This window comes from Nuphar pumila, chromosome 15 (genome assembly GCF_984573655.1).
Source record: "Nuphar pumila chromosome 15, dmNupPumi1.hap1.1, whole genome shotgun sequence".
NCBI classification, from domain to species: domain Eukaryota; kingdom Viridiplantae; phylum Streptophyta; class Magnoliopsida; order Nymphaeales; family Nymphaeaceae; genus Nuphar; species Nuphar pumila.
The window spans coordinates 13647291-13719379 of record NC_143263.1 but is presented as its reverse complement, the minus strand read 5'-3'; the positions used below and the strand labels follow the sequence as shown (position 1 = coordinate 13719379).

At 36.6% G+C, this 72089-nt stretch overlaps 2 protein-coding genes across 2 annotated transcripts in view; both read left to right on the top strand.

Annotated features, from left to right (window-relative positions):
- The first annotated feature begins 21334 nt into the window (after positions 1-21334).
- On the top strand, positions 21335-45805 carry LOC149814569 (DEAD-box ATP-dependent RNA helicase 31-like). The gene is made up of 10 exons (XM_089988339.1): positions 21335-21833; positions 23219-23325; positions 24533-24588; positions 24693-24917; positions 25007-25213; positions 25287-25373; positions 25493-25588; positions 25679-25894; positions 26496-26675; positions 45494-45805. The coding sequence occupies exons 1-10, from the start codon at positions 21424-21426 to the stop codon at positions 45719-45721; spliced, it is 1812 nt and encodes a 603-aa protein (XP_089844465.1). The 5' UTR covers positions 21335-21423; the 3' UTR covers positions 45722-45805.
- A 23530-nt stretch (positions 45806-69335) lies between these two features.
- The window catches only part of LOC149814568 (abscisic acid receptor PYL8-like), a 3618-nt gene continuing 864 nt past the window's right edge, over positions 69336-72089 (top strand). Inside the window, exons 1-2 of the mRNA XM_089990231.1 lie at positions 69336-69885; positions 71068-71283. Of these exons, the coding sequence (XP_089846357.1) occupies positions 69760-69885; positions 71068-71283 (342 nt within the window). The 5' untranslated portion in view covers positions 69336-69759. The remainder of the gene's footprint in view (positions 69886-71067; positions 71284-72089) is intronic.

The following is a 72089-nucleotide window of genomic DNA, read 5'->3' as shown; positions in this document are numbered from 1 at the left end:
TTGCTTTCAAACATCATGAGGTTTTTTGGAATGGAAATGATCGTATTGTACTCCAAAATGGCACGTTTTTGCAAAATGCGTAGAAATATGTCAAAAATTTTTATGTACCCAAAATCACTGATTCTTGACTTATTTAGGACCATTTTACCATTCACATGTAATTTATGTCGACTTCCTGACATTGGCACAAATTCATAAATTTCTTGCGAATCTTCAAAAAAATAAAATTCAACTAAAGAATTTATGTGATATTTGCGCAAACCTGACATTAGCATAAATTCACAAATTTTTTGTGCAACCCCTGAAAGATTAAAATTCAACTAAGGAGATTCACATGATATTTGTGCGGACTTCTTGACATTCGCAAAAATTCACAAATTTTTATAAAAACCTTAAAAAAAATAAAATTCAACTAAGAAGATTCGCGTGATATTTGTATGGACCTCCTGACATTCACACAAATTTGCAAATTTCTTGTGAACCTTTGAAAGGAGATTCACATGATATTTGCGTGGACCACCTGACATTCACACAAATTTGCAAATTTCTTGTGAACCTTTGAAAGGAGATTCACATGATATTTGCGTGGACCTCTTGACATTTATATAATTTTTTTGCAAAATTCTAAAAGATTAAAATTGCAAACTAAGAAGATCAGAATGATATTTGTGCTGACACACAAATTTCTTGCGAACTTCCAAAATATTAAATTCAAACTAAAGAGATTCGCATGATATTTCACATAAATTTCTTGTGAACCTTTGAAAGATTAAAATCACAAAATAAGGAGATTCACATGATATTTACATAGACCTCCTGACATTTACACAAATTTTATGTGAACCGTCAGCAGGCGCAGTATCTGTTGTGAGATTGACCACAATAGGTGGAAGCACAGTTACCAATATGTTTTGGTACTTACTCCATGATGTTTTAGATGTGAATGTCAACAAGTTCATACATATATAATGTGAATCACTTTTTTAAATTTCTTGGCAGTCTGCAAAGTATTTGTGCGAATGTCAGCAAGTCCATGCAAATATCATGTGAATCTCATTAGTTTGATTTTTTTCTTTCAAGAGGTTCACAAGAAATTTATGTGAATTTTTATGAATGTCAAGAGGTTCACACAAATATCATGTGAGTATCCTTAGTTGGATTTTAATCTTTCAGATGTTCGCAAACAATTTGTGTGAATGTCGGGAGATCACAAGAAATTTTTGAATTTATGCGAATGTCAAGAGGTCCATGCAAATATCATGTGAATATCCTTTCAGAGGTTCACAAGAAATTTGTAAATTTGTGCAAATGTCAAGAGGCCTCCGCAAATATCATGTGAATCTTCTTTGTTGGATTTTAATCTTTCAAAGGTTTTAAAAAAAATATCAAAGAATTAAAAAGAGAAGATTTCGAATGAAGGTGATAAGAACTCTGAAAGAAGGAAAGACTTGCTGGTCAAGGCTCCACATGAGCATAAAACTCCTTAAAGATTAAGGAAACACAAGAAAAGAAACTTCTAAGAAATGTAAACCTTGTTCTAAGTGTAAATATAAATATCATAGTGGAATGATGGTTGTTGATAGTTGAAGCCATTAAAGACTGTGGATGTAGGTCATTCAAACTGAACCATGTAAAAACCATCATGTAATTTTTATATGGTATCATAACTCTAGTCTCTTTCAGGTCTTCATGGCTACTTCATAATCAACTGAATCTAATATGTCTACTTCGCTTCCTCTTCTGCAGAATCCGAATAATCTGCACCATTTTTATCTATAAAGTTGAATTGAGAAATTATCTCCTTTGAGAATCACAATTCACTTTCGTTCTCATCGCATATGATATTGTGTTATGTTGATGGCAGTAAACCTGCCCTGTCTAAATTCAAAGACGATTCAATTACTTTGAATCCAGAATATGATGAGTGGTTAAGGCGTGATATATAAGCTTAAATTAAGTTGGATCTCATCCACTCTTTCAAAATTGGTTCTCAGTCAGGTTGTTGGTCTTAGTTCTTCTTATGCTATTTTGAACACCTTGAAGAAGGCATATGTGGCCACTCAACATCTAGAATCATGCATCTTAAGTCCCAACTGCATGATCTCAAAATATGTAGATGAGTTTGCTAAAAAAGCTAAGGCCATTGCTCATCAGTTGGTGATTAACTCAAAACCTACTATAGAGGAAGACCTTATAATGTATATTTTGATGGGCTTACCCGTTGAGTATCTTCCCTTCAAAAAAACCAGAGACCATATCAGACTATTACTTTGGATAAGCTCCATGGCCTCTTGCCAGTTCAAGAAGGTAATTTTTGAGAGATTGAAGATCAAACTTTAGATTAGGTAGTCCAATTGCTAATGTGACAACTTGTCAGAACTTTGGAGGTTAATATAGAGGTCATGGAAGGGGTCAACAAGGAGGAAATCAGTTCAACAATAGAAGAGGTAGTGGTCAGTCCCAACAAACTTCGGTTCTAAAAATCCTAGAGGTGATAATCATGTCGTGCTAGATTTGTGAGAAAATAGGGCACTCAGGCAAAAACATGTTATCAATACATGAATCTTTTACAAGTCAAAAATTTTGCGCCTCAAGCCTATCACTCTTCTACACTCAATGCCCCTCTTAACACATGGTACCCCAACACAAGTGAAATGATGGGATCTGAGAACCCGATGTGTGCAAATGATGACAGGAAAAAAAAAAGAACAAAGAGGTATATCTCGTAATAGGATCTCACACTGTTTTTGGATAGCTATTCTTATGTGAGATCCTCTTCTTTAATAAAGGAGAGTTTGCCGGTATGTGTCGCACCCCCTAGGTAGCCGTTACCCAGGAACAAGTGAGATCTACCAAAAATTAGTAACTGCCTCACATCATGTCTATTCAAATGAAGCACATTCAAATATGATTCATTTGGATAGACCCTATTACTGGGCAGTTCATGCATTGGAGAGAGAGTGGGCCCACCTCTCTCCTTAATACATGAACCCATGAGTGAACATGGCCATTCACGGTCATATATGACCGACATGAAACTCATCATGTGACCAGTGATCTTGTCCATCCATTCTCAATGTCAAGGAGTAGATGCTATGAATATTGGAGACAGGACATATTTGGTTATACTTCACATTAGTTCCACTAAGATTAATGATTTTAAGCTTAATAAAGTATTGTCTAAAGATAACAATATTGCCTTTGAGTTTCACCCTTAGTTTTGTTGTGTTAAGGACCAGCATACAGAGATGGTGCTAATGAAAGGATGACACCTACAAGGAAGTCGGCTCTTGTTGGAGAACATGTGTCATTTGATAGATGACACATGAGTTGGGTCATCCAAAGTTCAGCAAGTTTTAGAAAAACATAGTTTACCTTTTGATGATATAAATTTCAGTGGAGTTTGCGATGCTTGTGAGAGCGACAAAAGCCATAATTTGCCATTTAAACATTCTTCTAATCCTATTACTAGTCCTTTAGAAATTGTTTATGATGATGTGTGGGTCCTCCACCATTAGTTAGTTTTGATGGATTTAGATATTATGTGGCATTTGTGGATGCTTTCTCTAAATTTATTTGGCTTTGTAGACACCCCAATTTTGACCTATTTAAATCATCGGTAATTGGACTTTAACATGGATTTCTTAAATATGTTGTTTAGGGTCCAAAACAAGGTAGAGGTGACTAGCAATGCGATTTTGTTCCACAAGATGAAAATTTTGACATTTTTATCAAAAACTCAAATGTTCTAAAGATGTTAGCTTAAAAAATAAACAAATTTCACTCGAATTGGATGCCCGGGGAAGGATTTATGGCCAAAATAGTCATGTTTAAGACAAACCTTGATTTTCAGTTGGGCCTCACTTAAAATATGTTTTTAACCTATCAAGTGACATTCTTGGGTCTTGGTATTAAAATAAAAGTTCAACAAAACAAATTTCACATACAAATGTATTATATATTAAGAGTTATAATAAAAACAAAGAAAACTATCTAAAACTTGCTATTTTAGACCTGTTTCACCTAGGGAGATGCGTTTTGGCCCAAACTCACTTTCCTAAATCATAGATTTTCGAATTTAGGACTTCCAAAACCATATATCAAGCCCCTACCAACTTGCCTAAGTCTAATTCCTTAGCCCAAAGCAAAGCCATTGGCCAATACGAGTTTGACACCTCATTTTCTGGCCAATCAATTTCACAGAGTTGCATGGCAACTAGATTTGGATATTTTGGCTTAGATACCACAAGTCTTAGGTCTAAGATCTACTCGAAAACCTATAAATAGTGACCTACCCCCTAGTCTAGCATCTATGATATTGAAGTTTTTGCACCCAGATTCTGGCTGATTGACCCTAGCCTAGTGCACCCATACCCTGCTAGATCATGGACCCAACGCAGTTTTAGATCCTTGTCTCACCCATTCTCTAGAGTTGTTGTCTAGTCAAAGCGCTGCCCATTTGTTGCTGCACTCATCGTCGTAGAAAGGGTTACCTAAGCCCAAGATGAGACTAGATTTTTTTATCTCTATTTTTGTATTTTTTTGCTTATTTTATTAAATTAAGTGTGGATTTGTCTAATAGTTCATATACTTGTTTTTTTTTTATCTTTTTTTAGCATTGGTAGTGTCGCTACACCATCATGCTCACTTTTTTTTATAGGATCATACACAAGGTATATTGGTTTGCATGCCAAAGCCAAGATTGAGGGGGTCAATGTTTTTGGAGAGGTTGATCCCTTCTCACTGGAGAAGGAAAGATACTTAACTTGCAAGCGGGGATTCCACTTTGTCTTTAACAAATTCGGATCCAGTTTAAATCAAGTCTTCATAAAAGACCTTTGGATCCACTGAGGCACCACAAAATGGCAACCCTGATGGGACTCCTCTTTTCAACTGAGGCACCTCAAGATTCTGGAATTAGCATGCAAATATCAATAGTTATATTTTTCTTGATTTTCATGTCTTTGGTTTCTGATCCACCTAAGATCTAAAACCTAGTTCAGACTTGTGTTGCATATTTTGCACAATCATAAATTCAGATGTCAGTTTTTTGCATTCTAGGACTTATAGAAAAGCTTATGTAATGACCCCAAAATTTTTACCTAAAAATATAAATTTTTTCTAATATGTAATAATCCAACAGCTTTACCAACAAATAAATTTCAACTCTACTAAGCACTAGATGGCTTGCCTGAGCACAAGCGTGAGCATGTCTTAGCCTCCTAATACCAGATCTAGTACAAAACCACCATTATCAAATTGATTGAATACATTATATAAAAGAATCATTAACTTAAATAACTCATCAATGTCGTTGCCTTAACCGAATTAAGCTCTAAAGTGTCAGCCTGCACATGCACCGATATTTAATAGCTCCTTAGAACAAAGTTCGAGAAAAGGGCATCTAATTGACAAAAATTCATTTTAATTATGTTAAAAAATACAACAAAAAATACTAATTTAAAACCAATTAAACATTCTATATTTTTGGTTAAACATCTCGAGTAGGTTACAATCACAAAACACATCACATTCAACCAACAATATAAAATTAATCTAAATGTTTAAATATTTTTACATAAAATATAAACCATTCACATATTCTGTCTTAAGAATTTAAACAATTAATTAAAATGTTTAAATAAAATCCTAAACAGATGTTCCCAGAAGCTAAACGATTGGTTTCACACAGCCGCCCCACAACATCCAGCATCCGCTCCACTTGATCATTCATTACCTAATTTTTTTTATTTTGAAAACAAGTGATAGACTTTAAAGAACCTTAGTAAAATTCACACAAGTATTGCATTGATACAAAACATTAAGCCTGCATAATCATGCATCAATCACATTTCACGAGGTATATCACCAAACATTCAACTGAATAATTACACAATTAAATTTAAGAATACATAATTTTAGAATATTCCACAAGCAACCATATATCAACTCAGGCATGCATTGGATACAATTATAAACAGATAAATGAATACATAAAAAAGGAAAATAAGCGATTATTTTATTGTTTCTCTTTTTAACCAAACTCTATCAAGTATCACGAAACAAACTAAATCACTCAAGTATTTATTATGCTATATGATTTGATTTCATGAGAGACTGACTAAGTCACACCCACTAGAAGCGGTTTCAGACTGAGAGAAAGCTCTCCTTGTGGCTTGACTACATGTCAAACATGATCGATCCTAACTTCTGCAGAAGACATTGGCACACCACCTAGGATTATAATTGGTAGTCCACGCTCCTAACTTCTTTGGACCTGAGGACCAACCGATCCATTGTCACTAGAAGTATTTTTTTCATAGTTTAAGGGTCCAGATAGTTTATACCATCTACCATCTCCAAGGTAGTCATGGGTTATTCCAATTCAGCGCACCTTGGTAAAGCATACTCAGAAGCTCGCAATAGGGTTATCTTTATTAGGCTATGGATCAATGCAACTACCACATAGGACTATCTCGTTGTAATAATTAGATCATGGTTTTCTTTTGAAACCTTAGATCAACATGTAAATTCTTTTTTTGAGCACCTATGTGCATGCAACCCTATGGGTATCTATTACCCTGTATGCATTTCATATTCACATACTGCATGATATAGTACTACATGCATTCATCATAACACATTGTTGATAAAAAATTTGAGTGTTTGGAAAAGATGAGACTTACCCAGATTACGCAAAGTTCTCTTTAGAAGTGTGGGAGATGTCGTCTGCAAGTCCTAACCGCCCTTTACCTAAAAGAAAGGTAAATCCAAGACAGTTTTTCAATCTCTATAGCTCGAATCACACCATCACATATTCAAGTATGTAATCAAAGATAAAAATATGTATAAGCACCCATTCAAAAGATTATAGAAAATTGAAATAAGCAGATTAAGGATCTAAAAAATAACTTTTTTGGACTTGAGGGTCCGTTTACCTTTTAGGCTCATTTTGGTCTGTCAGCACCTTTACGTAGAGATGAGTGTTCTTCAATAGCATTGAGACATAGTGTTGGCAAAGCTTGAATAGGCTTGTTATGTAGGGGCCAATACTTCGGTAACTAATTTTCAAATGATCAGGCTATAGGGGTGAGCCCTATTTATGGAGTTTAAAACAAAATATAGATCACTAGATTTTGTAGGTCTGGATTCGATCCCAGATGGATCTAAGTCTATCCCAAATGAGGATAAGACTTATCCAGGAGAGTATTCTCCTATGAAGGCTCGTCCAAGAAGAGTCCTCCCACCCTGAGAAACACATAGGGCAGTTGAAAAGAGATAAAGATAAGTCAAATGGCTTATCCACATGTTTGGTGCAGTGGACGTCAAAACATCTATGTCGCCCATGGGATGACACTTCATGTTGTTGTCCCCAATATCGGACGATGGTCCATTATGCCATCCCATAATAAATGCGCAACAAAATCTCTCTTGCCATCTGAATTTTCGGGTATACCTAATTCCTGCAGAGTACCTGCCAACACTTGTAAAGATGTGAGTAATCGAGTATCATAAAATTTTGGTATTGATAAAATGCCCCTCTTTGTCATTAATTGAATGTGATTTGGTTTATGACTCAAGACTAGATTCAATCCTGTCAAATGAGGTTGGGCTAGTGTTTGAAAAAAAACTTAGTTGTCAAGACTATGATTGGTCTCGTCGAATGAGGTCGGTGGCAACATCCAAAGGGGGAGTTGGACTGTTGAGACCATTATAGATCACACTAATTGAGGTCGGATTAGTCTAATGACAACTGGATTGCCAAGACCATTTGGTGGTCTTGTCGAGCGAGGCCAGTGCCAGTGCAAAAGCAACTGGATTGCCAAGATCATTTGATGGTCTTGCTGAACGAGGTCGGTGCCAGTGTAAAAAAAGGGAAGAACTAGGATGTGGAGACCGTTATGGGTCTCATCGAATGAGATCGGGCCAGTTTAAGAACCACTTTATTTGTAGTAGAGAGATAATGTTGGGCTTCAGGCAGGGGTAGCACAAGAGAAATGTAGCTCCCTTTCATGTGTTTTAGGCCCATTTTGATTTTTGATGCATTTTGATAAAAAAAAACTGAGATTTTTTTGAGGAAAACAACATGAGTACTACACCTCTTGTGGGTTCATGGATAGGGTGGAGTTGCCCTAATAAGGCCTTAGGATGGAGATATACTTTCTAAGATGATCAATTTAGACGTAAGACTTTCTGCCTCAATGAGGGGAGTCAGACATACTTCGGTTAGGTAGCACCGAAGAGATGATAGATTTTTTTGTGTACTTCTCATACTCGGGATCCATATGGCTAGACGCTTTTGTGCATTGTGATGCATGCAATGATATGCAGTGAGACTCATGCATTTGTAATAGAGTTGGGTAGCCTATGATAGCCATGAATGAGTGCTTGATCATATAAAGTCACAAATTTTTTTCTCTTTCCTTAAAAAATTAGAATTATCCTAACAAGTTGATTACTGCACTTGAGATTCCTATACTTTAGACTTTTCTTTTATCAAGTTGGTCTAAGATAGCGACACTAGGCTTTATTGAAAATTTTTCTCTTCTAATTCTGCCTTGGTTTTAAGCGACTAATTATAAGGATATGAGATTAAATTTTAAGGCATTCCTGTTAGGTTTAATGGTCTTCACTAAGGCTTTAACTCTAAAGGACGAGGGCTTGATGAGAATGCATTCAAGTGCACATCTTGCACCTAGGTAAGTTTTGTGCAGTCATTGTTTTTAGCTTAGAGAGGCTTTATTCTTTACTTTTGTCATCTTTTGACCTGAGGCTTGGCAACCATGGGTCTCATGGCTTCTCGGTTCAGGATTGATGCCCTTTAGCTATCTAACCTCTATCTCTAAAAGCTATATGATCAGAGCCTGCTATCTTGCCATAGGTCTAGAGGTGAGTATTGACTTTCTTTTAGCTATCGCTTTTTCTATTCTAACACCTATCCCTAAGACAACCTCATGACCATAGCCTAAAACCTCGTCATGGACTTAGAATAAATGTTAGTCTAAATGCACTACTCTTTTTTGTGCTTTGCTTTCTTTTTCTCTTTTTCTTAGTTTTTTCAATATTTTTTTCATCAAGATAAAAGAAAAAGACTCCTAAGGGGGCCAACCTAGGAAGCAAGTTAGCATTGAAGGTATTCAACACCCAACCCTTTTCTTGGAGAGTCGGTTGCCCAGGTGGGTTTTACAAGCTTTACAATTATGCATAGTTAATGATCTCATGCTCCTATAATTCATTCTTATAGACTCATGGGCTAAAATTATTTGATTGAAGTACTTTAGCTTTACAATATCGTTGTCCTGTCTTACCCTAAGAATTAGATTTTTTATGTGATAAACTCTCAAGTGCAAGGATATATTTGAAGAAATGATCATTTTGAAGAGAGCTAGATCCGTTTCAAGAGAAGATCACTGACCTTTAATGATTTTTTAATGTCATTTCTTGCATCATGATAAAGCTTTATCTTCTTTTTATGACTGTTGGAGTAGGTGATCTAGATTGTTAAGACCATTATGGGTCTGGACGAACGAGGTTAGACCAATTCAAGGACAACTGAGATGTAAAGACCATTATGAGTCTTGGTGAACGAGGTCAGACTAGTGTTTGGGATAACTGGGATGTGGAAACCATTGCGAGTCATGCCGAACAAGGTCAGGCCAGTGTTCATAGGTAAACTAGGCTTTCAGGACCATTTGGTCATATCGAACGAGGACGAGCCGGTCTGGGATATGTATGCTAAGCTGCCAGAGGTTCCTTCTTGCCTAAAAGATTTGGATTTTGGATAGCCTTATAATCTCATGCTCATGAGTTTTGCATAGATTCAAACTCCTTTGACATACCTCCACATGATTTTGACATAAATGCATCATTAAGAATGGTTTGAAAATAAAAGAAGGGTTTGACAGAAACTTCTTTAGTCTTGTCAACAGGAATAATATGATCCTGCAATGAAGAGGATAGCTTGGACTCAGGGAGAATAAAATATTTTTGGATTTTTCTATCTTTACTCATTTTTTTAGATTTTTGCAATATTCATTTTTTTTTGGATATTAAAAGCTTTTCCATTTTTTGGATTTCTTTTGGTTTTTTTATTTTTGTTTTTGTTTTTCAAAAGACTATTTTATAGAATCCAGGTTTTAAAGGCTTACTCGGGGTTGTGGGATAGTAACCCGTGCAAGATATTTTTTTCTCTATACCATTATGACTTTGCCTTGACCTATGGTTACCTTTTTCTGAGCACACTGGTCTTTTTCATAAGTTGAGATGGAATAAAAACTTGAGTAGTTGTTTGACTTTTGTGAGTTGAGACTGAGTTGAGGAAGTGTCAGCCATGTGCTCTCTGAAGCAATCAGTCTCTCTATTGAGCTAATGATGGTAGACCCTTTTCTGAAGTGATCTTTCAGGACCCATGTGAACTTTTTTTTTATTCCTTTTTTGTTCATGTCTTTTGTACTTTAGACCTTTGGTTTTCATTTTTGGATGCAACTGAGAGTGGTTATATGATTCCTTGATGGTTTCTGCCCAATCCTTTGAAAGGTTGGTACCTCATGTTCAAGGTGATTATCTATCCATTGAGGCATTTAAAAACTTATTTATATTAAGAGTGATATCTAAACTGAGAATCATCTATCCTCTTTTTATGCTTGGGCTTTTGGACCAAGAGATGATTTGTTGAGAAAATAAGGGTATGCCTTTTTTGACTTGGTTTGCTTCACTTCCCTAAAGTTTCTTCTTGAGTGAGATCATAGATAGACTGTCCTTTTGTAGGGTGTGGTCTTTCTTGCAGAACACAAGAAGGGAGACCCTGGTGTGTTTGTCTAGTGGGTCCAAGTCAATCACTATTATCTGAAGGAGCATTCCTGAAATTGTCTCTTTATCCAGTGGGATGCATCTTCTCTATACTTTCATACCCCCTTGGTAGCACGCTTGGGGAACCACTGATGGCTGGCAAGGACTATCACTGCATGAGATGACTCGAGGAATACAGACCACTGTGTTGGTTGACACATTGTGCTTATTGACCCATTTTGAGAACCATTCTTCTTTGGGCTCATAGGCTTGGACTTCTTCATCTTTGTTGTGGTTCACACCCTCATTTTCTTGAAACTGTTTTTGCTCTTGGTTTATGAGGAGGTCACCACTTTCGATGTTGTCTTAGATAGCATGCCAAAGGATAAAACATTGGTGTCCTACCCCACAACTCTGTGGTACTGACAATACTTAGTTAGGTTATTTCCTTTCATTTATGGTGGGTCAGACACCTCAGATAATTTCACCAACCCTTTATTTAACAAAAGATCTAGAATATCTGACCGGGCTTGATGGAACTTGGAGAATACTTTATCCTTAGTCCATTTTAGGTTGCCCCCATACCCATTTTCATTTGAGTTTTCCCTCTTTGGGGTGGTTCTCTGGTTATCTACATTATGCCTCTAACTACAAATTTTCTTGGCTTTTTGCATTATGATTCGCATTGTGTTGACCTGACCTTTAGATGGGTCTGACTTCATATATATGTTGTTATCTTTGCTGTTTTTTAAGAACCCGTTATATATTCCTCTTTTGATGCCTACCTCAAAGGTTGTTGCCTTCTTGATGAGGTCAACATAGGTTTCAACCTAAGCCATATTGATGAGGCTCCGTAGAGGTTGGGAGAAGTTATACATAAGTATAACCAGGGCATAAGAGTCACAGATTAGCTCCTTCATCTTGCTGACCATGGATCGTCATCCATTGATGAACTCATGAACCCCTTCTTCTTTCTTTTGTTTTAGGTTGTACAATTGGCTTATGGTAGGGAGAGCCTCAACATTAAATCTGAATCATTCCATGAACATGCTGGTAACTTGCTTAAATTCTCTGTCATTTTGGAGGTTTAGGGTGACAACCCATTCTAATGCATATCTTTTCAGGCTTTTGGGGAACTAATTAATTAACCTTCTATCATTGTTTTGATATTTAGACATACTTTCCGTAAATAAGGAAGTGAGTCCTTGGGTTCCCTTTCTATTGAATTTTAGAAATTATGGAGGGGTCTCATCATACTCATAAATTTTGGAAGTGAGTCCTTGTATCCTTCTGACAGAAAGTCATCCATGGAGTATTCTCTTTAGTCCATGTCCATATATCTCATCTGCTAGCTTAGGCTTTGGACCATTTCTTCTAGTGATTTAATCTTTCTATCTGACTCACATGACATGGTTCAGAGTGGATGGGTAAGCCTGGGTCTATGGACTCTCCTCTACACATCAGATACTTGGGACTCTCTCCACTTACTGTACTCTCTATCCTCTTGTGGCTCCAGAGTCCATCTGGTCCATCTTCTAGTCTCTCTATTGGCTCGTACCTTTTCATATTCTGGTTCTTGTACTCTTCTTTCAACTTGTGTCTCCTCTCATTCTAACTACTCTTGAATTTCCTCCATCTTTTCTATATTTTGGCTAGCATATGCTAGCACATCGTTTTCTTAGACCGAGCTTTGAAATGTGAGGTCCTAGGGTTTCATCTCTTGGTGGACTCATATGTGCTCAAATTGATTGTCTCATAGCCCGCATGAGGACTTTTATGAGACTGGTGAGGGTGTCGTTCTTCAGATCAAGCTTTGAAATGCAAGGTCCTGGGGATTGGTCTTTTGGTAGACTCATTCATGCTAGAACTACTCGTCTTGTAACTCATATAAGGGACTTTACAAGACCGATGAGGGTACCGACGTGAGTTGGACTCAGGGAACATCGGGACCTTTCCTTTTTTTCGATCATCCATAGACTTATTAGGAATGTCAGTATAGGCCCTTTCTTCAGCATCCTCATCGAATATGATGTTTGGTGTCATATGGGATAGCATCCCATATATGGGATTTTCCAGAGGTAGTTCCTCTAAGGTGGATTGGATTTGAAGTTTTTAGGCTTTAGATCGGGTATTCATTATACCCCAAGCAATTGACAAACCCAAACAAGTAACGAGAGACTTTTAAAATTGATTAGTATCATAGTTCTTTTTGAAAGATATATCCATAGATCTGCGATGTCTCTCCGAGTTCTAAGGTTCAGGGTTTTTTTTTGGGTTCACACCGATCTACCTCAGCTAACAACTTAAGGGTACTAGTGCAAATGATCTGGATCCAATGGTACCACCATCGATATATCCAAGCTAACAATTTAAGGGTACTAGTGGGAGGATTTGAATATTCAAATGATAGGACAAGAGGTTTTTGAAAAACCCAAATAAAAGAGAGGTTCTTTACCTTAGAGAGGAGAAAATAAAAAATTGAAGAGCACATAATAAGATCAAGCAGTGTCCCAAATAAATCCTAACTTGCTCAAAGTTTTATTTTCGTAATTTTTATGTGGTATGAAAACCTTCAGCAAGGGTTTCTAAGATATAATAGGCCTAAACCTAATATTGATCCATGCATCTAATGAAAAATAACCTATGTGTGAGATAAACAACTAGGAAAAAAATTAAACAGATGATCTGCCAAAGGGAAGCAAGGAAAGCAGCGGTGTGATCTGCACCGCACTGTATAAACAACAGAGTCATCCGAATGACAAAAGCTATTGGACGACCACTCTGTCAAATTACATGATCTAATAGATAGCAGAAGTTGTCGAGATTACAGACACAACGAATGACACAGTCTGTGGACAACGCTGTCTGCAAACATAAAAGCACTTTCCACCGATGTTGCAGACATAGCAGACGATACTATGTATGGATGATGCTGTCTGCAGATCATTTCTATCGATGTTGCAGGCAGAGCGAACTGACGTTGTCTGTAGATGACACTATCTACGATAAAAGCCCAGAGGTCAGTGGAAGCTCGATGGAAAAATAATGTCAGACGAAGCCAAAGGCCAACAAACAATGGTCAGCAGGTGACCAAAGCCAACCGACAATGATCAACAGATGGACAAAGGTCAATGGGCGACAAAATAGGGTTTGCCATCCGAACAATGATAGAAACTCGAATAATGAAGATGTTGGGCTTGTTAGGGCTCATAAATTTTCCATAATACAATTTTAGCTATGAAAATAAAAAAAGTAGGACATCTCATTGTGAACGCCAAAAACTATTGATAAAAAAATTGAGTGTTTGGGAAAGATGACACTTACCCGGATTACACAAAATCTTCTTTAGAAGTGTGGGAGATATTGTTTACAAGTCCTGATCGTCCTTTGCCCGAAATAAAGGTAAAGCTAAGGCAAGTTGTTGATCTTCGTAGCTCAAATCGCACCATCGCATATTCAAGTATATAATCAAAGATAAAAATATGTATAAGCACCCAATCAAAAGATTATAGAAAATTGAAATAAGCAGATTAGGGATTTGAAAAATACCTTTCTTAGACTCGAGGGTTCATTTAGCTTTTAGGCTCTTTTTTGTCCTTCAACACCTTCATATAGAGATGAGTGTTCTTCAATGGCGTTAGGACAGAGTGCTGGCAGGATTGAATAAGCTTGTTCTGTAGGGGCCAACACTCCAATATCTAATTTTCAGATGATTAGGCTACAGGGGAGAGCCTCTATTTATAGAGTTCGAAACATAATTTGGATCACTAGATTTTCTGGGTCCAGATCTAATCCTAGATGGATCCGAGTCTCTCCCAAATAAAAATAAGACTCATCCAAGGGAGTCTTCTTGTATGAAGGCTCGTCCAAGAAGAGTCCTCCCATCTTGAAAAGTGCACAGGGTGGTTGGAAAGAGATAAGGATAAGCCAAATAGCTTATCCACACATTTGGTGCAGCAGGTGACAAAACATCTAAGTTGTCTCATAGTGGACAACACTCCATGTTGTCATCCCAAATACCAAACAATGGTCCGTTTTGCTGTCCCGTAATGGACGACGATTTAGAGAGTCATCCCCTAAATAGACGACAAAATCTATCTTGCTGCCCGAGTTTTGGGGGATACCTGATTCCCGCAGAGTACCCGTCAGCACTTGTAAAGACCTCAATAATTGGGTATCATAAAATTTTGGTCTCTACACACATGCATAACATAAACATGCTATTCATCGATTTAAACATGCAGTATACATAAAAATATGCTGAATACAAAAGATCAAGGCATGCATAATCATCACACACATATAATTAACATATGCAAAGTTTTTCAAAACTGTTTCTTTAAAAAACCCTCAATTCTAGGATTTTCAAGCCAACGAGGCAATCATGCATCATGGCAATCCGGTCCATGTCTGGAAATTTTTATACATTTACATGTATATGTTTGAAATTATGTCATAAAATTTTAGAATTTTAAGAAACATGGTTTAGGAGAAATGATTAAGTTTTTTGGGTCACACATCTAAAATAGCCCAAAATTGCATCAAGATTCACAAACAAGTCAGTATACTTATCAAATCAAATCCCAAATTTATATTTATATAAGTGACAATACTAGAACACATCTAATATCAGTTTAAAATTCATGTTGTCATAATTGGATTCAACAATCAAAATAAATCCTGAATCGCGTAGGAGCCTATTTCCTAGAAATTCGGCCTTCGTACACCTAATTCATAGCTCACATGCTATGATTTATTTTTTATTTCATCTGTCATATACATTTACATCAGATCTAATACAAAATGGCTCCCATAAACCTTAATTGAACTAGTTCACATGAATCAACTTATGTATTGAGTTTCAACCATATCTAATCACCTCAAACCTAATATAAAGATTAATGAACTCATGCTAAACAAATAAAAATTTTAAACAACACATAAGTCATTTTCCTTAAAAAGGCTCCTATAAACCCTAATCGAGAGACCTACATGATCTTATTTATGGTTTTAGTTTCAGTTATGATAACACATATCAATATTGCGTCAAATATCTCAGAAAAAATATATAACATATGCAACATAATTTCGGCTTTCTAAAAGGAAACCACAAAACCCTAAATCAGTTTTAAAAAATTAGGGTTTTCTTTCCTTTTTTATGAACCAAATGATTTCCACATCCAATATTCAATAATCACATGCTTAACATGCATCACATACTAATAATACGCATCATATACTGAAATTAAAATTTACAAATCAACAATTATCGATTTACACAAGGAAACAACACAAATTTTGATATATTTTACAAAAGATACTTCAAAAACCATAAAAATGATTTGCATAATTTGGGGCATAATTTTAAAAGCAGTCATATGCCTCAGTTAAATATTTAAATGTGCATCTCAGACTGATTAACATTCATAATTTCAATAATTAAAATATTGAGAATCATTAAGAACATAATCTATACGTTTTTTGGGATTTTCCCGCATAGAACGCCAAAAACCTTAAAAATGAAATTTAAAATCTAGGGTTTAGAATCCTCAATCAGTTAAGTAACTAATATAAAATGATTATAATTCATAACATGCTGTTCATAAATATTAAAAATCATAATTAGAATATTATAATGATCACATATTAGAGTTTTTCCAAAAATAATTTTTATAAAAAACACAACAAGGCATTACAAAAATCCCAAATCATATCAAAACAGTTCTAATATGTTTAGGGACTGATTTCAAAGCCAAATAAACATCTGGGTCAAATCCAAAAACGTTTAGCATGATTATCCACCAAAACATGTAATATTTGAGGTTTTCTAAAAAATGTTTTTTGTAAAAACCCCTTCTGAGTTTTTACAAACCAACAAATCTTATGATATCAGTTCCAAAATAATTTAGGGACTGATTTCACAAAGAAAAACGTATTAGAAACAACACAAATTAAATATAATATGATTTGGCAATGAAAAATAATTTATATGATGTTTTCTTAAAAACGGTTTGAGGAAAACCCCTTTTTAGGGTTTTTAAAAATCTCAAAATAGGTGAGATCAGTCCTAAACGTGTTTAGAGACTGATTTCACATAAATACATATATATGAAACAAAAATCCAACATATGTATGCATTCTCGGTGCATTAACTAGCAAAAATCATGCATAAATCCTACCATAGAAAACCAGGTAGGTCAAAACTCAAAAAATCAGTGGATTCGGGTGCTCCAACACCTTCTTCCCAAACTCCTTCATGTTGCAGGTCCAATGGTTTCACACTACCTCCAGGGATCCTCAAAGGGTTGTGAATAATGAAGACAAAAAAAAAACAAATAACAAAAACTAAAGAAAAGAAAAAGAGAAATATGAGAGCTTAGAGAGAGATAGGAGAGGTGTGTGTGTGGGAGTTCAATAAATTTAGAACTTTTTGTTTTTTATCACCTTCCAACTACCTCTTTTTATTAAAACTCTTAGTTATTTAAGACTCCTCAAATTTTGACTTTTCCACTAACCAATTAACCACTAATTTACTAACTAATTAATTAGCTTTAAGTAAGGCCAACATTAGTCATCCCATATGAGGGTCCAATCCAATAAGATTGGATCCAATTAAACTTTTACATTTTAATCCAACTCTTTCTTAATTTGGATCCCTATGAATCCACTCAAATGTCCATATCCAATATTTTATTAATTAGATATCTAAAAGTATTTAGTAAGATATTCAGATTCAATTTAAATACACATTTAATTTTATATTAGCAAATAACTTATTATTTGTTTTGCAATTATTTTTTAAATGATGTATAATTTATTTTCATATTCGAATTTAATTTAAATAAGATCCAAGCTTAAAGAAATAAGACATGCTTATACAAACCATCTAATTTCTTATTTAGTCTATAATCTTGAATAATGCTATTCATACATTGAGACTAAATTCTACGCTAATTCAAAAATAAAAAAAGTCAAGAATTTTAAAAATTCCAAGAATCACACTCAAGTCATGGATGCACATAAAATTCATCTTTATTAGTTATAATTTTAGAGAAAAATCTCAAGTTTTACAGGTTATGTCCTGCACTTTTTCTTTTCTTTTTCACGTGAAGGCATATTCTTGCTCTAAGCTGTCAGGAAAGCTAGAAAACACACAAAATTTATGTTGTTTTTCTTGATAGTTTTTGTTGTTCAACCAATATCTCAATATCAGTCTATCAAAAATTCATGTTTTATGTCTTGTTGGAAAGCTGAGATACGTGGTTTCATTATCTTTTTAGGTATTTTTGTCAATTCATTCATTTAACTCTGTTTTTGGCACCCTAATACAGGATAGAAACCTTTATGTTGCTTGAGGACAATCTACCTTTCTGACCCTCTATCTCAACGATTCCCAAACAAAATCTAGTTATTTTAGTCTCACTGGAAAGTGCAGACATAGATATTTCTCTATTTCTTTTACTATTTTTCATGATTCTGCCTCTAAATAGTTGTATGTCTTGCTTCTTTGTCGCGAGTAGGAATTCTACTGCTTAAGTTTTCTAGTTTTTTGATACGTAAATAGTCTCTAACTCTGATTGCCATTTTTCAGTGTCGTTGGAAAGATCAGAGAGTTGACTTTCTCTACTCTTTAAAAAAAAATCATATCTTGTCTCTATTTCTAGTCTAAATCAAATGACTCATCTATTTTTTCGGTGACTTAGTCCACTTCCAGAGACCGAAATCCGGCAACCGTACATCAAAATCATTAAAATGATTAATGTGGCATCAAAAAGTCGAAGCAGGTTATATGTCCCCCCCCCTCCCCAAAACACACAGGGGCGTGTTCTCAGGTCTGAATGAGCGCCACATATGTAAGCATGTGGGGGCTTGTTTCCCCGTGTGTGTCAGCATCACTTAGCATCAGAGTCCAGTGTGTTTGTAAAGACTTAAGTACCTTTTTTTGCCAGTAGTGCCATAAAACGATGTTTTGAGTAAAGGACAAAAATGTCCTCCCGCCAGAAAGGGTTAAAATCATCATAGTTTTCTCCCTAAGGAGTAAACTCCTCTGCTTTAACAGGAGCTCCTCGCAATATATCACCCTAAATGTTCTGGATCACCCTTTGACGATGCACCATCTGCTGTAACAAGAGCTCCCTTTGACGGCACACCCTTTGCCATCGTCTGCTGTCGCCAGAACACCCTTTGTCATTGTCTGCTATTGCCGGAGCACCCTTTACTGTTGTCTGCTGTCGCCAAAGCACCCTTTGTCGTCGTCGTCGTCTATTATCGTCAGAGCACCCTTTGTCGTCGTCTGTTCATGAGAAATAGTTGAACTACCAAAGGAATCAACATCATGTCTATTATTCATCATGATACCAGGGTGCAAGCGTCGAACTGAGTAGACAGAGAAAAGCGATTTACAGCAGAGATAATGGTGGCAATATCAAATTGAGTAGAGTAGCAATTTATAGTAGAAATCAAATAAGAGAGTAGCGATTTATAGTAGAAATCAGATAAGAGAGTAGTGATTTATAATAAAAATCAGATAAGAGAGTAGTGATTTACAGTAGAAATCAAATCAGAGAGTAGCGATTTACAATAGAAATCAGATCAGAGAGTAGCGGTTTACAGTAGAAATTAGATAAGAGAGTAACGATTTACAGTAGAAATCAGATAAGAGAGTAGCGATTTATAGTAGAAATCAAATCAGAGAGTAGTGATTTACAGTAGAAATCAAACGAGAGAGTAACGATTTACAGTATAAATCAAATTAGAGAGTAGCTATTTACAGTAGAAATCAGACGAGAGAGTAACGATTTACAGTAGAAATCAGACGAGAGAGTAGCGTTTTACAATAAAAATCAGATCAGAGAGTAACAATTTATAGTAGAAATCAGATCAAAGAATAGCGATTTACAATAAAAATCAGATAAGAGAGTAGCGATTTATAATATAAATCAAATCAGAGAGTAACGATTTACATTAGAAATCAGATAAGAGAGTAGCGATTTACAGTAGAAACCAAATCAAAGAGTAATGATTTATAGTAGAAATCAGATCAGAGAGTAGCAATTTACAGTATAAATCAAATCAGAGAGTAGCGATTTACAATACAAATCAAATTTCTACTGTAAATCGCTACTCTCTGATCTGATTTCTACTATAAATCGTTACTCTCTTATCTGATTTCTACTATAAATCGCTACTCTTTGATCTGATTTCTACACAAGGTAGTGTTAAGAAATGCTCAAGCAAGAAAACGAAGAAACAAGAACAATCAAACCACAAAGAAATGAGACCTGCGCTGGGGAAACCCCCAGACCCTCCCTTCTGTAAGAGAAAAAACTATGAATTAAGCTCCATAACTCATCAGGCAAGAATGAGAAAGCAGCCATGTGTTGTAACACAAGCTAAAAACAAAGGCGAAACATGCAAATCTATTAACGAGGATCGGGAGGACATTTTGTCCAACGCATATCTATCTTACAGGAGGACATTTTCGTCAAAAGCATATCTACCTTTTTTATATGTTATTTTATTATAAAGTCATCGTGGGCAACATTGGCATATGAATTATCACGGGTCCCAAGATATTCCTCCATACACACCGGAACACACGAATTTGTGTTCTAGAGAGAACACACAACACCCTCTCTCAAAAAGTCAATTTATTGCTTGCTATTTTATATTTTTGGCATTTTTTGTGATTCCATATTTGTGCTGCATGAAATTTGTCCCCAATCTAAGAAACAAGTTTTTGATTTTGGTATGTCCCATGATGAGCCCACTTTCCTAAGATCTTTCTTCGGTCCCATGACTTAATTGTAAAAGAAAAGTTTGCATCAAAAGCTTATTTTCTTTTTGAAATCTTTAGTTTTTAAAAACAAAAAGTGAAAGTTTTCTTGTGGTTAGGGGTGGAAATCAGGTCGGGTTGGCGTGTCGGGTCGACGGGTTGGCAGGTCAGCATACCTCAACACGAACCCGACCCATTTATTAAACGGGTCGGCTGTGGCAAACACGAACCCGATCCATTTATTAAACGGGTAACCCGACACTACACGGTTAACCCGTTTAATAAACGGGTCAGGTCGGGTAAACGGTTTGGTGGGTTAGCGAGCGGGTTGGCGGGCGGGTCGGGTTCGACTAAATGGGTAAACGGGTTGGTGGGCGGGTTGGATAAACGGGGTGACGGGCAGGTTGGCGGGTCAGGTTTGGGTAAACGGGTTGATCGGCCCACCTAACCCGTTTATTAAACGGGTTAGCTGGGTTGGCATACCCATAACACGAACCCGACCCATTTAATAAACGGGTTAGGCGGGTCGACCCGTTTACGACATGAACCCGTTTAAGCCAAACCCGAACCCGGCTAAGAAGAGGGTTGGCGGGTCGTGTCAGATTTTGCCACTCCTACTTGTGGTGTTTTATTTTCCTTTTGAGGTAGAAACCTTACATAAAAAAATTGGTTGCTTATGGGGTAGAATTTTTTTTACTTAGTTTTAAAGTTCAACTTCCAACAAATTAGGTTTACATCTTATATGATACCTTTCTTGCGCTTACTATCTCTTGGTACTTTGATTATAGAAAGCCTCTTGTTTTTATTTGTGTGGATTTTGAAAACTCCAATACAAGTCCAATCATTTGGAGGGTTTCTGCATGAAGAACGTGGATTGGAAGGGCGAAGCGGCAGGGTTTCCATGGGCGAGAACCTGGGCAAGAAAGCAGATGGTGAAAGATTCGGGCGACAAAATGGAGGATTTCCGGCGGAGGAAGCGTGGTGGAGGCCTTGGTTTCGATCGCAGAGGCGGTGGACGGGAGGGTGGGGTTTCGGGGAAGAGGAAAATGGAGTATGTGAAGCGTGTGGCACGAGTTGTTGATGATGAGGATGACAAAGAGGAAGACGAAGATTCTGGGTCTGAGTGCGATTTTTTAATTGGAGAAGATAGCAAGGAAGGTGCTGATGATGCTCCGCGGGATGCCAAAGTTGCTAGTAAATCAATGGAAGAAGTTGTTGCCTTGCCGAAGACATCATCAAAAGAAACGGATTCATACTTGAGTCAATCTAGGTATACTCTATTTCCTTCTTTTTGATGGTTTCTTTTAGCTGCCGATACTCCGCACCGTTATAATATTAGGTGAGCTTGTATCTAGTGTATTAAGTTTTTTCTCGAGTGAGTGTATTTATATAATTTATTTGTTTGTTCGGTTGTTTTTCCTATTGTCTATTTTGGCATTCATTCAAATTGGAAATTGCATGGTGATTTATGTTTCACTCTGTCAGCGATTTTCTGCAACAATGTTAACCGGCTAGCCAGAGTGATAAGATAACAAGAATTCTCTATGCATTAATCCATCATGCAGTAATAATAGAAAATTCTTGTAGCAGTAGCACATATAAATTATTAGTGATGTACTGATGTTGTTGCCAGAATTTCACCAGAAAATATCCTTGAAAATTCATGGATGTGGAATTCATGGTATGTATCTCAAGATATTTTAGTAAACGATCTCACTGTTAACATCTTGTTAGACTTCCTTTTTTTCATTAGATATTCCTTTATTTCCAAATTTCTTTCTGGGTTTAGTTTCTCAAATCCTCATATTTCACAAAATATTTGAATATCTAGGACATTTTTCCATACACCCACTTATCTAAAAAAGCAGCTTTAGAAGGGAAATCACATTTTGCAGTCCAGTGTAAATTTCTGATTTCATTTTGGTGGGTGAACATATGCATGCGAACATCCCTTGTAGATTTATGTTTTCCTTGTTTTTCTAAAAAAGATAATTTATTTTAAGAATGACTGGAGAATAATTTCTCAAAACTCTCTGTATTTACTCGCCTGTAGTCCTCCGCGGCATTCGTTGTGCCATCAAGCTCATTTTTGGTGCTTTTTGCATGCACCAAGATTATATGATTCTATAATGATTATACTCTTGAATTGGTTAAAGGTAAATTGATCCGTAGATGTAATAACCGATGTATTTGCTAAATTCTTAATGTGGTAGTTCTTTCCTTCTGTGCAGTAAGGTGTCCATTTCCTGTTAACAACTTGAGGTGAGGTATTTTGTAGTGATTGCACAGGGTTAGTTTACTCATTTTAAGTCATTTCCTTGTTACTATATTTGTTCTGATAAGGGTGTCTGTATACAGCCTGTACGGAATAACTCTTGCATCCCTATTAACTGAATCTGTCAGGGTTAGGAATTTTATTCAGTGTGTGATACAACTTCCATGGAAAAATGCTATCTATATTAGTATCCTCATTTCCTTTCTGTGATATTTTCATCTCAAACTGTAGGTTTTTTTAGGTTGTGAGGACTAAAATATTTTTGCATCCTTTTCCCCTGTTTTCTTAATATTCTATATATTCTTCCTTATCCAACACATAACAGTTTTAGTTGTGTATTTACTCTGCCGAAATCTTCCTCATGGGAAATGTCGCTGCAGGTTTGAAGACACTGATATTTCTCCTCTGTCAGTTAAAGGAATAAAAGCGGCTGGTTATGACAGAATGACTGTTGTACAAGAAGCAACTCTGCCAGTCATTCTTAAAGGTAGGATTCTCTGAGGCTCAGTTAATACTTGTTAGTTCAATGACGAATATTAAGAAATGATTCATGTTTTTGCTCTACCTTGTAAATCTATCTTCCACCCTCTAATGTTACTGGTACTGTCTACATATTAAGGAATCACCTTTGGCATAGTATACAGAAGCATGTTGTTCCAAGTTTTAAGGATTCTTGGATAATTGTCTGCTGATGCATTTTATGCAACTATGGTTTGATCTGTAGAATATGCTGACATTTTGAAAGACTACTACTTTTTTTTTTCCATGCTTTTAATGGTAAGAAATTACAAAAATTATCCATAAGTTTTTGAGTGCTACCTTATACTGCAGATGTGTGAGCTGCTTCCACACCTTTTATATAAACAAACATTCACTTTGAGGCTTCAGCAGTAAGAACAAGTTTTTCATGTATTTGAGTTTGCAAGTCCAATTTGGTAAACAAGTGGACCATCTGTGTATCTGCTTAATACTGTAATTTATGCATCATTAACTGTGAGGATATGTATAATGTGACTAGGTTGCCAGTATTCAGACACGATGCTTCTGCCAGATGAATAAGGGGAAAATGTTTGGTAAAATTTCAGTTTGTGTTGTCGCAGCCTATATAATTTAGTATTGCAGTAGTGATCGTAAGCCGCTTCATAGTAACCAGCTGGGTACATTAATCTTAAACGATCATCATAATCAATGGTAATTTGTCAAATGGTTTTCATAATCTTTTGGACTTATCAATCTTATTTTTCACCCTGATTCTTCTTTTAAGGGGACACAATTGGAAGAAGTGTCTATATTTCCTTTTGAAACATGTATTGGAGTATGTAAGGTCATTTTTTTGCCTTTTTAACCATATACATAGAGTCTTCATATACAGTTATACATACATGATATTTGATATATTCACTTTGTTTCAGGGGTACCTTTTTTCATTATTAAAACCCTCATCAACTGTCTTTCATTACATAACCACTAGAAGTGTACATCCCTACAGGTTTAGTATCATGTCCATTTTCATCCTTTATTCTATTTAACTCTTTCTGCTGGTTGTGTAAATCTTTCAGTGTCCCTCAAAATACTAATCCTGTAGTCTTTTAGAGCAAACAGATTTTCTAATCAGATTTAGTTTCCATATGAAGCTACATTGTTAGTCTCCTAGTTTTATGTGCCTGGAAATGGGCATGTGTTTTTGTTTGTAGGCAAGGATGTCATGGCCAAAGCAAAGACTGGTACTGGAAAGACAATGGCATTTTTGGTATGATATTATTTGCCTTCTCTTTTTAATATTCAATGATTGTGAACAAAAAATTAGTGAACATGACATGTTCTTTTTGTCTTGTATTTCCTCGGTAATTTCAGCTTCCGGCAATAGAAGTCATTGTAAAACTACCCCCTGTTGGTCGTGATCAGAAACGACCACCAATTAATGTGCTCATCATATGCCCTACCCGTGAGCTTGCAAATCAGGCTGGTGCCGAGGCTAATAAACTGTTGAAGTATCATCCTACCATAGGCATACAAGTTGTCATAGGAGGAACAAGATTGCCTCTAGAACAGAAACGTATGCAAGCAAATCCTTGCCAGGTTTGCTGCAAACACTGTTAATTGGATGGTTTGCATTCATGTTAGTTTTGAGATGTGTTGTCATTATGTCCATGTTTTACGTAATGCAGATTCTTGTTGCCACACCTGGAAGGCTTAGAGATCATATTGAGAACACACCAGGATTTGCAACACGACTTCTTGGTGTAAAAATGCTTGTCCTTGATGAAGCTGACCATTTACTGGATATGGGGTTTAGAAAAGATATTGAAAAAATTATTGATGCTGTTCCAAAACAGAGACAGACACTCTTATTTTCTGCTACTGTTCCCGATGAGGTCATCTTTTATGTCACATCTTGTGCACTAAAGTATTTCTCCTGCATTGTGTAATATGCAATCACTTTTGCAGGTTCGCCAAATTTGTCACATTGCTCTAAGAAGAGATCATGAATTCATTAATACAGTCAAAGAGGGAACAGAGGAAACACACTCACAGGTGCGTCTATGGGGACATATAATAATGAGGCCTCTAGGGCAATGCAATTTTTATCAAGAATGTTGTTACACAGTGCTGAAGTATCGTTTTGCTGATCTCATTGTTTCTTGAATATTCAGGTCAAACAGATGCACTTGGTTGCTCCGCTTGACAGGCATTTTACAATACTTTACAGCATTCTTAGTGAGCATATTGCAGATGACCCTGATTATAAGGTCTGTGCAGCCATCTTACCGCTTTGATGCTAGTCAGTTGTGTTTCATTAAATTCTCACTTTACTTCGTGGTTACTGCTGTATACTGCAGGTTCTGGTTTTTTGTACAACTGCAATGGTGACAAAACTTGTGTCTGCACTTCTTTCTGAGTTGAACCTTAACATACGAGAGATCCACTCCAGAAAGACACAGAGTTACAGGACCAGAGTTTCTGACGAGTTTAGAAAGTCAAAAGGTCTCATTCTTGTAACTTCTGATGTTTCAGCTCGTGGCGTGGACTACCCTGATGTCACCCTTGTTATACAGGTAAAATAGCATTCGGCATTAATTGTTTAATGTCAAAACAGTCTTGTTATTCCATCATTTTGATCCTTCAGACTTGGACTTTTTTGAAGTTTATTCATCCTATTCTGGATGAAAGAGCCATCTTGAACATCCATTGCATTTGTTATTTCAGATACCGATACCCATTTAGTTGTTCATGTACTTTTTGCATTTTAAGGTGCCACTTCTTGGAATTTTCATAAGGGTTGGATATGATGATGAATTTATCCTTTATGTCATGTTTCTTCCCTTTTAACCTGCAGTGGATTAGCTTTTTTTATTAATGATTATTTGAGAATACTATGTCTTGACTTCGTCGCTAATCCTTTGATACATGCTGTCATGTGGATACTTTACCAGCCAAATTGTTTCTTCTTATGTTTACTTTAATGAATATTTGAGAATACTATGTCTTGACTTTGTAGCTAATCCTTTGATACATGCTGTCATGTGGATACTTTACCAGCGAAATTGTTTCTTCTTATGTTTACTTTATATGATTTTTTTGCATTATGATAACAGTTTGACCAGTATTTTTCAATCATATGCATAACTTTGTGACTTTTGAGCCTTGCCACTGTAGGTGGGGCTGCCATCTGATAGAGAACAATACATACACCGACTTGGAAGAACTGGTAGGAAAGGTAAAGAGGGCAAAGGCATATTGTTGCTTGCACCATGGGAGAATTTCTTTTTGTCAAGCATTAGTGATTTGCCAATAAGCAAAGCTGCACTACCTCCAATTGATCCATACATGAAAAAGGTGAGTGCCTTGTAATACTTGTTTGATGTGTAGTCCTTTTCCTAGAGTTTGTTCAGGGTGTTTGCGTATTTCTGAGTATAATATGTTGAAGCCTGATTTCATTTTATTTGTGATGTGGCTGTATTTTTCGTTTCTCATTATAAACCTTTGTGTAGCTTGTCATGAACTGATGTATACGCTTTAGTGAGACACTTATGGGCAAAAAACACTTTGAGAATGTGACCTCTTATGGGTCAATACAAGAAAACACAAGGATAAGCCTGTAATAACCATATTTTTTTGTCTTTTATTTATTTGGAATTTTATGCGTAAATTGGTTTGATTTGGGCCTGGGGTCCAAATCTCGAATCCAGGACCCATAAGGGGATTGATATAGGTGATAAATATTATAGCTATTGAAAAAAGATATATATATATATATAAAATGGCAATATAATAATAATTATATTAAAAATATAAAGGGGGAAGTTAACGAATGGATCCACAGTTAGATCCACATGGATCCAATATGTAGATCCATAAATGGATCCAACCTGTAGATCCATAACCTAGACGAATTACGGATCCAAATCACGGATCCTAATAAGCAATTCAGACACGGTTGGTTTGCGGGTCTCAGACACGACTCGTGCCCCGTGTAACGAAAAAGAAGAAGAAGAGAGAACCTCAAGTTAAAAAGGGCAGGACCTGCCGATAATAAGATTTTTTTTTTGTGGTTAGGGTTCTGAAGGAACCCTAACTCAATAGCAAAGGGGAGGGGCACGGAGCCGCCAGAGGAAAAGTCTATCCCCTCTTCAAAAGGGGGTCTCACGTCTCTTCCTCCTACTCTCGCTCCTCTCTTCCTCGTTTTCTTGCTCTCCATCTCAAAGCCCTTCACGGCGGCAGAGCAGTTGAAGCCGACAGACCTCTTCTCTCGCGATAGCAGCTTCTGATTGTCGGAAAAGCACCAAAAGAGGTAGGTTTTACTGTTTTTTTCTTTAGGAAATACCGTGGGGTCGAGTATGCTGTGTGGGTTGCCGGAAATCCCAAGTTCCTGGGCTTTGGATTCTCGGTGAACCCCAATCCGAAAACCCCAAATCGTTTATTTGGGGATCTTGGTATGCCCTTAAAAAGGGGGTTTCGATTTCGATAAAAAGGGGGTTTTCGATTAAAGGAGTTCGGAATTGATAACCAATGAAATACGTGATGTTTTGGGAATAACCTGAGTATGTGCTTTGAATCCGTTTATCTAGGCTGTGTATATTACCAGTTCTGTAAAGTCAATAATTTTTATCAGCCCTGTGTATCATCTTGTTTCAATATTCTGAAATTTGAGACTTGTTTTTCAGTAGGACATCTTATAGTTTATCCTAAAACGAATTTTTTGTTGGCGATTGGTCATATTATTGATTTATGATAAGGTTCATGTTAACTACAGTAATATTTGTCATCAAAAGATGAATGGTGTTAATCGATTTTCTGTTCTATTACTCTGGAAATCTAGTTAAATTAGCCTTGTAAATTAACATCACTGATTCCTGTCAAAGGTAATCCGTGTATTATATGTTATTATTAAACCAATTGATGAATTAGGAAGACCATTAGCTTGGTTTGTAAGGGACAAAATATGCACTCAATCAGATTCATGCTCAGTGTACACTCAGTCTGATTTGGTTTGTATGCCTTGTTAATAAATTTTATGGAGATCTTGCGCATATGGATGTTGCCTGATGGTTAAATTTTTCCTTCCAATTTTCTATAATATTTTGTCCGTGTTGAGGGTCTCGAGTGGCCTGGAGGATGTGAATATGAAAGTGTCTTACACATGTTCACTCATATACGCACCTGCACACCAGTCACCTCACCTTCTCTTTCCTGTGTTCGGCAGACACTTCGACGACCCCTGCTTGAGCCGTTCCTCGTCATCGGCATCCCTGAGCTTTTCCCAAGCGTCGATTATGAGGTACGGGTTCTTTCTTTTGAATCATGTGAGAAATCGAATATCGATTCGATTTTCATGCAATATTTAGTGCAAATCCATGGTTAAAGAGTGATTCTATGTGTTCACTCTAGATTACATGGATGAGGATCCATAGATCCTCTTTTATATGGGTGTTTTCGGTTCTTTACACATAAAAATTCTGTGTATGAGTTTTTATACAAAAACGGACTCATATTGGATTATGATTGAGATTTATTTCTATTTGTTATCAAGATTTATGCTTGTATATATATACTTTAATCTGCGTTTTCTGTTCTTGAATTGGGTTAATGCTGGATATAGTTTGAATGACTTGATCGATGCTTATAAATTTGATTCTTTTTTTAGGCATAGTTAAGATCAATGCTTAGATGGTGATTAGGTTTGTAAAATTGTTTTCAAGTTCATTGACTCAGCAAATTGCATATGGCTATATACAGATTCTCATATGAAAAGTATTCATGTTATCCCCTGGTTTACTTGTGTTAAAGATTTAGTTTTTCTTTCTACGCATGTGAATGTATGGACATGTTCTTGTATTGAAAACATGGATCATAAAAGTTTATTGTTGTTGTACTCGCATACTTATATACTTGTATGCATGCTTTGCTAGAGGTGAATCAAGGAAAGAATGATATTTCTCTTGTGCTTAGAATCGACATGTTATGCTTGCTTAAGACTTTAGTGCAAGGTTGCTTGCGTATGCATCTGCATACATGAAATTGATGTATTTTGGCACGTACCTCATGGTGTGCGTGTGGTTCATGAATAAAAGTATGCATTTGACTTGAGTATGCATCCGAATCGAACAAAGACATGCTTATTAATATTTTTGTGGCATACACATGATACATGTTTGCATTTCTGAATGTGTATATAAATTTTCAGAAGGTGTGGTGTGCATGTATTTTGGTTCTCGAGATATGTCAAGATTTGGAATTATTTATATGTTTTGACTTGATGTGACGTGCTTAAGCATCATACTATATGAAGTTTGTTTCAAATGCATGTGCATACATGCATTGATGTGTGTTTCGCATGCACATAAATGCATGAGTTGTTCACTTGTCCTAATTGAGATGATTCCTGAGTGAATGCATATTGGCATGTGAATGATGATTTTTGCTTATGAATGCATTGATGGTCAATTGGATCATCAGGGACTGGGATAGCCTCGAGAACAAGTTGCTCTCTGTTTTAGTTATTTTGATGCATTGCAAAAAAATCAAATGTGATATTGCTATTTTATTTCACTGTTCTATGTTGCCATGGGCGGTGGTCCCGTGAAGAGCTTGGTGTGCTGATTTACAAGCTTATGTTATTAATTCTGCAGGTTGATTGTAAATGTAAAAGAGATGAATTAATAACAAGATAAAAGAAAGTAAAGAACAATATAATTTATGTTCTCTGGATGCCCCTTCTTTAGTGTGAGAATCTTGGATGTTGCGGTTTGGGGAAACCGTGAGGATACAAAAACTCCGTGTGCGTTGTTGTTGCCCCTGAACCCGATATTGAGGTTCTTCTCCTGACCACGGTTTTAGGGAGAGTCCGCCACTTTGCCTGGGGGTGATGTGTTTGATACAACTGTTGTTGTTTTGGTATACCAAGAAAAGTGACACTTGTGGATGCTGATGTTCCAGGTATTCCTGACATTAGATGTTTTTTTTTAATATTCCGATGGATGATGCTGTTTTCTGATATTGGGCGAAATCTAAGTTTGAAACTCAGTAATAAAATACATATTGTGTGTTAAGCTACCCTGGGAATCTAACTTGACCTCGGAGATTTTACCCGTTTGGTGTATCCACGGGCAACGGTAATTAAAAAGAGAAACTTAAATTGTATGCATTTAATAGGGCATGCATATGAAAAGAAAAACTTTAATGAAAGATAATGAAATGTTCATGCATTGCACATAAATCATGCATATTCCTGTTAACCATTAGAACATACATATTTTACCCGTTCCCTTAATCGTTACATGATGGTGAATGCATGAGGTTTAATTTATAATGCATGCTAAATGTCCTGCTTATTTAAATTGTGATCCATGCTATTGCTTAATGATTCTTCATGCTTAGAAATTATTTCCTGTTGCATGAATGCTTAATTGAAATTATGAAGTTGTTATAATTGCTTTTCTCTAAATGATTGCATGAAATCTTATTTGTATTCATTATGCTCACTTGTTTCATTAGAAGTACCTGTGCTCAGGATTTCGGTTTTGACACCCTACTTCTATGTTTTTTCGCAGCCGCAGGTGATTAGTGAAGTCGACTAATTTCTATGAGTATATGAGAGTCACACTTGCTTTAGACTGCTTCACTTATAGACAAAGTGACTCTACTTTTTGTTTCTTTTAGTTTTTTTTATTTCCTGCAGTTGTTACTTCACTCTTGACTTGATTATGAGACTCTTATTGATTCATTAATAAAGAGTTTGGTTTGTTTGGTTATGGATGATAAATGTAAGTTCGTTTGTGGTGTGTGGTTATCCAGCTGAAATTGGAATTGTAAGGACCCCAAGTCTCTGAGAAGATTTCCGCAACTAAAAAAAAATCAACATTTTCAAGGGGTATGCGTTGGGGTCGTTACAAAGCCACTTATGAGCTTAGTTGTCAAAAGTTGTGCCTAGGCTTAGGCTTATGGGTCTAGGCGGTGGGGCCCTATTTTTTTACCTAGGTTGCATAGGCTGTCATGCCTAAGTCGTAGGGACATAATTGTCATGTTTTTTAATATTTTTTTTGTCTCTTTTTTTATTTTTTCTTTTTCTTCTTCCTCCTGCACCAAAAGCTTTCTTTTTATTCTCTCATTTTCTTCTTTTATTTTTCTTTTTTACCTTATTTTTTTTCTTTCTCCTCCTTTCACCCCTCTCCTTAGTTGTCAAAGGTGGAGCCTAGGCACCGCCTAGGCAGCCTAGCCGAGGTAGTCTCTCGGTCTGATGCACAGTTGCACACACATGTATATGTTTTATATGTAATTGTATATAATTATATATAATAACATATCTTAAACATATATTATAAATTTATAATATTATGTGTTTATATTATATATATACATATCTATGTACTTAATTCATATATAATCTATAAGCATAGGAGTTATCTATTTGACTGTGTTCGACAACATACTATTATTTGTCTATTGCTTATTGTTGATTGATTTTATGTTGTATACATGTTTGTTATTAATTTTAGTATTTTGTTTACGTATTTTGTATATATTTTTAAATTTTTTTATTTGGGGTACTGCCTAGGCCCCACCTAGTCTTTTTAGGAGCTCACTGCCTAGGCTCCGCCTAACGCCTTTGAGAACTAAGCTTATGGGCTAAGAACACACAAAAAATATCAAATATTATTAGGAAACAATCCTTAGAAAAACCCTTACAAAGTGAGAGGGGGTAGACCCCATTATATACAAGTGATGACTCTTAAAGAGCCGTTGGGACCATATTGACAAAACTTAAAAATGACAAAATATCGATAATAAAAAATAATTTTAAAAAATAATTTTTTTCATAAGAAAATATAAATAAAAAAGTAAAAAAAATTAAAACCACATTATTTTTTCACGATAAATAGCTGTTAAAATGTAATTAGTGCATTTAAAACGTGATATTTATGTTTTGATGAAAAAATCAGGATATTTTGAAAATATTGAGAAAAATTGTTGTTTTTAACTTTCAGGTAATTTCTTGCGATATTATATTTGTCACTATGGTTGGGACCTACCCAACGACTAAAAATCTAGCCATTGGGTAGGGTTCAACGACTCTATGGTTGGTCCCAAAAAGCCCATGATGGTTGGGAATTATTACAATAAAAGGAATAGATAAAAATGGAAAAATAAAAAATACAAAATACTTATTTCTATCATATACATGAAAAGACCAAAATACTCCTGAACTACAGATATACAGAAATGCATATGTAAATATATATATATATATATACATATATGTTTACATTTAACACTCCCCATCAAACTTACAGTGGAATCACCAAAAGTTTGTCCAATAGGAAATGAAACCTTGGGGAAGACAAGGCTTTTGTAAAGAAGTCTGCAAGCTGATATTCTGAAGTCACGTAGGGCATTGAAATATTCTGAAGTCACATACGGCATTGAAATGGTTTTCTTAAAAAATTCTTCACTAACATAATGACAGTCCATCTCAATAAGTTTAATATGCTCATGAAAAGTATGATTTTCAGCAATGTAGATGGCATTTTTGTTATCACAACATTAGTCTTGATGGCTCTGTTACGATTACTCTCATATCTTTGAGAAAATGCCTCAACCATACAATTTCAGTCGTAGTAGTTGTCATGACTTGATATTTGGCTTTTGTGGAGGATAGAGATACTTTATGTTGCTTCTTGCATTTCCATGATACCAAGGAATCTCCTACAAAAATACAGAAACCAGTAGTTGAACATCTGTCATTTGGGTTTCCTTCAATAAGAGTCAGAGTAATCAATTAAATTAAGAGAAAATGATACAAATAATCCTTTAGAAGCAAAATTTTTCAAATATCTAATAATACACATCACAACACTTATATGCGCAGAGGTAGAATAGTGCTAAAATTGACTGGCCTTGTGAACTGCATGCACTATGTCTAGTCTGGTAATAGTCAAGTATGTCAATACTCCAATCATTTGATGATATGAAGTAGGATCTTCCAAAGGTTCTCCATCATCAATTTTCATGTTTGTATTTATCACTTCACGTGTAACTACTCTTTTGTCATTAGTAATTCCAGACCTATCAATAATTTCAGTTGTAAATTTGGATTGAAACAACAAATACCTTCTAGGGAATATGAAACCTCAATCCCTAAGAAAAATTTGAGAAAACCAAGGTCAGTCGTTTCAAAACATTGCTTAAGAATACATTTAACTTGATTTCCTCCTTGTTTATCTGCTTCAGTTATGATAATATCATCAATAAAAAGTAATAAAATAATAACTACAACAAAATTCTTAACAAACAAAGCAATGTCAGTATAACAGGAAGTATATCCAAGCGTAAGTATAACAGAACTAAAACGATCATACCAAGCTCTTGGAGCTTGTTTAAGACCATACAAAGCTTTTCTAAGGCGCAAAACTTTTTTCTTAGCAACGGGGTGAATACATATATACTTCTTTTAAATCACCATTTAAAATGCATTTTTAGCATCTATTTGATAAATTGGCTACTTCTTAATAGAGGCTATGGCTACGAGAATTCAAACAGAAGTCATTCGTGCTACAAGAGCAAAAGTTTCATCATAGTCAATTCCATATTCTTGAGCATATCCTTTGGGGACTAACCTAGCTTTATGTCTTTTTAGAAATCCATCACTTTTAGTTTTAACTTTAAATACCCACCTACATCCTTTTGATTTCTTATTGGTTGGTATGTCAGATAATTCTCAAGTTTTAGATTTCTCTAAGGCTCTAATTTCTTTATTCATAGCATTTTGCCAGTCAGGATAGTCCTTTGCTTGGTTATATATGGAAGGTTCAAAGTATAATTTTTTTTTGCTAAACAAGCTCTATAATGAGGTTCAAATGATTCATATGGAAAAATCCTATCTGGGATTCTACGTGGTTTTTTAAGTGCCTAATTCTTGTGTTTTCTTTTTCTTCTATGTGTGAATATTTTTCCAAAGCACTTGGTTGTTCATTATCTTTTATTTTTTGATATTGAATAACATTTGAATGATCCTGGGGTTCATTATACTGAATATCAAATTGAGATTCATTGCAAGGTATCTCGTTAATGTCTTTATTTTATGTGACATTGTTTTCAAGGGAAATTTAAAAAAAAATATTTTTATTTTCATCTTTTGGTGTGGTAATATCAAAACCATTTTCTTGTTCTAAAAATGTGACATTCCTAGAAATATATAACTTATTATTTTTAATATCATTTCTCCTAAACCCTTTTTAGCTTTCTCTATATCCTAAAATATACATGGGATAACTTTATGAGATAATTTATCATTCTTATGGGTGAGTACAAAGCATTTACACTCTAGGATAATCAGGCGGGGACATTATAAATCTTTTCATATGGTAAAAATATTTTAATTTTTAAGGAATACAACATATTTATAAGGTATACTGCAGTAAGAGCTGCGTCTGCCCAAAAATATTTGGGAACTCTTAGATATTAGAAGAGTTCTAGTGGTTTCTATTATGTGCCGATGCTTTCTGTCGGTTAAACCATTTTGCTATGGTGTATTAGCACATGACCTTTGATGAAGTATTCCATTTTATCTTAGATATTGCTGAAAGTCATTAGACATGTATTTCTCCCGTGAATCAGAACAAAAAATAAATATATTGGTCTTCAAAAGATTTGTCACTAACTTATGAAATTTTTTAAAATTCTCAAATACTTCATATTTAAGTTTGAGAAAATATATCCAAGTGTAGTGGGAGTAATCATCTACAAAAATATCATAATAAGTATATTCTCCCTTGGAGGCAACAGGGGCAAGGCCCCAAACATCGGAGTGGACTAATTCAAGAAGTTTAGAAGCAGATAAAGACCTCTCTTGATATGAAATTGATTTCATTTTAGTAAGAATACAATCAGTACATGAGATTTGTTCATTACAAAAAGTCCTCAGATGAGGAATATTGAATAATTTATACATACTAGGGTGTGCTAGTCTTTGATGCTACAAAACTTTATCCAATTTTTTAATATTAAGGCAAAAAATCTTGATAGGGATTTTCAACTGATTCATATAATACAAGTCTCCTTCTTTATGCCTTTCTCCAATATGCTTCCTGGACTAGACATCCTGTATTAAGCATTGGTTAGAAGTGAAAGAGACTTTATATCCACGATTTGTGATTCGAGAAACCGAAAGCAAATTTAAATTTAGTTCTGGAACAAATCTTATTTGTAGAATACTAAAACTAGGACATTTTCTTAAATTTCCAATTCCATTAATATCAAGAGGGGTTCCATTGGTAGTCAAAACATTTCTTTTACTAGTAGAGTTACTATAATTAGAAAGTATAGATTCATCATATGAAATGAAGCACTCGAGTGTAAAAGCAAATGAGCTATACCTGGAGGAGAAGACGAAGAGACGACAACACCGATTACGGATTGTCCTTTGAGTAGAGGTTGAAAATGCCTCCATGAGTTGAGAAAGAGATACGTTTGAAATTGATTTGCTTGAAGAGTCTTCTTCCACTTGTGAAGTACCAACCAAAGCAACCTTCTTTTCCTCTTTGTTCTTGAATTCTGGACAATATAGTTTAATATGTCCTGAATACCTCCCCTTCCATCCTTTTTTCTGTCGTACACACGTTTCTTCCCATAGTTATTGTTCTTATAAAAGTGTGGGGGTTTGTATGTATGAGTGTTGGCTCCTGGTTTTGAAATGGCCAACACATTGTCTGCAACTTCTCTTGCTTCATTTTGAGACCTTAATCTAGTCTCTTTCATGCAAACTTGAGTTAAAACCTCTTGGATAAGAGAAAACACATCTTGTCTACTATGAATGATATTGCTTATCATTTGTTCAAACTCGAACCTCAAACCTCTCATAAATTGAAGAAATTGTTCGTTATTTATTTAATTCTTTCTAAGTTGAGCATGAGAGTTTCCCAAATGGGCTCTAACTTAGCCATTTGATCCCACAACTTCTTTAAAGAGCCAAAATACTCTTTAACACTCTTGTCACCTTGTTTACAATTGTGAATCTTATCTTGAAGCTTCCATCTAAATGCTATATCACATTGAGTATACGTTTGTTTAATAAAGAGCCATGCTTTATTGACTCTTTTAAATTCCAAAATAGTCACATGTATCTTCATTCATGCTTCCCATGAATAGGAAAATAACCTTAGCATGAACAATCTCATTCTTTCAAGGCTTATAATCTTACAAGAGCCTTTTCATTTTCTTCTCCTTTGATAACTTTTTCCTTAATGGTTTCATCTTTTTCTTTACCAGATTTTGTGAGAGTGAGTTGTGGTTCAATTGCAAAACCATCAACATACTCCCACAATCCTTTACCAATAAGATTTCTTTTAATGGCGGTAGCCAATAAATTATTGTTCTTTCCATCAAATTTGATTGGGACTACCATCAACACTTTTTTGTCGGCCATAGAACCAAAGAATATAAATTTAAAGAGAAGAGAAAGGAAGAAGAATAAATACTTGGAGCAACTTTCAAATTTTTTTGAAGCACCAATGTCTCTATGCATTGATAAGATGACAAATCTTCAAGAAAGTTGGTAGGCATGCTTCCCAAGCAAGGCCCGATTTTCATACCACTGCAAAAATGCTTGAGAAAAAGTTGAATATCACCAAGGAGTCGATATGACTTTGATACCATGTCATGAACTGATGTATATGCTTTAGTGCGCCACTTATGGGTAAGAGAATACTTTGAGAATGCGACCTCTTATGGGTCAATACAAGAAAACACATGGATAAGCCATGGGCTGAGAACATACATAAAAAACATCAAATGTTATTAGGAAACAATCTTTAGAAAAACCCTTACAAAGTGAGAGGGGGTAGACCCCATTATATACAAGTGATGGCTCTTAGAGAGCCTTTGGGACCTACCCAGTGGCTACAAATCTAGCCAGTGGGTAAGGTCTAAGTCTAGTTATTCCCAAAAAGCCCATGATGGCTGAGAATTATTACAATAAAAGGAATAAAAAAAATAAAAAATAAAAAATGCAAAAACACTTATTTTTGTCATACATGTAAAAAGACCAAAATACCCCTGAACTACAAATATACAGAAATGTACAGAAATGCATATGTAAACATATATATATACATATATGTCTACATTTAACATAGCTTTGGTATATTCTTGTGTTTTCTATACCGTGTATGCCATAGGCCTTTTCAGATTTTCTATTTGATTTATATATGCTATAGTCGATTGTACCTACAATCTAATTGGAATCTCATGATGCAAGTTTTTTTGACTCAATCTAACCTCATACATGTTCAGCATGGTCGATTTAGTAGGAATCAACCCTTGGATCATGTTTTTTGACGAACAAACATGTTTTTTTGAGTCAAGAAAAATTGTTGGGTTCATAGCCGTCGATTTTGGGTTCACTAGAAAAACCCATGTACAGATTCTATCATTCTGGTGATCCAAAAGCCAGTTCCCACTAAATAAAATATGTAGATCACATCTATGGTGATAGATGTGAGCACCATAGATGTGAGGAGAAAAATAATAAACAAAAAAAATGGTGTTTGCTAAATCGATTGTAGCAAACATTAATCCCTTTCTATTTCCCCTTGTTTTATAGGGTAGGAGCGATCTTCCATTTCATTGCTTCTTTTTAGCTTTAAGTAGAAGGCCACCAGTACAGTGTGTGCATGTTGACGAATCTCTGTTTTTCCAAATTGTTTACATTTTGGACTCTTTGTGACTCAAATAGCCGTAGTCATTCGAATGGAAACAATGTCACAATTTTTAGCTAGCTATCATTCTTACTTTTCTAATCTTCTTTCTGCTTGTGATATTCTCATTGCCTCTGATATTTCTCCCCTTAATCCTCCTTTTTACTACATTTTTGCATTCTTCTATAGCTTAACTTGGTTTAGCTATGTTGGCAAGCATTTTCTGGAGCTAGTATTTTCAGGGTTTTTCTTTAGTCCATTTTGAATAGGCATGAGGAAGTTGAATTTTTGGAGGAATTTTATTACCAACCGTGGGAACATGTATGCTGCTGCTCATGAAATTTTAAGATGAATAAAGCATCCTATATTAAGTTTATGGATAATAACCAGAGTTACCGGAAGCGCCTAGGCACATGGGGAAGCGTGAAACGTCGCGCTTCCGAAACGTGCAGGGAAGCGCACTTCCAATAAATGGGAAGCATGCTTCCCCCTCGCTTCCCCATTTTTTCATTTTTTTTTGTAATTTTATTTTTTTTGCTTCCCCCTCGCTTCCGATTCGCTTCCTAGGTCGCTTCCGAGACGGTTCGTAATTTTCTTCTAAGTCATCCCACGCTTCCCGCTTCCTAAAATTTTGAAAGTGCCTCGCTTCCCGCTTCCCGCTCCCGCTTCCTCGACTGGTAACTCTGATAATAACTATGTAAAACGTGTATTTCAGAATTCTCAACATACTGTTGATATTGGTACTTGAGGGTGCTGCCACAGACATACTGTATGACATTTGGGAACACTATATTTGTACAAATATTTTATCTTTATATTTGTTTATGTTTTATCAGCATTACCTTGTGCTGTATATGTAGTATGCATTTATGTGTGTGTGCAACTCAACTGCATCCTAGCACCCTTGTTTTGGAAAACAACCACATTATACCAGCAGTAGCTGTATCGTACCACAAACCGTCACCCTTACCTATCTGACATAGGATACGCAATGCTTCATTGATGTGAAGGAAAAGAACTTTTGTTCAATTTTGTTGGATGAAAAGAAATGGACTGTGCAGTTAGTGGCATCCTTTATGTCATTTTATGCCTTGTTCCTTGTGAAAGTGTTACAGCACGTTCATTACCTTCTAGAACTTTAGGGAAGCAATGCTGAATTAAAGATGGAGTGGTAGCGGCAATCTTGACAAAGCTTCCTTTATTCCAGAAAGTTAAAAGATGCAAATAGGGCACTTTATTTGCAATTTTAGCCTGAGGGTTCAATGGAAAATACAATGCTAGATTTGAAGAAACTTTTGAAAAGAAGACGTCATTATCGTCATTATGTATATGTCTGACCCGATCCATTTATATAATGGATCGGGTCCAGACCCAGTTCGTGTATAATGTAAATTAACACTCTATTAAGGGGAATTTTCGTACCCTAGTTTTACACACTTATTATATTAATAGAATGAGAGGGCAGTCACGATGGACTGAACCCCTTTCCTCTGGAATCTCTCTCTCTCTCTCTCTCTCTCTCTCTCTATGACAGGCCTGTGCTGAAGAACAAGGACTTCTTTCTTTCATGGTATCAGAGCAACGTGACATCTAGGAGTGAAGGGCTGCCAGCGTGAATCTGGACACAGCGTTAATCTGCGTAGATCTATTAGCGTGAGTCTACCAGCGTGAATCTAGACCCAGCGTGAATCTGCGTGGATCTATCAGCGTAAGTCCATCAGCGTGAATCTGGAAACGTAAAATACAGGTTCCCTCCATCAGCGTGAATCTGGAAACGTAAAATACAGGTTCCCTCCATCAGCGTGAATCTGGAAACGTAAAATACAGGTTCCCCTTTTCCTTTTGTGAAAAACTCGATTCTCTTTCTCTCTGTGATTCTGTGAACAACTTGATCCTTTCTTTCTTGATCTATGATTCTGTGAGAAACTCGACTTGGTTAGAAACGTGAATCTGCTTTTCATTTCAGATCACTGTGATTCTTTTTCTGTTAATCTGTGATTTTTTTTTTGTTAATCACTGTTGCTCTCTCATTTGTCATCTGTTTTTCCCTCATCTGAAAATATTTCTGTTTTCGTTGGTTCTGAGTCGAGTGTTCTGTCATCATCTACATATATTAGCCGAGCAATGTTCTATTAGCCGAGCCCTCTGTTTCTGTTTTTCATACCTAAGTGTCAGTTCAAACATATTCATCAAATGGATTTTACTCACGGGCAATCATGTCTGTCCTCAAGTTTTCTCGGTCAACCAGTCTCTGAAAAACTGAATAACTGCAACTTCTTAACCTGGAAAAGACAGATCATCCCGTTTATAAAGAGCCAGGACCTCTCTGGTCATCTGGATGGATCGGTCCCACTGCATCCAGAATTCCTTTCGCAAGAAAAGGCGGACGATAAAGGAGAACAATCTGTTGTTCTTCACAAGAATCCAGAATATGTTGCTTGGATGAAGAGGGATCAATCGCTAGTGACATACATCACTTCAACCCTTTCACAGGAGGTTCTTATTGCTCTTCCTGATGATTGTTCGGCAAAGGAACTGTGGGATACGTTAGTTCAAACATATTCACAAATTTCTGAGGCAAGAATTATGTTTCTTAAGCGAGAGTTTCAAATGCTGAAGAAAGATTCCATGTCTATTATGGAATACCTGAATAAAATGAAAGTCATCACAGATCAGCTGGCCGTTGTTGGGTGTCTTGTCAGTGAAAAAGATAAAGTACAACAAACCTTGAGTGGATTGGGGCCAGACTATCATGTTATGACGACAACCTTACTATGTTTACCAGAACTTCCAAAGTTTTAAGATCTTCGTGAGAAATTATTGCAATATGAGATGACTCTGAAAGGATCTTCTGAAGACTCTCATGGGAATTCAGGAACACAAGATGTGCTGGCTATGGGAATGAGTTATGGTCGAGGACGAGGAAGTTCTTTTCGAGGAAAAGGAGGCCAAGGGAGAAATAACTATGGAGGTCGTGGCATACTTCCAACACCCAATATCCAGGGACAAAGACTCATTCCCACCTGCTTCCTATGCAACAAGAAAGGGCACATTAAAGCAAATTGTTGGTTCAATCCTCAAAACAAAAGGGAAAGCTCCACAAGCAGAGGCTAGGAAGGATGGAGAAGTAAAAGAGTTGCTGTTGGCAGCCTTGACAGGATTGAATATGAAACAAAATGACAAAGGAATTTGGTATGTCGACTCCGGAGCAGCTACTCATGTTACGGGTGATGTAGGTAAACTCTTGACTCTTACTCCTTATGTTGGAAAGAATAGCATAGTAACAGGAGATGGATCCCATCATGCAATCTCACATACTGGAAATGCCATTATACACATGTCAAAGTCCTCTCTTAAACTTCCAAGTGTCATCCATGCGCCTAATATTCAAAAGAACATTGTTTCTGTCTCAAAACTTGTTGATGATGCTAATGCTTCAGTTGAATTTACTCCCTCTTCTGTTTATGTCAAGGATCTTCGCACGAGGAAGACATTCGCTGAAGGAAGACGATGGGGGCAATATGTACATTTTTCAAGAAGATCCTTCCTTCATTCATTCCAACCATTCATCCTTGAAGCCTCACCAACGTCAAGTTTTTTATTTTGATTTTATATTTACTGTTTCTGAAAGTAATAAGCCAAGACTTTGGCATAGTCGTCTTGGCCATTGTGGTCGCCATTTCATTGAAAAACTTGTCTTGAATAATCTTATTCCTAAGTCCAGTCTGAGTTCAAAAGTCGTTGATACAAAATGTTCTAGTTGTCATTTACGTAAGAGTCATGCTTTACCTTTTGCTTCCATTAATAAAAGAGCTTCAAGGCCATTTGAGGTCATTTGTTCAGATGTCTGGGGTCCTGCCCCAATTACTTCTTTTTCTGGCAGTAAATACTATCTTATTTTCATTGATAGTTACGTTATACTTGGATATTTTTTATGAAGCACAAATCAGATGTCTTTGGATTGTTCCAGAAATTTCACTCTTTTGTTCAAAATCATTTCTCTACCAACATTCTTAATTTCCAGTGTGATGGAGGAGGTGAATTCTCCTCGAGTGACTTTGTTAATTTCCTTCAACATAATGGGATAAAGAGAAGAGTGTCTTGCCCTCATACACCTCAACAAAATGGGATTGCTGAGAGGAAGCATCGACATATTGTTGAGACTGCAATGAGCATGATGCTCGGGAGCAATCTCCCTGTATCATTATGGACTGAGGCCTTCCACTCCACAGTTCATGTGATAAATCGATTGCCCATGAGTATCTTAGAAAATAAGTCACCATACCTCTCTCTTTTTGACATACAACCTGATTATCATGAATTACGTGTGTTTGGGTCTGTTTGCTATGTTCACATTGACAGCTCACTCAGGCACAAGTTCCAAGATAAGGCTTTAAAATGCAGGTTTATAGGATATGCAGAAGATTACAAAGGGTACAGGTGTTATGATCCCCTGAGCAAGCGTGTCAAAATATCAAGGAATGTAATTTTCGATGAAATGAACTTTGCTGATCAGAATACTAATTCAACTATGGTGGATACTGATAACTCAAGCTCCAGCATTGAGGTATACTACCCATGGTTAAATTCAGAACTCTTCTTCAATGGTAAAGTAGACTGTCCAGAAAATTGCAGTCAGAAGGAGCCACATGAGGATTCAGCCAATGAGACTCAAACGGAGGAAACTGTTACATATGACTTGGAGCCAACAAGGTATAAGGGTATTGTGTACACCCGGCGAGAGAAAGAGCCCTCATTCATTCCTTGTACGAATACGGATCCATCTGGATCATCCGCTTCGCAACAAATGGATATCAGAAGATCCTTACGAATTCGACATTCGATTGACAGGTGGGTAAGTTATAAAAAATTTTCATTGGATTTTCAGTTATTCTTGACATCCATAAGTAAAGAGGATGAGCCTCTCATGTTCTATCAAGCTGTGAGTTCTAAAAGATAGGTAGAAGCAATGAATGAAGAAATGGAGGCCTTACATGAATGTGGGACATGGGAGATTGTACCTAGACCACTGAACAGAAATGTTGTTGGGTCAAAATGGGTGTACAAGATAAAGTATAAACCAGATGGGAGCATCGAAAGGTACAAGGCTCGACTTGTAGCCAAGGGATTCACACAAGAGGAAGGCCAAGACTTTGATGAAACCTTTAGTCCTGTAGTTAAAATGGGGACCATTCGCATTGTGTTGAGTCTAGCCATTAAACATGGATGGACATTGAGCCAGCTGGATGTAAAAAATGCTTTTCTGCACGAGGATTTAAAAGAAGAGGTATACATGGAACAACCCACTGGATATGCAGAACGAGACGCCAAAAAATATGTATGCAAATTAAAGAGAGCACTCTATGGTCTGAAACAAGCTTCTCGTTCCTGGTTCGATAGTTTTTCTCTAGAAATACAACATGGCTTCTCTCGATCTCTTTTGGATCACTCATTATTTATTCACAATGAACAAGGAGTCACTACTCTTCTGTTGATATATGTAGATGACATCATCATCACAGGGAACTGTAAAAGTCACATTGAGCAGGTGAAGAAGTTATTAAATCAGAGATTTAAGATGAAAGATTTGGGAGAGCTGCGATATTTTCTTGGGGTAGAAGTTGATAACAGAAATGATACACTTATCCTTACTCAACACAAATATACGTTGGACATTCTCGGCAGAGCAGGCATGACAGATTGTAAGCCGTTAACAACTCCAAGTGTCATTCATCAGAAATTGAGTTCCCAGGAAGGGGATATATATGGAGATTCCACTAAGTATCGCAGTTTAGTTGGCATGTTGCAATACCTGACTTTTACTAGACCCGACATAGTATATTCGGTTAATCAGGTATCCCAGTTTATGCATGAACCTCGTATGTCACATATGGAGGCAGTCAAACGTATACTTCGCTACCTGAAGGGTACAGTTGGTGATGGGCTGGTATACAAGAAAAAGGAATTAGATCCAGGCGGGGGCCATAAGATCGTCACTTATGTTGATGCTGATTGGGCGGGTGATCCAGACGAACGACGATCAATATCCGGTTATTGCAGCTTCATTAGGCCAAACTTGGTATCCTGGAGCAGTAGAAAACAAAAGGCGGTTGCTAGATCAAGCACTGAGGCTGAATACAGATCGATGGCCACTGCTACGGTCGAGAGTACATGGATAAGACATCTCTTGACAGAAATGGGAGAACCGATTGCTCGGTCACTGTTGTTGTGTGGCAATCAAAGTGCCATCAACATGTCGTTCAATCTCATCCACCATAGTCGAGCAAAGCACATTGAAATAGACCAACATTTTATTAGGAAAAAGGTTGAAGACAAAGAGATTGAGCCTATGTATGTGCCAACTGAAGAACAAGTTGCTGACATCCTCACTAAAGGGTTGACAAAGGATAGATTTTGGTTTCTGAAGAACAAGTTGTTCATGGTCCAACACCATGCACAACTTGAGGGAGGCTGAAAAGAAGACGTCATTATCGTCATTATGTATATGTCTGACCCGATCCATTTATATAATGGATCGGGTCCAGACCCAGTTCGTGTATAATGTAAATTAACACTCTATTAAGGGGTATTTTTGTACCCTAGTTTTACACACTTATTATATTAATAGAATGAGAGGGCAGTCACGATGGACTGAACCCCTTTCCTCTGGAATCTCTCTCTCTCTCTCTCTCTCCCTCTCCCCTCTCTCTGTCGATGACAGGCCTGTGCTGAAGAACAAGGACTTCTTTCTTTCAACTTTTCCTTAGAAAAACAGAACTTAATCAGAGTCTCGCATAGATTATATCAGCTATACTGATTTGATGTCTTTCCCTGTAGTGCCTTTTAGGAATAACCTCCAAGGATTAATACGCAAGAGTTTGTAACTTTAATAAAGCCATCGATACTTGCACACTTCCTGAGTTCATGTTTTAAGAAATTTGGTGATGCCATTATAAAATTTGGTAACAAGAAAGCATTGTTGATTGGGGCTTATCTATTAATAAGGAAATGAAGTATTTTCTTATTGTCTATGTTGATGACATTTTTGTCATGTAAGATGATGATGAAGAGATTCACTGCTTGAGGAGCATTTAGTTTAAGAGTTCAATTCAGAGATCTAAGTAATAATTTATTGCTAGCAGATAGAGAAGAACACTAGCATAAGAGAATCCTTGACCCTTAATGGTCCTCTTATGCGTGGTGGACTGTATTTGTATTGAAGTCAATAACCTTGCTTGAGGTTTGATTACAGCTGGACATGCGATGACTATATTACTTACATGCCATAGATTTACCATTAAAAAAGGAGTCTTTTGGTTTGTGATCTTGTTTTTTCTTTTTCTTTTGTTTTTTCAGTGAACATGGATAGGATGAACCATAAATTACTCTTCGTCAGTTTTCTGTATCTTGCAGATTAACTGCCAAGCCTCCATAATTTCACGCACTGTTTTCCCGTCTTCACAGGTTGAGCGTGCTCTTGCTCATGTAGAGATGAAGAACAAGGAAGCTGCTTATCAAGCATGGCTTGGATATTATAACTCTGTCAAAACCATCGGCCGAGATAAGGTCAAGCTTGTGGAGCTCGCTAATGAGTTCAGCAGCAGTATGGGTCTTGACAAGCCACCAGAGATTCCAAAGCTTATCCTTGGCAAAATGGGTCTGAGAAATGTCCCCGGCTTGCGTGCTAAGTAAAAGATGAAGCTGTGGAGTGCAATCTGATTTGTTGGGGTGCCATTGTGAGGTGCATTTTGTAGGTATAAGCTAACCTGGTTAGAAGATCTCGACTTTTTTCACTGGGTCTGTTTAAGAGCATTGGATCTCAAATCAGAGGACCTCAAATCCAACATTTGGAGAGATTTTAGAATCTCCACTCCGCACTTGCATGAAGGTCGGATTATTACCTCAGATCCAACCTAGGATGCTAAATCCGTGTTCAAACGCCCCTAAAGGTAGGATATATCTTCGGGTTAGAAATTTTGCCCTGAAGTTCATTTTCATCAATATTTGTTACAGACGATGAAAAAAAGAGAGAATCAATTTGCCATCATATTCTAAATTAGAAATATTTGAACGCACTCTTGTCTAGCTGCTTGCTGCTTATTTCATTATTTCAACAAAACAGAAGAGTAGGCATATACACAGGATGTGATCAAATATGGAAACGGTAATTTCTTGAGCAGCCTCAATTTGCAAAGATGTCTGTTGGCTGCAAACAATTTTACCATCGATAGATGTGATTTCAAATATTGGAGATTAAACTGATCCCGCTACCCTTTCCACCGGACATTTCCACATTTTTGTTTCTTTCTGTTTGGGGGCCTGTATTTGCCAAGGAAATGCGTGATCAGATATTTCCCAACTCTAGGTCTTTGGGTTTTCACATTTTCATCGATTGTATGGAAACCTCCTTCAAGATTTTGTCTGGGCTTTTCTCATGCGTTGTACTGGCTTTCAAACATCATGTGGTTTTTGGATTGGAAAATGATCGTACTGTCCTAAAAATTTGGCACGTTTTTGCAAATGCCTAGAAATATGTTAAATTTTTTCACATATTCTTGACTTATTTAGTATCATTTTACCATTCACATGTAATTTATACTGACTTTTTGACATTGGCACATATTCGTAAATTTCTTGCGAACCTTCAAAGGAATATAATTCAACTAAGGAATTCATATGATATTTGCACAAACCTCTTGACATTCACATAAATTCACAAATTTCTTGTGCAACCCTCGAAAGATTAAAATTCAACGAAGGAGATTCACATTATATTTGTTCATACCTCATGGCATTCGCATAAATTCACAAATTTCATGGGAACCTTCAAAAGAACAAAATTCAACTAAAGAGATTCACATGATATTTTTATGGACCTTATGACATTCACACTTTGCAAATTTCTTGAGAACCTATAAAAAGGAGATTCACATGATATTTACGTGAACCACCTGACATTCGTATAAATTCGCAAAATTCTGGCGAACCTCTGAAAGACTAAATCCAACTAAAGAAATTCACATGATATTTACGCGGACCTCTTGACATTTGCATAAATTTCTTACAAACTTTCAAAAGATTAAAATCACAAACTAAGAAAATTTGCATGATATTTGTGCCTTTCTTTTGAAATTCGCAAAAATTTCTTGCGAACTTTTGAAAGATTAAAATCAAACTAATGAAAATTCACATGATGTTTGCGTGAACCTTCTGATTCACACAAATTCACATATTTTTTTTGCAAAAAATACCCCACAAATTTCAAAATCCGCATGATGTCCAATTTCACAGGTTCTCAAATTTTTAGGACCTTTTTACCCTTAGCATGAGCAAATCTTTCAATTTTTGTGCATTGCGTCGCAACACTCTCTTGATCTCGCTAAATCTCAATAAAAATGAAATTCACATGATATTTTCGCAGAAATCATAAATTTGGCATAATATATGATGTAAAAATTACTACTTTACATCCCAACAAAGTAGATTTGCATAATGAACGTGCAACCAAAAGTCTTTAGGTGTGACAGATTTACCTCATTCCCTATCTATGTCTCCTTTGATAATGCTCTATTTAGTGAAACTAAAGGCCCCCCTGTTCATGAAATATGCAACATTGTTCACTGCATCTACCCAAAATTGTTTAGGCAACCCAGTATGCTGCCTCATACTCCTAGCACACTTCATAATAGTGTGGTTCATGCGCATAGCTACACCATTTTGCCATGGTGTCCTTAGAATCATCTTCTGTTGTCTGATTTAATGAGTAGCACAATATTCTTTAAATTCTCTGCTACAGTACTCTCCTCCTTTGCCTGATCTCAAACACTTCAATTTTAGACTTGTTTAATTTTTAACCAAAGCTTTTCACTTTTTGAAGACATCAAATTTATTTTTCAAAAAATAAACCCATAACTTTCTTTTAGCATCATCTATAAAGGTCATAACATAAGAACCACCAAATGAGTGTACATGGGTTGGTCCAAAGACATCAATATGGACAAACTCCAACCTCTATGAACGTAGTGGTCATCTCAACTTTAAGAAACTTACTCTCCTCTGCTTTCATAGATGCAATTTTCACAAAACTTCAAATCCACTGATTTGAGCCCTAGGAGATTTTCCTTGGAATGCATAATCTTTATTCTCTTCTCCCTCATGTGTCAGTCCGCAGTTCTGTAAAGCTGAATTTGTAGCTGACTCCACAAGAGATAGAACTCACGATACCTTCTATCACATAAAGAGTGTCCTCCTTCTTACCACAGGCTTGTACCTTAGACCCTCTAGTGATTTTTCATGAATCACTAGCAAACATGGTAAACATAACATGCACTAGCAACTTGTCCCACATATATGAGACTCCTTTTTAGATTGGGCACATATTTCACATTTGTCAGTTTCAGAATAGAACCATTGGTTTATCTGAATTTCTCCATTACCAATAATACTACAAGGTTCTCCATCTTCAAGATAAACACGTCAAAAATCTCCTTGGACATAATTACTGGGAATGTCTTTCTGTGCAGTACCATAAAAAGAAGCGTCAAAGTATGCAACCCATGATTCATAAAATCCATCCAAAGACAAAATTAAGGCATCTGTGTCAGAATTGTTAGAAATATTTACCGAAGGGCTCGTCTGAGTGGTGCCTTCTGTCTAATTTTTATAAGCCATGCAAAATCACCTGATACACTCCTTTTTGTAACAATGCCAACAACCATCTCCTTTGTCTTTGATAGATATGGATTTGCTCTTTCTTGATTTGGATCTTTCATGTATCTTTGATTTGTTCTGTGATGTGCCCTTACTCTCCACATGTGGAGCTGCCCCTGATGCTTTTTCAGATGATTTTCTTCGGATCTCTTCATTGAACAAAACACCTACTATATCATCATACTTCAGATTTGATGATCTTGAGGAGTTGCTCACAGTCATCACAAGCTCGTTCTGACTTTCTGGTAGGGAAGACAAGATCAATAATGCACGGATCTCATCATCAAAGTTGATGTCGATCGAGTTTAATTGACTGGTGATGGTATTGAACTTGTTCAGATGTTCAACAACACTTTTGCTTTCAACCATCTTCAAATTGAACAACTTCTTCATCAAAAACACCTTGTTGGATGCAGACAATTTCTTGTACATCTTGGTCAAGGCACTCATGTGACCTGCGTTGTCACCTCCTTTGAAATATTAAAGGCAATAGATGGTGCCAAGGAGAGACTGATCGTTTTGAGGACTTTTCAATCTAAGATCTCCTAGTCATCATCACTCATGTCATTAAGCTTTTTGGCTTTTCCTTTGAGCAACCGATAAAGATCCTTCTGATAAAGGTAGTCCTTATTTTGCATCTTCTAAAGTCCAAAGTTCATCCCGTTGAACTTCTTGATTCTCAACTTCCTATCTTCCATCGCTCCCACTTGAACCACAATTGAGCTTTGATACTAGTTGTTGGGAACGACACACTACTGACAAATGACAAACAAAAAATAGAGGAAGCAAGAGAAGGAATCAAACCACACATGAGGAACAAAGATTTTGTGTTGTTTGACAAGAGTCCCTACATCCACGGCCGCACTGAATTTTCTTATTCAATTGAGATACCACACATCTACAAGAGACAGATTTGCCTTCTTTAAATAGGAGTTTATGAATGTTACAAGGAGTCTATGAGAGTTGTAGTTTAATTCTACAAGGAGTCTAGAAAAAAATTATAAAAACTACCCTTCAAACTTATCCAAAAAGTCCACAGAAATTAGAGATTTATATCCAGGTAAGAAACATGCTCCACACTCCTCCAATAGTTGTCACCACCAGTTTTACCTATGCCAGCACCTAGAATAGAAAACTTGCAAAACCAATAAAGTCCTAGTCTCAGTTTAGGTGAAAAATTGACACATAATGATTGCCATGAAACTGGCTTAGAGCAAAACATTGTTGTCCCTGCTTCACCACAAGGTGACCCGTCCAGCTCACCTGAACCATCCGGTCTAAGTATAGATCCTTTTGTTAATTTAGGACCCTTACCTAAGCAACCACTTGTACGTATTCATCATATGATAATTTGTTATCAAGATGGTGCATTAAAACCTAAAGTTTTCTTAGCTTTAAAACAAAACATGCCTATTAAATGTCCTATTCTTCTTGCTCTTCTAACTACCCTTCTCTAAGAACACGAATCACTTACCTTTATAGAAGCCTATCAAGAAACCAATTGGCATGAAGTCGTGAAGGTTGAATATAATGCTTTCATGAAAAACAAGACATAGTTTCTTGTTCTCTTAGGCTCAAAATATTGTTTATTGTAAGTAGATATTCAAAATAAAAAGAAGAGAGGGTGATACTTTAGAAAGTATAAGGTCAAGCTTGTGGCCAAAGGGTATAGTCAAGAAGAAGGCTTAAATTATTTTGAAACTTCAGCCCTGTTATAAAGCTTACTACCATCATATTGGTTTTATCCTTAGTTGTGAGTAATGGATAGTGCATTAAACAATTAGATGTGTAAATGCTTTCTTGCACGGATATATATATATATATATATATATATATATATATATATATATATATATATATATATATATATATATATATATATATATATATATATATATATATATATATATATATATATATATATATATATAGCAACCTCAAGGGTTTGAGGATCCCAAACATCCTCACCCTGTGTACAAGTTAAGAAAAGGCTCTATAGGGGTTAAGACAAGCTCCCCCGTGTGTGGTTCTTCAGATGTGTGATATATGTTTTGATGTGTAGATGATATTATTGTGACTGGGCAAACTCATATAGATAAGCTGTTTTCAAATTTGAGTTCAGAGTTTGCAATTAAAAATTTGGGCGCTACATTTTTCTTTAAGAATAAAACTTCACTAAAGAAGGTCGTCTTATCTCAACGTAATTATATTTTGGATCTCCTAATGCGTGTTTTTATGGTTGGTTCTAGACTTGTATCAACTCTAATGGTTGTCTCCAATTTTGTCTGCTCATGGTGTAATTGCTTTTGCTAATCCTACATTTATAAGTGTGGTAGGTGCACTTCAATATGCGACAATATGCAACGATGACTAGACCCGGTAAATCGGGTGTGCCAATATATGTATGCTCCTGAGTGCAGTAAAGAGGATTCTGAGATATTTTAATCACACTCTGAATTATAATCTATGCTTAAAACCATCTCCTTGGGCAGATTGTCTAGATAACAGGAAGCTAACTTGAGGTTATGTTGTATATCTTGGTCCTAACTTGGTTTCATGGAGCTCTAGAAAATAGTCTACTATTTCACGTTGGTATTGAGGCTGAATAAAGGGCCTTAGCCAATGGTGCAGCTGGATGAAATTCCTTAGAAAATAGTTGGGACTCTTTTAGTTAAATACTTATAATATGGTGTGATAGCTTAGGAGTTTTTTATCTTGAGGATCACCTGGTGTATCATTATCGGTCGAAGCACATCTAAATAGATCTACACTTTGTCAGAGATAAACTTATTAAGAAAAAATTTGCAGTAAAATATATTTTGTTGAAGGATCAGGTTGCTTATAATTTTAACGAAGCCTTTGGTATCTCACAAGTTTAAATTTCTTCGTGGCAAGCTCAATGTTATTCCAAGAACGTTGAGCTTGAGAGAGCGTGTTGGAGAACAAGTTTCTAGCCTTCGTGGAACTATCATTGATGGACCTGCCCAATGTGATACCAATTCAGGTGGACCTGCCCAATCTAGAAAACGTATCATGGAAGAAGGAAACCTAATTAAAGTGAAAGTTTCCAAGACTTCTTGTTGGAGGTATCAAAGAATTAGAAAGAGAGAAGGTTTCTAATGAAGGTGACAAGGACTCTCAAATAAGGAAAGACTTTCTGGTCAAGGCTCCACATCAGCATAGACTCCTTGAAGATGAAGGAAATACAAGAAAAGAAGTTTCTAATGTAAACCTGGTTCCAGTGTAAATATAAGTATCATAGTAGAACGATGGCTGTTGATAGTTAAAGATGGATGTAGGTCATTCAGACCGAACAACGTAAAAACCATCGTGTTATTTCTCTTCCCTGCCACTGATCTTTTTTATATGCCCCATTCTGAATGCGATCTAGAAACAGCTATCAGACTTTCGTCTGACGCCATAGCGCCGAGGCTGAGCGAGCCAAACGATCATGCTGCCAATCCTAAGAGTCAATTGTGAGACTATATTTTGAGCAGAGAAAATTGAAAAGAGAGTCAGTAGCTGAGTAAAGTGGTCACCACCATATCCTCAACAGTGCCAAGTTGAACTTCTACAGAGAGAAAATAACCAGCCCCATGCGGTTGGTTGGCAAGGTGACTGTGGCCCATGGCACCAAAGGTTGCTTATAACCATCGGAAGAGCCGGCCCAAAGGAAGCTTCTCAAGATTTTGATAATAGCCTTCTCGACCTTTACCGGGTTCAAATATACGAACCTAAAGTATTGGGGAATGCACGAAAGAACATATTTGATCACTCTAGTATATCCAGCAAATGAAAGGAAAGGTTGCTTTCCATGTGTGGATCTTAGTTGAGATTCTATTCACCATCGGATGTCAGAGGGAGGCGTTGAGTCTGCCATTACAAACGAGTAGGCTGAGAGAAGTTGTCGGCAAAGTGGCGAATGGGCAGCCGAAATTTGTATGAGCTGCTGTTTGATGTGTGTGTGTGTGTGTGTGTGAGAGAGAGAGAGAGAGAGAGAGAGAGAGAGAGAGAGAGAGAGAGAGAGAGAGAGAGCTTTTTTGTTGTCATGCTATCTATGCTAAAGATTCCCCAACAAAAAAAATGAGCACTAGTTGGTCGAGAGATTCCAGTCGAAAGGCTATGATAAGAAGGCCAGGATAAAGAACGCAAGTGTTGAACAACTTCCCAAATTCGAGAGAGAAGTGCTATAGTCTCCTTCTTGATGTAACCCAGCGTGATTCCAAAACAAAAGTGTCTCTTTCATGGCATGCTTTTGTGCATAGCAGTGCTTGTCAACATGCTCAATTAGCGTCTCTTATGTTCCACCAAGGGCCACGCTCATGTAAGCTATACCTTTAGATGCAAGCAACCTTCCTTTTATTTACATTGGCTTCAAATATAAATATTGAATAAAGAACAGGCAATAAGTCAGGAGGTTTGTAATTTGTTCTTTCTCCCATTTCTTCGGATATTAGGAGTTCCAGCAAGATTCACTCAACCAAATATGAAATTTCATGTGGCACCACCATTGCATATTCCTTCTTCTCTCTCTCTCATATAGTAGGGGAGCGAGTGCCCTACCCCTTTCATCAAATGGTCGGACGTGCAGAATAAGATGCATGCCGTGATCCAGCGTGCACGTAGGTGCATGATCACTTTCAAACATGACCAAAACGAACTCGTGCAGAGCGTCCATCATGCGTGTGATGGACGCCCTATGCTTGTTTCCACCGAACAGAGCTTTAATGATGACAAAAGTCGCCGCTAAAGGTCTTCTTTGGCGGAACAACGCGCAGAGCATCCATCACGCGCACTAGTTCGTTTTGGTCATGTTCAAAAGTGATGATGCACCTACGAGTATATATATATATATATATATATATATATATATATATATATATATATATATATATGAGTGCAATCACTAGGAGTGCAAGTCGAGTGGAGTGCTGCCTATCGTCCATCACGTGAATCTCCACAAAAAATGCTGAAACCATCGCTAAAGCTCTTTTTCAAAATGCCACATGCATCCCCTAAGGGCATTAGCGGCGGTTTCAACCACCACTAAAGTTTTCAGCAGAACTGGGACCTTTAGCGGCTGTCCAAAACCTTCGAAAATGCACAAAACAATGTTTTTGCACATTTTTTGGGTCATTTCAGCGTGATGGCTGTCCATCATGCCAGCATCATCCTACCTTAGCTGCACACCAACGGCAGGATGATTCTCTCTCTCTCTCTCTCTATATATATATATATATATATATGAAAATGATAGCTGCATGATCACTTTTTGAACGCGTGATCCGTGCAAGGTTTTGACGTGTCGTCGCTAAAAGTCCAATACCTTAGCGGTGACTTTTGTCACCACTAAAGGTGTTGTAATGAGACTTTTAGCAGCGACTTTTGTTGCCGCTAAAAGTCTTAGCATGGAAACCCTTCGGCTGGATGGACGCTCAGCGAAAGTTCGTTTTGGTCATGTTCAAAAGTGATCATGCACCTCTCTCTCTCTCTCTCTCTCTCTCTATATATATATATATATATATATATATATATATATATATATATATATATATATATATATATATATATATAGGAAGGAAGGAAGACTATCAAATCAAAAGAAGGTTCAAAATTTGTGAGGCTGCACCGGGTCGCCCTCCATTTTTTGGGCCCCACAACTGACAAGCCTTATCTCCAAGATGCAGTGACACTAAAAGCGTGCAATCCGATCTTTTTTTGAAAATTTGTAACCAATAATGATAGAACGATATTCTTTCTTTACTGATTGAGTTTTTCATCGATATACATATTAGATTTTTATCATTTATTTTAGGAAAATTTTCAAATACCCCAAACTTTTAGGTCTAATTCATGCACACACAAAAAGTTTGAGGGTTTGCAAATTCACACTAAAGTTTTTACTTGGGTTAACCCCAATCATGAATTAACGTTAGGTTTATTTTGGGTTAACACTAACTCATGTTTTAAAGTTACCATTTTGCTCTTATAATTTGTGAGATGAATTACTAATTTACCCCTATTCTAGAAGTTAGAACAAGGGTCGCCAATAAAATGTATTTTAATGTAAAAATTTCTATTTTATTGCAATGACACCCGAAGTCTTTACCTCCCCAATATAAAACAAAACATTAACCACTAATTAATCATTAGCAATTTTTAGAAAAGCTTTTATATAACCGTGTTTAAATTCCAGCAAGCCAATCCAGGGTTGTCAACAGGTGAGTTTGTATCAGGTACCCCACCCAACCTAAACCCAAATTCTTGGATATGGGCATTGAAAGTGCCAATGAAAAACCTATTTGAGTCAACCCGAATCCGACCTAAGTAATATGCGACTTGGGTTTGGGACATGATTTTTTCTAGGTAATTGACCTAACCCGAGTATTTTAAATGTATTTTAATAAAATAAATTTATGAAATTATGCTTGTCCGAATTTGGAATAATTTCATTTTTGTTACCAACAAAATCCGAACCCAAAAATTTATTATTTGGGTAGGGACCCAACCCGTTGACAGCCCTATAAAGCCAATTAACATAACAATGGCCTGCACGCTGATAGCATAATCCAGTCCACGTTTGGAAACTTGAAACTTCATGCATACCAAATACAAACCCGGTTGTGACATCAATGGGCCAAGTCATTATTGGATTAATTGGCTTGATGGAATTTAAACATGGTTATATAATTTTTTTCTAAATTTTTTAACAGTGGTTATTTGGTGTAGTGGTCAGTGTTTTGTTTTATATTAAAGTGGTCAAGAGTTTGAGTATCATTGCAATCGATCGACTTTTCTATATTAATTACATTTGTTGATAGACTTATTGTTTAACTTTGTTCAGACTTCTAAATTAGGGGTAAATTAGTAATTTATCTCATGAGATATAAGGGTAAAAGGATAAATTTAAAACACGAGTTAGTGTTAATGCAAAATAAACCATACTTTAATTGATGATCGGGGGATTTTGATTAACCCAAGTAAAAACTTTTGTGTAAATTTGCAAACTCTCAAACTTTTGGTATGCGCATGAATTAAACACAAATGTTTTGGGGGTATTTGAAATTTTTTCTTTATTTTATAAATAATATGTTTTAGATTATGATTTTTTGATGTTTAGACACACTTTTTAAAGCGCTAAAAATGATCAGCCCACAATACCTTGCATTGTAAACTTTTAAATGCATTACAAGATTTGAGTCATTTAAAAATTTACAACACAAATAGTCAGTTTATACTCTCAATTTACAATATGAATCTGGTCCACATTTAGGCCGTCATGATCCCCATTGTATGTAATTTTCAATACGGTTTAGATCTATAACTTTGCATTCGATTGTTGTCTGGCTCCCAAATAATAGGTTAAATTTAGATTTTTTTTGATAGAGAAAGCTGGGGTTAGTCATATCCTTACTAGTTATACAACCATACCATCGGGATTCGAACGTGAAACGTCCCAACACAAGGTGACGTGCACTAATTGCTCCTGCCAGACAAGCTGAGCCCCCCCCCCCTTGCAGGTTAAATTTAGATTTAAGTAGGATATAAATATGTCAATGATAGGGTTATTTTTAAAGTTCGACCAACATGAACCGCCGAGGTTGGTTGAAAGTAGTCTCATTTCATTATATATATATATATATATATATATATATATATATATATATATATATATATATATATATATATATATATATATATATATATATATATATATATATATATATATATATTCAGTCGTTAGCCAACGCCACAATTTATTGTTCCCCGCAGTTCCAACGTAGCGTGCTTTTGAAGCATGACCTGATCTCGAGGAAAAACTCCCCATTCTACGTTGGTCGTCCTGTAATAGGCAAAGCCCATAAGGTCCTTTCTGTCCACGGAGAGTACATGCTGCTTCTACCTAAGGTAAGTAATGGCCCCCTAGGGCTGGTAAACGAGCCGAACTAACAGAACAGAGGGTGTTTAAGCTTGAATCATTTCTTGTGTCAAGCCGAGTCGAGCTCCAGCTTATGAAAAGCTAAAAACAATAAAATTTAGACACTAAACCTAGGAAGCTAAGCTCAAACTAGTTCATTTACAAAAACAAAATGAAGCCTATAAGCAATAGAATTTGAACTCTACTTACTGGCCAAAAACTTTAACCAATTCATTCTATAATATAAAATATTTGTAAAATATATTTATTATTAATAAACCAGTCTATACGAGCTGAGCCTAGCCGAGCCAATAGCTCGTCAATATAAACATTGGTTGTTCATGCTCGAGCTCATCAAACCTATTTCATGAGTTTGAAAGAGTTCTTTACAAGCAGAGCATGAGCCAAGCCATGATCTGTTCAATCTAGATTCCGAGCCCTAACCCCAAGTGGGTTTTTAACCATGGTCGTTCATGTCAAGTTGACAAGCTAAGTGTACAGTTGCCCTTAAGATTAATGGTGGAGCCTCGGTGGGCCACGTACCTAACTCTTGAAAGAAGGTGAGCACTTTGTGTCAAAAGTTCACTAAAAATTGGTTATGATGCAGTGACAAACATTTAGAACGGGAGCAAAAATCGCATTTATTAATAAGTTGGCATTCAAAGTGAAGTGAGCATTCACAAACGACATGAATTTGCTGTCACTACAAGAAAACAACGTTCTACTGGCGCAAAAGCTGTGTTAGTGAAACCCTCGCCAGTAAAGGTTGTACTAGCGCAATTTACATTCGCTAGTGAGAATCTTCACGGAGGCAAAATGCAGAACCAGTAAAAAAATTTCACTGGCGCAAATTAAGCGGCCGTAAACTATTTTCACTATTGCAAACATGGCGTCAGTGAAAATGTGACACTTATGGAAGGCCCTTTACTGGCGCTGTATTTGCGCCAATGAAAATTCTTTTACGGGCGCACTTACTTAGTGTGCCAGTAAAAGTGATAATAGAAAAAAATATATATAGCAGCACGCTCTGAGCTTGGGAGAAGGTTGCACAGCCGTATTCAGTCTCAAAAAAAAAAAAAAACATGACTACGACTATTGTGGTGACCATCAAGGTCTGATCAGATTTCCAATGTTCCATTGCAAACAAGAACTCAAAAGTAAAGCACTTCAAAGCATCATGATTTACAAAGACTTAAAAAGGATACAGTCATCCAACCAACAAGAAAGTCCTGCATTTATTAGAATAAGCAGAAAGAAAGCATAGCACTAAACTAAACGAGCAAAAAAATTCATGTCATCATAGGACTTATTTTTCTTGCTCAACTGCTTGCCTTCACTGCTCATACTGCACAGAAAATAAAAACTTCAAAGAAGAAGAGAAGAAGAAAGCATCAAAGTTTTATTATACATATACCATAAACAAAGTGTAAAAGTCCTAGGGTTGTGTACATATCTCTGTATCGTATCCTTGGATATTTTGAACTTTAAATATCTTGCTCTCTTTATTTTTGGAAGTGGATGTAACCATGATCAAACAATTGTAGAAGATACAGACATGCTCAAGTAGCTATTACCTGTCTCCCTGCTCACTGTGCTCAGTGAAGTCAAGGTTCCATTGAGTCACCCTCTGCATTTCAGCATAACCACCAATGGCAAAAGCTCTCAGAAGGTTGAGAGTTGCTGCATATTGGCAATAAGCTTTAATTATTCTCTGAGTATTTGTGACCCTTGATTTCTCATCAAATGCATCTCCATTGGCGTTATCACCTCTGTAGGTTGGGAGCTTCACTACGTTCTTCTCCTCGAATGGTTTGGATCTTGGTTTTGCGAATTGACCTGCCATTCTTCCCACCTGAACACATATAGAAACCTTAATTAATAATATTTATCTAGTTACTATGCAATTAAATAAATTTTTAATTTTTATATTATTAATAATTAATAAATAGCTTAGGCCCGTCGGGCTGGCCTGGTAGCCTGCGGGCCAACCCGGACCCAGTACCCCGCGGGCTGACTTGGACCCAGCTCACATATATAACAGACTGGGTTTCGGCCCCATAGCTAACAGACTCGGGCCTAAAACCTTGACTCAAACCCGGCCCATTGCTCACCTCTAGATGCAAGGCCCATGGTCCACTGTTTCCCCCCCCTCCCTACACACAGGATAAGTCTTTGTTGCAGATATGCATATGTTATTAATGAATTTAAATGAGCAATATCTTATTGCACATGTTTTTTTTTAAGTGAATCTAACATTACGGTTGCGATCTACATGGTCTGTTAAGTGAGGATCGACTTTTGAATCACCGGACTCTGGTATATGTGCAGGTTTTTTTGATGATTTAAAAGTCAATGGTTGTAAATGCATCCAATTTTGACAACTTAAAAAAAGTTTTTTTTTTATAAAACAATCACAATCCAAGGGTTGGTTTTTAACAAATTGACTATGTTGAACACATCTATAGGATCAGATTTAGTCTTTCTACACTAGGGTTTCGATTTTCATTTTTCAGACAAGTTTTTAAGTTTTAATAGATTTGTTTTTTCATCTTCTCGCTGCATCGATTTACATTTGTCACCTTCTCGCTGCATCTTTAGAATTTGATATTGGCTTTTGAATTTGATGTATCATTGAGGTGAACAATTGGTATAGTCCCTTTTCCTTCTTTTCTCTGATGTCATATGAGAAAAAATGATTGCGTTTTTGGACGATTGTGTTGAAAAAAAAAACCCATCAAAATTATGTTGCCAGGCGTAAAGTTGTGGATTGTTTTCCCTGATAATTCCTTCGATGCACCTGAAGATTGGACCTGGTATTATAGTTAACTGCACCACTGCCTTTTCTTTTACTTAGTTATTCCTGCTACCTAATGCAGAAGGCAATATTGTGAGTAGTAGTTTATGAAAAGCAACCTAATTAATTAGCTATTAGTGAAGGCATACAACATTTAGGGTATGTTTGGTAACGCCTCGTGATTCAGACTCTCATGCAGATGAGAGAGTAAATCTCATTTGACACAACTAACCAAACACCAGAATATGAGCATGAGAAACGGAATGTGATTTGAAATCACATTTGGGGTGAATTTATTCATATTTCATGTGATTTCAAATCACATTGTCCACCTTATGATTTGGAATCATATGACTCCAAATCACATGAGATTCATATCTCTTGCATTGTAGTAGCCAAATTTGGTTAGCTTATCACGATGATGGTTAACTACACTATACTACAGGAAATTTCAGTTTTATTAGCGCAACATTTTAGTCAGTAAAACCCTTTACTGGCACAACAACTACATCAGTAATTAAAAGCCTTGCCGGTAAAGCTTATGCTGGTGTAATTTTACATTTGCCAATGAAAAAGACTTTCAGACACTGCACCAGTGAAAATATTGTTTTTAGAAAATGACCAAGAAAAGACTTTTACTGGCACGTTTATTTTGTGCGCCCGTAAAAGTCGTATATAGAAAAAAGTGCTATACCTTTACTGACGCCGATTTAATTTTACTGTCACAGTAAATAAGTGCGCCTGTAAATGTAGAAAATAGAAAAAAAGACACAAGAGGCACGCCTCGCCCTAAGGCGTACGCCTCATAGCGTGCGAGGCATACGCCTTAGGGCAAAAGCGCTATTTACACAAAAACATAATGAATCAAAATTTTATACACAAAAAGGTGCCTACAAAATTGGTTACAAATAATCAGGTTTCTCTAAGAAATATGATGAAAATTTGAAAATCATATCAGGTTTCTCTAAGAAATATGATGAAAATTTGAAAATCATCAAACTCATTCAAAGTTTAATATCTAGTCAGGTATGGATGAGATGATTAAGACAGGCTCTCATAATAACATTTACCATGATATCTAAAATTCTATATAACTGTGTATGTACCTTATCTCCTATGGCTTCACCATTTTTAAAGGCTTCGAACAAAAAAGCAAACAATAAGAGAAAAAGAGTCAGGCACAAGTATTTGATGAGGCAAATGTTAAGTAGTTCACAAGAAGTTCTAGATTTACTGCCATTGTTAATTTTTCACAAATGTTAAGTAGTTCATAAAAACCGAGGCGGATCCATAGTGCAAGTGAAAAATGTTTCACTGGTGCAGTTTGATGACCATGAAAAATGATTTATTGGTGCAGGTTTATGCCAATGAAAATCAGTTCACTGGCACGAGGTTGTGCCAGGCTAAAATTTTTGACTAGAATGTTTCATTTAGTGAATGTGAGTCATTTTACTGGCACAACGTTGCGCCAAACTAAAAGGTTTCATTGGCACAGATTTGCGCCAGTGAAAAGCATTTCACTGTCGAACATTTTTTTTGCCAGTGAAAGAATCAATAGCGAGACTTTTACTGGCGCAACTTTTGCTGCCCATTTTGCGCCAATAAAGGATTTCACTGGCACAATGGTTGTGTCAGTAAACCTCCTTCTTCTTGTAGTATGTGATGCATACACATGATTTTTTCAGGCTTCAAAATTGATGGCTTAGAATTTTTGTAAATATTCAGGCATGCATCCAAAAACTTATATTTTTCCTTTTTGCTAAAGAAAAGCATTATTTGATAGTCAATTCTTTACAAATGGATCATGCTAAACACGTGGGGTTAGATTTGCAAAGAAAGTATCCAAAATGTGCAGTTTGCACTCTAGTTTTCACACACACACACACATCTATTTATCTATCATATATATATATATATATATATATATATATATATATATATATATATATATATATATATATATATATATATATATATAGAGAGAGAGAGAGAGAGAGAGAGAGAGAGAGAGAGAGAGAGAGAGGCAGCAGCTAACCACTTCTGTAGCTAATTGGGCTTTTTAAGGGTTTGCTCTTGACCGTACATATGTGTTTTACATGTTTGATTTTAAAGGAATTGATTTTTGGATCATCCGATTCTGATATCACGGTAGGTTTTTATAAGGTTTAAAAATCGACAGTCTAAGATTTTTTTAAATATTCAAGTCTTAAAAAGTTATATTTTTTTATTGAATAAATATAATCCAATTATCATTTTCTAGTAAATCGACCATGCCGGATTTAAAAGTAAAACATGAAAAAATCCTTCAAAAGCTTGATTAGCTGGGAAGTTAGCTAGAAAAAGGGCATCCAGCTACCACCTTCTCCCTCTTTATATATATATATATATAGTTAAGTATCGTCGAACGCTTCTAGCATCGACGACGCTCGGACATACAACCACGCCTTATTTGAGGGTTTTTAGTTGCTAACTGCTGCTAAAGAGTTCCTGAGCACGCAAAAAAAAAAACGTGCCGCTGATTGCAATCCATTGCCCACCAGCACATATAACTGCCCAACTTTTTTGTTAATACATTTAAACTTAGATTTTTCAGTTGTACAAATTAAAAGGGCAAGCATGATCCTGATGTTTTGGTTGAGGATAGTGCAGTAGCGTACAAATAGTTGTTCTTCGAATTTATTCCAACACTGGAACATATTCCAAGGGCAGATCTCGTAAGACACGATTAATAATCGGATCGGGATTCAGTATAAAAATATTATACTTAAATCCGAATTCAATTCTAAGTCCCATCTTAATCTTATCTTATCTTATGAAAGCAGAAGTGAGAGCAGCTGAAATCAAAATTTGTTTGCTTTATAAGTGACATGACACCTTTGTCTTGTACTCTTGGAAGGAAATAAAGATTTGTTTGGATATTTATAACTTGCTCGGACCTGTACCAATCCCTATTCGGTCAGGGTTTTGTGACAAAGATGAAAGTCCCATTAGAATCCTGGTCGGACCAAAAGGGTCCGATTAGCAGGCATGATTTGTGAAATTTCATATCAGACACGCATTCGACTCGAGTACTAATTAAGATCCATGATTTTCAATGTAAAATAAATATTTTATAAGGTATGCACAGGGTTTGGTTCATTAATTCTTATAGGATTGGGTCGGGTTCATGCAATCCATGTGAACAGAAGCTCAACTATATTAGTATATGTAAATGCTGTATTTCATTGAGTATTTAAGCTAGTTGGATCTGGATTCAATATTAACTTTTTCCATCCGAATTAGAATATGATGATGTGATATGTAATTAGGTTGGAGTCGGTAATGCCTACGTCTGCCGAATTGGACCCATTTACATCCGTAAGCACAATTGAAAATTTTTTCTTCTATTTTGTGCGCGTTTTAAATGGATTGTGTAACTGACAGCGATCGAGTTGCACACATCCAGCCATTTGCTTGATAATTTAGCGGCTTGAGCCGTGAAAATCACACCAACCAGATGATTAATGAGTGGGGATTGGATGCCGTTCATCCATGGTGATCTGCAGATCGTCACTACCATTAGGGGTGGGCAACAGGCCCGATATGCCAAGCCGATCCGACCTGTCATGGGCTGGTTAGGGTCAAGGTTTTAGGCTCGGGGTCGTTAGCAATCGGGCCGAAACCCGACCCATTATATATGTGGGCTGGGTCTGGGTTGGCCTGTGGGATACCGAGCCAGATCAAACGAGCTACTTATTATTTTTTTTTAATAATATAAAAAATTTAAAAAAATTAATTAATTGTATAGTAACTTGGTAACTATTATTATTTACCTAATTACTTACATTAATTTTACCAAAGCTAGAAAAATAATTAATTGGGTATATGAGAACTTGTTAATTATTTACTATTTACCTAATTAGTTAACTCCGCCTGTGTAGTTATACACTGCCGGTCCCAAGCCCGGATAAAGGAGGAGGGTTGCGGTAGGCCTGTGACAGCCAACATAAAAACTTTGTCATGTCCTATGAAAATGAACCAATATGAGAATTTCGTTGGGGCGTTCCCTACTGAGCGACGCGCTGTACTCTCTAGGCCCGGAGGCAGTGATAAATGTGCAAGGGTTGCTAGGTCGTCGCCCAGAAGCGACGCGTCACACCGGCGCCCGGGTGTGGTGTCAAATAGGCAAGGGTTCCCTCACTTTGTTGGACGGGTGGGGGTAAAGAAGTTAGTCCAAGACCATAAAATTAGGTTAGCCACTTGGAACATAGGGTCTTTAACTGGTAAGTTGGTAGAGTTAGTAGATGTTATGTGTAGGAGAAAGATTGATATTTTATGTCTTCAAGAGACCAAATGGGTAGGTGAGAAAGCTAAAGTGATAGAACCTTGGGGATATAAGATTTGGTATACAGGAATAAATAGGAATAGGAATGGAGTAGGGATTGTTATGAGTCGTCAGTTTATAGATAATGTAGTTGAGGTCCGTAGGAAGGGTGATAGAATTTTACTTATTAAATTAGTATTAGGTACGGATATTATTAATATTATTAGTGTTTATGCACCTCAAGTAGGTTTAGATGATTCCATTAAGCATCAATTTTGGGAAGATTTAGATGGAGTAGTACAAGAGACATCTTATGGAGAAAAGCTTTTCATCGGCGGTGACCTTAATGGACATGTAGGCATTAGTAGGGATGGATTTGAGAATATCCATGGAGGCTATGGTATAGGAAAAAGAAATGAAAGTGGAGAAAGGATTTTAGATTTTTGTTTGTCCTATGATATGATCTTAGCAAACACTTGGTTTAGGAAGAGGGAGTCTCACCTAGTAACATTTAAAAGTGGGGTTAATACGAGTCAGATAGATTTTTTCCTACTTAGAAAGAGAGATAGGGGTTGTTGCATCGATTGTAAGGTTATACCAGGAGAAAGTGTAGCTACACAACATAGAGTCTTAATTTTAGATCTTAGAATTAGACAATGCCGCAAAAGGGATAGACATAGGATAGATCCTAGAATTAAGTGGTGGGCACTGAAAGGAGCTAAACAAGGAATGTTTGTAGAGCAGGTAGTTAAGGAAGTTGATTGGTGTCTCGAGGAGGATTCAGAATCAATGTGGAATAAGATAGCGGGTGGTATGAGAAAAGTAGCTAAGGAGGTATTGGGTGAGTCTAAAGGCGGTGCACCACTAGGTAAGGATACATCATGGTGGAACGAGGATGTCAAATTAGCTATTAAGGTTAAAAGAGAGTGTTATAGAAATCTAAGTAAGAGTCGTGATAATGAGAATTTGGAGAAGTATATGATAGCAAAGAAGGAAGCTAAAAAAGTTGTTCGAAACGCGAGGGCTAAGGTATATAAGGAGGTTTATGACAAGTTGGATACCAAAGAAGGCGAGAAGGATATTTATAGGCTTGCAAAGATGAGAGATAGGAAATCGAAGGATTTGGGTATGGTTAGATGTATCAAAGATGAAACGCAAAGGGTTTTAGTCAAAGATGAGGAGATTAAGGAGAGATGGAAAGATTATTTTGATAAGCTATTTAATGATAGTCATGCTCAAGATCTTGGAGACTTCTCCATTCCTTTTCATGAGATAAATCGTGACTTCATGCGCAAGATTCAAAAGAAAGAAATTGCAGAGGCTTTGAAGAAAATGAAATCAAGAAGGGCAGTTGGCCCAGATGGTATACCTATCGAGGCTTGGAAATGCTTGGGAGAGAAAGGTTTAGAATGGTTGACAAATCTTTTTAACTTGATTTGGCGAACAAATAAGATGCCTAATGAGTGGAGGAAGAGTACTTTGGTGCCTTTATATAAGAATAAGGGTGATATACAAGATTGCACAAACTATCGTGGTATAAAACTCATGAGTCATGCTATGAAACTTTGGGAGAGGGTGATTGAGTCTAGGTTGAGGAAGGTTGTCATGATATCGGAGAATCAATTTGGTTTTATGCCTGGAAGATCAACTATGGAAGCTATACATCTTCTTAGACAACTTATTGAAAGATATAGAGAGAGGAACAAAGATTTGCATATGGTTTTTATTGATTTAGAGAAGGCATACGATAGAGTACCTAGGGACGTTCTCTGGTGGACAATGATGAAGAAAGGTGTTTCTCTCAAGTACATTAGTATAATTAAAGATATGTATGAAGGAGTAGTAACCAATGTCCGCACTTGTGGAGGGGTGACAACCAATTTTCCGATAACGGTTGGGTTACATCAAGGATCTGCTTTAAGCCCTTTCCTATTTGCGATAGTGATGGATGAGCTTACGAGATCAATTCAAGAAAATGTACCGTGGTGTATGTTGTTTGCTGATGATATTGTTTTGATTGATGAGTCTAGAGCTGGGGTTAATGCTAAGTTAGAATTATGGAGACAGACATTGGAAGCTAGAGGTTTTAAGTTGAGTAAGAGTAAGACTGAATATATGGAATGTCGGTTTAGTAAGCAACGAAGTAGTGATGGGAGTGTAGTGAAACTTGGTGAGCAAGATATACCGGTGAATGATTATTTCAAATATTTGGGATCCATCATTCAAAAGTATGGAGAAATTGATGGAGATGTAAATCATAGGATAAAGGTTGGGTGGATGAAATGGAAAAGTGCTACTGGAGTGCTGTGCGATCGTAGAATGCCATTGCGGTTGAAGGGAAAGTTTTATAGGACGACTATTAGACCCGCTTTACTATATGGTACGGAATGTTGGGCTGCCAAGAGACATCATATTCAAAAAATGAGTGTAGCTGAGATGCGGATGCTTAGATGGATGTGTGGAAATACAATAAAAGATAAGATTCGGAACGAAGAGATACGTAAGAAGGTAGGTGTTGCACCCATTGAAAATAAGATGCGAGAGAATCGTTTACGGTGGTTTGGACATATTCGGCGAAGGCCTAATGATGCTCCAGTTAGAAGGTTGGAGAAATGGGAAAATATATTAGTTAAAAGAGGTCGGGGTAGGCCTAAGAAGACTTGGATGGAGATGATAGGAAAGGATATGAATGCTTTGAACCTCACCGAGGACATGGCGTTGGATAGAAATGATTGGAGGAAAATGATTCATGTGGAAGACCCAAAATGAATTTCTTTTTTGGTTCATATCGCTGACCCCAATTGTTTTGGGATGAAGGCGTAGTTGTTGTTGTTGTTGTTGTTGTTGTTGTTGTTTTACCTAATTAGTTAGGTTAATTAGTTGAGTTTGGGCCGAGCTTCGGCTTAGTGGAGATGGGCCTTGGCTATCATGTGGGTGGTTAAGGTTCAATTATTGTGGGCATCACTTTCCTGCACAAGCGGACGCCCAACATAGGCCCCACAGTGACAAACATTTTTATGTGCAATTTCTTATTGTTTTAAAAAACTCCCGAGAAATTGAAAAAAAATCATAAATCTCACATTTTTTTTCGGCAAAATCTTGGTAATAAAAAATTAAATTAAAAAATATAAAATTTATTTTTTATAAGAAAGTATTAATAAAAATTATTTAAAAATAAAAATACATGATTTTTTCGTGATAAATAGCCATTTAAAATGTAAATATCGGGTTTAAATCACGGTATTTATGTTTTTTTCATAAATCTCACCATATTTTGAAAATCTCACAAGAAATTGCCGTTTTAAACTTTCAGGCAATTTCTCGCGATATTTGTCACTATGATAGGCCCTGGATCTACCAATTCCAGGCTTTGGGTTTCTCAGTGTACGTAACTGAATCAAATAAAAAAAACAAGAGATAATTTGTTATTTTATTAAGATGGTAACCCAGCAGAAAACTCACTTGATTAAATATTAAGGGAGCATTTGATGGCACTGAAAGTTTTTTTACGTTTTTGTGTGGGGTCCACACACGCTATCAGACATATAGAAAATGCACCTTGTGTTGGGACGTTGCAAGTTCAAAACCCAATGGTACAGTTGTATAACTGGTGGGGGTCAGACTAACCCAGCTTGTCTATAAAAAAAAATAAACGTCATTAACAACTTCTAGGTGGTATGGGGGCAATGACAGGATACATGTGTTTTAAGTAGGGGTGTCAATGGGTCGAGTTTGGTAATTTGGACCCAGTGAAACCAGACTTAGTTTTGATTTTCAGGTATGGTATCAGGTTCAGACTCGTGTGTAATTGAACCCACTGTAAGAAAAACATACCTGGATCCCATAAGAACTACATGAACCAGACCCAAGCCATACCCGAAAAAATACTATTTTTATTTTTTTTATATTGAAAAATTGAGGGTCTTAATCGAAACTTGGGTGGGGCCCAGGTCTGGTATAAAATTTCACAAACTATAACCGGGATGATTCATGTATTAATCGGGTCTTCTTATTTATCACCATACCCTGACCCTACAGGTCGCCCTTTGACACCCATAGTTTTTAGGGTTTAAATACCTTACTAAATGCATTGCTTTATTATGCATCAAACCTCAAAAAGTGCTATTTATGCTATTTTCAAAACATGGAAAGCATGAGAAAACATGCTTTGATAAGTGGGAAGCAGTTATAACCATTGGAGTGGACGAGTGGTAGCGGGCCTGGAGAAAAAGTGCTGATCTTAAATCTCAGGATCGATTCTTACTGGGATTGCAGGTGCCTTTCACTGATGGGCTCCGTAAAGGCTTTGGGTGTCGGTGACCCCGTCAAAAGATTCCCCGCTTCGGTGGGTCAGATACCCGACCCATTAAGGTATAACTGAACCTGCCCAAATAACTAATCACTTAGTTTGGGTTAAGGTTTGGTTTTTGACGGGTCACGAAAATAGAATCTCAGACCCAAACCCACATAATTTCACAAATTTATTTGTATTAAAAATATAATGTAATACTCGGGTCAGGTTGGGTACCTGAAAAAAAAGCCAGGTCGGATACCCAACAAAAATCATGCATGATCGAAACCTGGTCTTCATATTGCTCGGGTCGGGTTCGATTCCATCCAAATATTATTGGGATCGACAATTTTCATACTTATGCTCAATAATTTGGGTTTGGGTCAGATCGTTTACCTGATACAAACCCGTCCTGTTGACAGCCCTAACCTATGCTGGGGGTTGGATGTAAGTCAAGTGTGTTACCACCACAAGTTACTATGGATTAATAACATAATAAAAGCACTATTTTATTTGTTTTTAAGCATATTGCATCATGCATGTCTGTCCTTTATTTCTTTCTGCCTATGTCACAGGAATTCTTCAACTTGCCCTTGCGTCGTGTTCTTTGTATATTATTTTTAATAAAAAAAATACACAAAAATGGTGTATCTCGTGTCCTTTTACCCGTGTCATTGTGAAGACACCGAATTTTCTTCTTTTGTTTCACACTTCTCGCACTCAATCCATTTCATTTATTCTTCATGAACAAATTTGGAAAGGATAAGAACGTATGTGATCATGCTACGTGAGAAGGTGGTGATCTAGCGGCTAAAAGTTCTCGAAATGAGATAATCAATGATAGGAAAAAGCAATAGAGAAATAGAAAGAAAAGAACGGTAGGTTTTAGTGCATGGCTTGCTGAGGTCAGCTGAGAGCAACCAAAGATAAAAGAAGCAACAAAGTGATCGTAAAGAGACAAATTATTAGTCCGATTGATTGGTTGATTATTTGAGACTGTTAAAGAAAAACATTAACAAATATCAGTAATACTTTAAAAATATCACAATTTTATAAGGATATTTTTGCGTGCGTGTTTGTTGCTTTTGTGTTTTTTGAAAAATCCACCATGTTATCGTATTTATTAATATGATATTAATATTTTTTTTCATTTTTTTTTTGGTTTTTGGATAGTACAAGGAAATAAAAACCCATCACCGGCCGTACATTGGAGCAATTCGCGAGATTACCCCTTGCCGAGATTCGTGACTATGGATCACTGTCATGTGTTGCTTTGGGAAAGGGACGGAAGAGGGGAGTAAGGACAGTATAACACTAAAAATAGGAAAACCGGCGGTTTTGCAGAGGGAGGTGTGAGTCTGTTCCAGCGGAGAAGGAAGGAAGGAAGGAGTCCGAGAGGGATTGGGGATGAGTGAGGAACACTCTAAAGAGTTGGGCTTGTACCCGCGTGACTAGAGAGAGAAATAGAGAGAGAGAGAGATTCCAGTGGGTGGTGCGAAGGTGTGGTTTGGTTCAGATTGCTTCCTTTTTATCTTGCTTTGAGGGAAGAGTTGGGTCAGGTGGAGAGAGAGAGAGAGAGAGAGAGAGAGAGAGAGAGAAATTTTCCAGTGGGTGGTGGAAAGGTGTTGTTTGGTTCGGATTGCTTCCTTTTTATCTTCTTGCTTTGAAGGAAGAGGTGGGTCAGGTGGTGGTGGTCTAGAGAGAGAGAGAGAGAATGGGTGGTAATGGGTGCAATAACAAGATGGAGGGTGAGTACATAAGGAGGCACCACAAGCACGAGGTCGGGGACAACCAGTGCACTGATTCTCTCGTTAAGCACATCAAAGCTCCCGTCCCTCTGGTGATCTGATTATTTTTCCACTTTCCATCCTTTTTTATTTTTAATATCTTTCCTTTTCTTCTTTTTTCTGCTTGTTCTTCTACCCCATCCATCCTTCTTATCTAATATGAGGATTGCTTCACCCAAAGTTCCGAGATTTTGGGAACGATAATGACTCTCTTTTCTTTTTCCGCGATTTTTCTTTTTTCAGGTTGAGTTGAAAATATCGATTTTATCTTAATATCAGAGTGACTGGGATCTTCTTTTTTGGGTTACTGACCTAAAATTTGATCACGATCTTCTTCTTCTTCTTGATCCTCCTAATAACTTGAGCTTTTCTGCCTTGAGTTGGTGTAAAGAGATGCTTCCGTCTGTCATAAGGATTTTGCTTCTTTTTCTTTTTTATTTTGTTTTGTCTTTTGCTGAATCAAGATCAGTGGGTTTGTTGAGAGAATTTTGGATTGCTTTATTGTGATATAACAGGGGAGCTCCTACTGTTGATGGTTTTGTTGTGATATAAGAGGGGAGCTCCTACTGTTGATGGATTATGTATTAAGAGAGAGAGAGAGAGAGAGAGAGAGAGAGAGAGAGAGAGAGTTTTGGATGGTTTTATATCGTTTAAGATCCACTCTGGAAGAGCATAATAAAGATAGATGGATTTTGATTTGCTGTTATAGTCTTCTTCCGAGTGCGAATTGCTTCTGGATCTGTGTCGTTTTAATTTTGATGGAAAATTTTTAGAGGTTCAACCAGAGAAGGATGAATCCACTGGAAGTCGTCCTGTTCCTTGAAACCTTTTATCGCCTTCTTTTCTTCTTAAAGATTGATTTGCACTTATAAACTGTATAGTCATCAAAGACATGTCTCTTGATTTCCTTTTTGGTGCTTATGATGCGAGAATTACTGCATCCAAATTGCACTTGTGCTCGTTCTGAATTACATTTATATTCTGTGCTATTTTCTTGTGCCCGCAATCAGAAATCCATTGGGATTTTCTTTAGTTTTCAAAAATCAAAATTATGTGCATGAGTTGCCTATTTTTTTACTAAAATTCTCCACTGTTTTTTCTTTCTGTTCCTAGTAACAAATTAAGGACATATAAGGAAATTTTGATGTCACTAAGTTTTTCTCATTGTGAAGCGATATCCACGAACATGGTGTGTTTGCTTTCCTACCGTTTCTTACATGATGAAAAAAACACAGGTTTGGTCTCTGGTTCGGAGGTTTGATCAACCACAGAAATACAAGCCATTCATCAGTAGGTGTGTGGCCGGGGGAGATCTGACAATCGGCAGCTTGAGGGAAGTTGATGTGAAATCTGGGCTTCCGGCAACCAGGAGCACGGAGAGACTGGAACTTCTTGACGATGATGAGCACATCCTCAGCGTCAGGATAGTTGGAGGCGACCACAGGTTGAAGGTAGAGAGCTCTCGGAACTCGGTCTCTATTTGGCCTTTGGTTTTTTAAGAGTGAAGGTCGTATGCATCCAATGCGCCTGTTATGTGTTGCTTATCCTCAGTGAATCTTACTCGTCCTTTCTATTTGTTATGCAATTTAGCAATGGGGAAAACGTATCCTCCTCGAGGTGTTTCAAGCTTACCCAAATCCGCACAAACTGGTGTTCTTATTGCAGAAGTGTTTCCGGTTGTATGTCATTGGGCAAGAAATGGTCCAACCCCTCTCCCTTCTTGGTCTATTCCTATTACCAACAATAGAAAATGGGACAACTTTATGTGCTGTAGCCAGGATTTAACTGCTTTAATTTCCATTTTCTTGTTTATTGTATGGGTGGGTTGTGTCATGTCATATTCTTCACCTGATAGCTTCCCACTGAAATCCATACTTCTTTTTGACAAACTTAATGAAATTCTTGTTGCAGAGTCAGTTGGGACCTATTTCATTTTTTAATGTCTAGTATATAGTGAATGTTGTTTTGTGTAAGCGTGATAAAATGTTCATGAACCAGCTGAAATCAAAAGGCTTAACCTTTTTTTGAGGTAATGAAAGTTAAGGCCGTTTATAAAATATGAATAAGGACTTTTAGCGTATGAAGTTTTGTTTCTTTGGGTAAACAAACCATGTTTTGGTGCATTTACTGCATTTATACATTACTCCTCTGATGCAGAAATTCTCTTCAACTTTGTAATATATATTAGACTTTTGATGCAAAGCTTCTAGAGCTATATTTTATTTTATTTTACCCCTTCTGTTTTATACTCATTGGT

Coding starts and splice junctions, on each gene's coding strand:
- LOC149814569 (XM_089988339.1), top strand. CDS start 21,424: ATGAAGAACGTGGATTGGAAGGGCGAAGCGGCAGGGTTTCCATGGGCG. Junction 24,918..25,006: donor TGCAAGCAAATCCTTGCCAG/GTTTGCTGCAAA, acceptor TACGTAATGCAG/ATTCTTGTTGCCACACCTGG. Junction 25,374..25,492: donor CAGAGGAAACACACTCACAG/GTGCGTCTATGG, acceptor TTGAATATTCAG/GTCAAACAGATGCACTTGGT.